We start from the raw sequence: 53,267 nt of genomic DNA on the forward strand, positions 1-53,267 counted from the left end.
GCGTTTGTGAATTCTTTTCACGTTGGACCTGCACCTCTGACCAAAGAAGGGGATTCTCACAATTCTGCACTACCACTAGAACAGCATCATTACCACATATACCACCCCAAATTGCACCCACATGTCGGATAATTGTACACAGTCAATGGTACTAATAGGTATATACACCAAAAACTGCAGTTACTGGTACCCTAATTCCATTGTGCTAGCGAAAAAACATTACTACAGAAAATACACTGGGAAACATCCTACCTCAAAACCTCCATCCTGGTATATTCTGTCACTCTACAAATTATCCCTTTTACTTGCCAACTTGTAATTCATCTACTCTAGTGGAGCCAGAAAGTGATATCCTTGTTAAATACTATCCGTTTAAATTCTGTGTATGCCCCCTCTGGATATGTTTGTGGCACATCAGTCTATTTTTTGTTTTGTTTTTTTTATTGAGTTCCCGACACTTATTTATCATTTTTATTTCCCTTCCCTCCCCAACCTTATCCCCATGCCCAAAGCTTCAAATGATGAGGCCTCATACTTGGAAACTGGGGTTATCAGGAAAGTGGCTCTTCTCCGTAAAAACCGTGACAAATGGAGCAGGGTCGGAGATGAACTGGTACTGGTCCCTGTTTAATTCCTCCCTAATATAATAGGGAACAAACAATAATTCAAATAAATCACTTAGTAAAAAGGGATTCTGGTCATTTGCATGTAAATTAACCCACCAGGATACAGGAAGACCAACTAGGACCTTGAAATGAATTCCCTTTCTCAAGAGGACAACGCATGTGACACATCCCCAATACAAGACGTGTTACTAAATTAAAGCAAAGCAAAGACTTGTGTGTGTATTATTTTATTCCCATTCTGAAAGGACTAAAGCATTTTTTTTAGTACTTCTCAGAGATGGGAAAAATTGGTCACCCTCCACCTCCCAATCCACTTGGGTAAGTATAGGGTTTCCTTTGTCAGTGCATTTAAAATGTCTTGTGCTGGGTGAAAGGTGAAATGACTGAGGGAACAAAAGGTTCAGTCTCTGGAGCATTTGGGTTTATTAAGCAACACATGGTAAATGTTCAATAAGCTGGGACTAGACTTCCTTAGTGTAGGCCTGGATCCCAAATACTTTTTGTACCTTAAAAACAATGACAAATATTGCCAATTAATTAAAAGAAAACTATAACATTAGGTAATCGGATTTCTAACTGGTGGATCTTTCCCAGAAAAAAGAACAAATGGGTGGTTCTCTGATTTCACAAAAAGAAGTGTCCCACTCCCCTCAAATGTGTATAAAATATCAAAGGAAGATAGGAACAATAACTGATCAATGCAGTCAGTTTTTTTTTTAACACAACCTCCCTCCAAGAAACAGTTTTACCTCCACTTCCGGGAGGACGGGAAAAATAGAAAAATCTCCGCGAGCCAATCACTGCTCGGCACAGACGCAGGCGCAGTTTCCGCAGTCACTCCCCCTCTCACCCGGTGCTGAGTATTATGGGAATCGGAGCCTCCGGGTTCTGGTCAGCCCTGGCTGTTTACAGCTTGGGTGCTCCGCGGTGGGCGAATGCGGGTTTGGAGAATTTTAAGGGATAGAGTTTTTTAGGGATATTTTGTGACTCGTGCTTCGGGCTTGCTTTGTTTTCTTCTCGGGGTCGTGTTGGTAAGGGTTGTGAGAGCTTGGGCTTCCACAGCCCGCCCCGCCCCCTGCATTTAAGGGTTGAAGTGCAGCTGTGGTTTATGAGACCATAAAAGTAGCACAAGAATCATAACTATAGAAGAAAAAGATTGGCTACGTCAAATAAGGATCAATTTCGCGAATGAGCTCTCGTTGTGAGGCCCCATGGTGTAATGGTTAGCACTCTGGACTTTGAATCCAGCGATCTGAGTTCGAATCTCGGTGGGACCTGCAGAAAATTTTCCATTTCTGATTTACTTTTTCGAGTTTAAGGCTTTTGTAGAACGTGTTTCATAGAATTTTCCTAACAAACCAAAGAAATATGTAGAAAATCACTGACTTCTTGTGCGCCTTTAAAGAAAGACTCTTCCCTACTATAGAAACTAATCCGAACTCTTAAGTAAATAGACGAGGTGGCCGAGTGGTTAAGGCGATGGACTGCTAATCCATTGTGCTCTGCACGCGTGGGTTCGAATCCCATCCTCGTCGCATTCTCTTGCTTGCTAAAACCGTGGTTTTTAATCCTTTGTCTCGGCGAAAAATTGGTTGTTACGCACTTACAAATTCGTTGTCGCTTGGCTGTTTGTCACAGCTTCACCCAAGAGTGATTTCCTAAAACCCCCGAATTACTAGCTAAGAAGTACACTCTGGCTTTTATTTATTTCTCTGTCCACTTCTAGTGGAACAAACTAGACTTTTTATTCAGTAATGACCAGTTACCTGCCTCATCAGCCTCTCGGTCACATTTATTTTGCCTAAAGTCCATCTGTGAAACATCCATGTACACATTTTATTAAGCCTAATTTAACTGTTGGAGCTGGAGGAGATACAAAGATGCAGTTAGAAAAGCTTGAATGCCTGTTTTTAAGGAACCAAAATTTACGGTTTCTTTACATTCCCAGAATTTGCACTGGGGTTTTCTGACTTCAGACTGTTCGGCGCTCCCTTTTATCTCTAAAAAATGTGTCCATTCTCTGTTCAAAACCCATTTCTTCTATTCCCCTCTCCTGTAATCCTTAATTTGATTACTTCCTTATTTTATAGCAAAGGAACTGTGAAGCCGTGGCGAAATTAAAAATAGATCCCCCATTTCAGAAATAGAATCAGAAGCCATTGTTAGCTCGTTCTTTTTGCAGAGAAAGAAACTGCATGTATCTGACGTTAATAGAATCAAGGTGATACAGTCCCTGAAGCTCACCCTTTTCTTGACGTTGTACCCAAAACGACACCTCGTAGTCGGCAGGATTCGAACCTGCGCGGGGAAACCCCAATGGATTTCAAGTCCATCGCCTTAACCACTCGGCCACGACTACTATGTGCTTCTACTTATCTCATGAATCTTTCATTTCTTCATTTTCTTTCCTGTTCCAGTCCAGAATTTTATTTGCAAGTGAATTTCAATAAATGTAGACGTAACAGAAATCTAACATGTATGTATTTAAGTAAAACCATGAGTGAAGAACCGAATGCTTGATCGGATTATTCTAAAGTTTTAATAAAAGCTGTTTTAGCAAGATAGGCATGGCTGTATGATAAAGTGAATTCGAAAAGCCTAGTTTAGTTTTGCTAACAAATATGTATGCATGCATGTATATGTATGTATGCACACATGCATATTGATCTGAAGATGTGTGTAAGCATGAATGCATGTATGTGCATGTGTGTGTGTGTAGAGTCAGTGCCGTTTTGTAAAAAAATAGGTGTGATCGTTTTGGGGTCCTGAGTAGAAGAGTGATGACAAACCTTAAACTAACTGCTAGTTTCTGAAAGGCTTTTTTTTTTTTTTTTTTTTTTTAAATCGGTTCAGTGAAGGGGAATGATCTTCCTCAGTCCACCGGTACTTTACAAAAGTGCTCTAGAAGAGAACTAGTTGTACCTTTACAAATCTGTAGAGTGAACCCAATAAAAAGTTTCTTTTTGTCCCTGAGGTCTTGGGGCCTTTCTGAAGTCCAGAAAGGAGAAGTGGATGGATTCTAAATACCTAGGATTCAAGGCCCACTGGAGTAAAAGTTTCATGAGGGGCAAGATGTATCATTCATTCCTTGCAATTTCTTTGGGTCTAACACAAGTGTGTGCAATACATACCAATTTATTAATAAACAAACTGATAACGAATGAATGTAAGCATGAACATAAAACTTCTTGTTTGAGGTATTCTCTCGCCCTTCTCACAGTCCAACATTATCTTGAGAAATTTGTGATTTCTAAAAAAAAATACGGAAACATAAATTTGGTTCCAAAAACCTTCTCTAAGTTACATCTAATTACTTTTTGCTTGAGCTCAGAGGCCCACTTATTGCCCATTACCACTGGAGCAAGGCAAAAATACAATAATCTGTAATCTAGTCTTAATAAGATTTCTTTCTTTCTCCAAGGTCAACCCACTTTTTCTGGGACTTTATACTCTCAATTTTTCTTCATTTCATCTTTTCTGTTTCACTAATCATCTTAATTACCTGCAAAATAAGAATTGTAGACACATCAGTTAACAGTATTGATAATTAAAATTTATAAGTACAAGAGTAAGTTATAAAAAGATGATATTTTACTTTTTTTAAATGCAATTTTATTTTGCTTCAAGGTTTAATTCTTTCACCTCCCTTCCCATCCCCTAACCCCGATCTTTATAGAGAAAGGAAGAAAACCAAAACCTGTAACAAAGATATAACATAGTCAAAGAAAACAAATCCTGACACTGGCCAAAACACACATCAAAGGAACAAAGGAAAGCCTCCACCTGCACTCAGATTCTAGCATTTTTCTATCTCGAAATGCCTGGGATATTTTTGGATCCTTTTCAAGGAAATGAAGGTCCACACTTTTTTATTGATTAATGTTAAACTTCCTTCGAATTGCTTTTCTTTTTGGTTTTTTCCTTCCTATATTATATTTAAACAATATTTGTATTTTTTAAATGTAAAATTAAAAACAATTTTGAATTTGTAAACAAAAGCTTCATGTCACCCCTAGCAGAGGATGGTTTCGATCCATCGACCTCTGGGTTATGGGCCCAGCACGCTTCCGCTGCGCCACTCTGCTGACGACGTCGCATGTCTTTTTTTTATTCCTGCAATTGGTTGTCTCATTTTCACAAATGTGGCAGTCATTTTTCCCTTCGCTTTTTCAGAGATCTGTTTTTCCTAGAAGAAATCTTCCTGCTGTAGCCCCCGATCCTGAGTCTCTTACCCCCACCCGAAGGAAGACAATCGAAACTTGGCTCTAATTTGGGACCGAACCTGAGTCCAACAATCTTCCTATTTCTGCACAAACGCTTGAAAAGAGAAAGGAAGTGCTGCGTCTTATATGCCCATGTGAATCCTACTTTGAGTGTCCCACCTAATAGAAAGATGATTAATAATAATCTAGATATTCAGCGTCTTAATACGCTCCTTTCCCTCCCCAACAGGGTATGTGTGTATATTAAAGTCTGAGCAAAGTAAATACTAGAAGCATTTTGGTTTGGTTTCTAGTTCGCTGCTGGTCTTTTGGAGGTTTTGCCCGAAGCACCACAAGCAAAATAAAGAATAATAGAACTTTTCCTGCAATCGAGCTCTGAAAATGCCTTGCCTAACTCCCCCTCCCCCGAAAAAAGGGGGGACGAGTTCGCCATGATGGGATACACACCTTAGCTAAGCCAGCTTAGCTTTGTACATCCGTTGTGCCAGAGCCAGAAGAGACCCGGAAAGAGATCTAGTTTCTATCTAGTTCCCGCCCGCGCGCTTTCAGTTCCCAAACAGGTCGGCTCCGTGCGTATATAAGCGTGTGCAGGCTGCTTGCTTCCACAGTCTGCTGCAGCGGTCTGATCAAACATGTCTGGTCGTGGAAAGGGAGGCAAAGGCCTTGGCAAGGGAGGTGCCAAACGGCACAGGAAGGTGCTCCGGGATAACATTCAGGGCATCACCAAGCCCGCTATCCGCCGTCTAGCCCGCCGTGGGGGCGTCAAGCGTATCTCGGGGCTCATCTACGAGGAGACCCGCGGCGTGCTGAAGGTGTTTCTGGAGAACGTTATCCGGGACGCCGTCACCTACACCGAGCACGCCAAGAGGAAGACGGTCACCGCCATGGATGTGGTCTACGCCCTGAAGCGCCAGGGCCGGACCCTCTACGGCTTCGGCGGCTAAACTCTTACACCTTTCACAAAATAAAGGCCCTTTTTAGGGCCCCCCAACCTTCTCACTTTAGAAGGGCAGTAACATGTTTGCAACCTTTAGGAGTCGATTTTTCTACAAACAAAGCTTTGTAAATTTCTATCTTTATTGTAACCTTTCCTTTTAGGCAAGTAACCACAGACCTCCTGGCCATCTCGGGGTTATTTCAGCAGGGTTAGGGCCGGGATAGGACGTGGGTAAATTCTCTGGTGGGGAAATGATTTAACTAACCAAGTTCTAGGTCCTCTGAACGCGGTCCTTATGTCTTCTGGGATCGGGCTTGGCGCCTTTTTTCACCAGCCATTTTCCACCCCTTTGGCCCGTCCGACTAGGGACAATCTACAATTGAAAGTAAGTCTTCCTTTATCGCCGGAGCATCCAGCAGTCCCAGGGGGAAGGCGGTGGTAATTTTCAGCGTCTCATCATCCAAACTAGTTCTCACAGACTGTGCTGTGGATAATCTTATGTCTTCTCCCCCACAGAACCCTGTGCTCCCGGAGGAGGGAGGATTCTGAGAGGCTTTTGTACCCCATCAATTAGTATTCTGGAGGGAATCTGATCTGAGCAACCGCCACAGCTTGCATCCCTGCTCGCTCTGGGCCAAACCTGTGGGTCAGTTCTCTGGTGACCCGCAGGCTTTTGGGCAACCGGTGCAGATCTGACTGACCAAGAAAGGACACTTCAAAGGTTACCCTCCCCCCCTCGGCTCCCCGGCTTCTCCACAAACCTCAGGAGGTGTGAAGCCCTGCTCTCACCTTAAACATTTGCTGTGCCCTAAACCCTGCCACCCACTTCCCAGCAGCGTTCCCCGAAATTGTTCATGACTGCTGAGATAACTGGGTTATTAAAGCAGCCCCGATCTATGCGATTTTCCCCTCGAAAACCCCGATGTGGTCTAGTTCAGATGGCTCCAGTTCAGTTCAGATGGAGTTCTGTACTCGAGTCATGGAGTCCGACCGATTTGCACCTTCCACTTCTGCTCAGGGGGAGGTGAACTAAGTACCTTTGACCCGTTCCTTATCCCTAAGCAAAGGTAAGCAAGTGTGTCAATATCTACACTGATTCCCATGTCCTGCATGCCCAGGGTGCAATCTGAAGGACTCCTCACATCTGTTATCTCTTCCATGGAGCAGGGCTCCGCAGTCCATCTGTCTGCCCCGCTGGTTGTCATGCTGTCGGCACATAGCCACCTTGCTCATGATCCTTTTCAACTTCCTCAGTTCCCCTGTGATTTATTCCCTTTGAGTTTTTGATATTTGATTCCCTTTCCTGATTTACGCCCAACATACCTCTCTCCTCCTTCACCACCTTCTAACAATCTAGCTCCTAGATGGGTCTCTTCAACTGCCCTTGTCTCCCTTGTTCCTCTGTACCCTTTACGTACTCCCTCATGCAGCAAGTCCTTGAACAACACAGGACAAGAAGAACCGGAGTTCATGTCTGTTTTTCTGATTACCGAGAAAATAGGATTCTATCAAATTCATAGAAAGTTTCCCTTTCTCTTCTGACAATTTGACCTTATCTGGGGAACATAAAAGTTCATCTCTTCCTCCTCCACTGTTGAGAAAGAACATGGAACTTTGCCCAGTGCTATATCAACCTTCCCCAACCCAGTGGCTGTTCCCTTCACAGACCTTGAGTGGAACTACGGCTCTGACCAGGACAGGACAAATCCGGATTACATGTTCATTTGTCTCATAAAGGTGAAAACAAGTCTAAAGAAGCAGGTGAGCAGTGCCAGAAGGAGGTTATGCAGGGTTCTGAGGAAAGCCCCACAGCCAGAGCTTAGTTAGGGGACCCCCTTGGTGATACACTCATCTGCCTGCCTTTCTCCAGCTGGAGCCACTGTAGTCAGCACAAACTTCGTTTCCCAGCAGCTTCTGCTGCTATCCACAGGAAATTACAAAAACTGGACCAAGGCCCTCAAAGCCTGTTGAATGAACTCATGGAAAATGCTCTCAATTTTTCTTCTAAAGGGACAATGAGGATAAGGAATGCAGGGTCAGGGCCTGAGGTCAGCCATTGGCCCAGCTGCAAGCCCAGCTCCTAGCAGCAACCCTCGGCCCACAAGGTCCAGCTGGCCTGCCACCTCTGAAATGTTTCTACCACTGGTGAAGGAATTGCCCCATGAAGAAACCATCTCTTGGCCCCTGCCCCTTCTGCCCCTAAGGAAGCCATTGGAGACATGAATGCCCCTTCACAATGGTACCCCACTCTAATGATGGAGCAGCTGCCCCTCAGCTCCCTGCCATCTAAGACCCTCAGGACTCAGACTGATGGAATTCTGGGAACAATCAAACTTCTGATTAATATGGGAGCTAGCTACTCAGTCCTATTTCACTATTCTGGGCTCTTTCCTTCTGGCCTTCCTCTAATGGGCATCCACAGTGGTTCCAGAAAATGGAAGGACATAAGTGTCCTCCTTTGTCAGTACCAAGAACAGACTTTCTCCTGCCAGTCTCTAATCCTTCCCAGTTGCCCTGTGCCTCTGTTGTGGGGGGGACCTCATGGCAGAACTTGTTCATGGCTGACCATGTATCTAGGTTAGGTGGTTTCCAGCCCCCTTCACCCCCACCCCTCCACATACATACACTCTCCTTTGAATGTTTGGGATTCAGTAGACACTTCAGTCTGGGACAAAGGGGTCTTGAGTCATGTAACCCCTGCCAAGCCAGCTAAAGTTCTCAAAGACCCTCATTATTTTTCTCACTGCAAACCCCAGGCTAGGGTGGAATGCCAGCCCTTCATAGAGAAATTTCTGGAGCATTGCCTCCTTGCACTATGCTATTCCTCTTGTAATACTCCCATCCTCCCTTAAGAAGCTGATAGCCCATAACTGTCTGGTCTAGTACCTTTGATCTGGAATTGATTGCTATCAATTCTACTAACATACTTCTCTGTATTCCCACTAGGGAAGCCACTTAGAATATGAAAAGAGGATACCCTTTCCTACCCCATCCCCACCACCAGATGACAACTTCCATCCTTCTTGGGCCTTGTAGGATGTTGTAAACTTTGGATCTTCCACTTGGTTCTTATTTCTAAGCCCTTGTGTGAGGTTAGGGGTTAGACACCTTCCCTACTTTATCCCTCTCAAAGCCATTCACACTGTTTGCTAACAGTAAACAGCCACAGACTCTAAAGGTACTAATCCAATTCCTCAGGCCAGACCCCAGTCCAGGGGCTTGCTTTTCTAAACAGCTGGGCCCTGTGGCTTCTGGGTGAATTATCTGCTTCCAGACAGTGTCAGCCATGGCTATCTTCACCTAAGAAGCTTCTGAAATCATTTCAGGGTATTTCCTAGAAGTCCAGATTCCAGGAGGGCTTTGGTGACCTTAGAGGCCTTGGTTTGGGCAGGGAAAACCTTGACTCAGTTGGTAAAGCTATCTGTTAAAATTAAGAGTATTCTTGAAACCAAGGGCCATCAGTGGTTGTTAGTGCCTGATAGTGTCAGTGTCAATGCCTTCTCATTAAGTGCTAGATACTGCTCTTAGACACCCCCAGTCTCATGCTCAAGATTTACAACACCCTTATGTGGGGAAATCTGGGGCACTGATACATTGTTGGTAGAGTTGTGAACATATCCAGCTATTCTGGAGAGCAATTTGAAACTATGCTCAAAAAGTTATCAAACTGTGCATATCTTTTGACCTAGCAATGTTTCTACTGGGATTATATGCTAAAGAGATATTAAAGTAAGGAAAGGAACCCACATGTGCAAAAATGTTTGTGGCAGTCCTCTTTGTAGAGGCAAGGAACTGGAAACTGAGTGGATGTCCATCAATTGGAGAAGGGTTGAATAAATTGTGGTCTAGGAATATTATGGAATATTATTGTTCTGTAAGAAATGATCAGGAGGATGATTTCAGAGAGGCCTGGAGAGACCCACATGATGCTGAGTGAAATGAGCAAAATCATTTTACATGGCAATAGCAAGATTATACGATGATCACTTCTGATGGATGTAAATCTTTCCAACAATGAGATGATTGAGGCCAATTTCAATGATCTTGTGATGAAGAGAGCCATCTGCACCCAGAGGACTGTGAACTGAATGTGGATCACAACATTGCATTTTCACTCGATGTTGTTCACTTGCATTTTGTTTTCTTACTCATTTACTTTTCTTTTTGATCTGATTTTTCTTGGGCAGAAAGAAAATTGTACAAATATGTTTACACATATTGGATTTAATATATTTTAACATGTATAACATGTACTGGATTGTTTACCATCTAAGGGAGGGAGTGGAGGGAAGGAGGGGAAAACCTGAAACACAAGGCTATGCAAGGGTCAATGATGAAAAATTATCTGTGCATGTTTTGAAAAAAAAAAAAAACTTTAAAAATTAGAAAAGAAAAAGAAAAAGCCTTTAGAGAAAATAAAATAATAAAAAAAAAGATTTGGGACACCCTTACACTGCTATCCTCCCTGATCTTTCTACAAGTCCCCTCAAGTACTAGTGTGAGGAAATTCTTGATTCTGCCTTTTCTAGCTGACCCAACCTTGCAGACTCCCCTTTACCAAATGCTGATGCTGAATGGTTCACATGTGGCTCCATCCTCATTGACCCAGAAGTCAGGAAAGGGGATTATTCGGTCACTAATCACCAGGAACTTATTGATGCCCACAGGCCACTGACATTTCAGTGTAGAAGGCTGAACTCATTGCCCGGATCCAAGCTCTAGAACAGGGAAGAGATAATGAGATTAACTATCTACACTAATTCAAAGTATTCTTCCATGTGTTCCATGCCCATGGGACTAAAGGGGCTTTCTCACTACCAAAAATTCCTCCATCAAACAGTACAGAGATTTTGAGGATCCTCCAAGTCATGAGCCTCCTTAACAACAAGGCTGTGGTATATTGTAAAGGCAATCAGGTAGGGGATTCCCCAGAAGTTCTGGGCAATCACAGAGCCTATGGGCAGCCTCATGGCTGCAAAGGCTATCAAAGAGTTAGCCTCTCCTTCATTCTTATATTCTCTCCCCAACTAGATTTTGAGCCTTAGGACATCCTGAGGAAACCAATAAGTACATCCCCCAAGCTTTCACTAAGAACTTGGCAGAGTAGTTTCACTTCCCCTACTGGTCAACTTGCCATGCCACAGGCCAGTGTTTGGAAACTGATCTCTGACCTGCATCCAGCCATTGGTTGGGGGCCCCTGCCTTTGACACTCTCCTCCAAATTGTCTTTATGGGACTCAGACTTTTAGAAACAGCCTAACAGTCCAATTCCTTTCTCTCTCCTATCTTAATATCACTATTTAGCTTTCTTGGGGATCCTGGTTCCTCACTCTTCTTTCGTGTATCTTCACACTTATTCTTATCATCTTGCTCCTGATATTTGAATCCTGTCTCTAGATTTATGTCCTTCCTGGGGGAGTCTGATAAACTTCAGATAATAGAACAAGATGGCTACACCTCCACAGGGACTCCCCTTATACTCTTTGGATTCTACATATGCTCTATTTAAATCATCTCCTCCCACTCCCAACCACCCAGGAAGGACCCACTGAGGCAGGAACATCTCTATGTCCCCTATCAGCCTAAAGCAGCTCCACAAGATGAGACTTTCACTCCTATTTTCAAATGAATTTGGGAATCTTTTGTTCTGGGTGATAAAATTGAATCAAGTGAGTTGACCAATAACCTACAATTTAAGTAGCATACTGACAACAAAACCACAAAAGGCACTTTGAAATGATGTCTATACACAATCAACCCTCGATCACATTTTTCCCCCTGTCTTCTCATTTTAATAACATTAAATGTTTCTATTTCTTCTCTTCTCTGAAAATAGAAAAAAAAAAAAAAAGCAAAACAAATCCTTTCTTGCCTGTAGTACTTTTTTTTTTATTAAAGCTTTTTATTTTTAAAAACATATACATAGATAATTCTGCAACATTAGTCCTTGAAAAACCTTGTGTTCCAGTTTTTTCCCCACTCTTTTCCCACCCCTCCTTCTTTAGATGGCAAGTCCAATATATGTTAAACATGGTAGAAATATATGTTAAATCTAACATATGCATACATATGTATACAATTATCTTGCTGTTCAAGAAAAATCAAATCAAACCAGAAAAGAAAATTATGAAGAAAATAACATGTAAGCAAACAACAAAAAAAGTGAGAATGCTATGTTGTGAACCACACTTAGTTCCCAAAGTCCTCTCTCTGAGTGTAGATCTAGATCACATTTTAATGACCCGAGACTCATGAACATATAATTAACATTAATGTGTCTCTCTTTTCCATCTTGTCAGGGGAACCTGAATCTCCTGGGAAATTGCATGTGTACTGAATCCTTGGTCTTTTCTGGCTTGCCTTCTCAACTAGGCTAGGCTGCTGCCTCCCTTAAGAAGCACAGCCTGCTAAGTGCTTTATCCTATATAAATGCCCTTTACTTGGTTTGGAGATCTCCTGACTGAATTCTTTCAACAAAGTAACACTGGCTCCAAACCTCGTTAGTTATCCCCGGATGTGGCTACTGTAAAATATTTTAAAAGCCAGACAACTGTATTTATGACCCTGCAGGTAAAAGGAAACCACTCTAGTTTATAGTTTATAGATTGTAGCTAGTTCTCTATTCTCCTAGAAGACCATGACCTCAGGGAAAGGATGCCATAACTTGCAAGTAAATAGGATTTAAGTGAGAGAAGGCTGTGCAAAGTCACCAGTCTCACTTTCTCCTCCAGAGTTATGGGGCAATGGTCAGACATAGATCAGGCTGGCTGGAGAAGATCCAGGATAGATTATAGAGCTGATAAAGTTAGAGCTTCATTTTAGGAATGCAAATTGGAGAGGAGTGAGGAGAGATTCAGTAGAGCAATCAATTACTAGCTGCTGAATGAGCCAGAAGAGAGATGATGAGGGCCTGTGTAAGGGTCCAAGAAAGGTCAGGCCAGCACAATTGAGATGTAAGTGGACCAATGGTCTTTATCCCCAGATGTGCTTAAGAGTTGAGTACTTAGGGACTTCCTTCGTGGGTGGGACCTCCACCCATGGTGGGAACCTAGATCTCCCTCTGAAGTCTTGGTCAAGTTCGGGATGTAGACTTCATTGTTGATTGGCTTGTGTCTGTGACCTCATTGACTCTATTTAAGCACAGGACTAGGAACACCCTACCCTCTTCACTTCCCTCTATTTTCCCTTTTCTCCTTCCTCTTTTACTTGGAGCCTGGACTGGGAGGTTGATACTAAGGTATATGTGAAATTACTTCAATGTTGTCACTGACCCCAGGCCTAGATTTCCAATTGAATAAGACCACTTAAGCTTGAGCTTAGGAGTGGTCTGCGACTAATTTTCAGTTCAAAAGAGGGTGGGAGTTACTCTAGAGAAATATCAAATCCAGATTTCCAGCTAAATGAGGCACTTGAGTTCCAGCTAAATAGGAAGTGGTCCTAGGCTGATCTTAATGAAACCACTTTAACTGTCCCAAGGATGGGTCCATGTCAGAGGACTGAGGTCCATGTTTCAGGGCTCATCCCAAAGGTCAAGGACCGTTTTAAGGCTCTTCCATCATCTCCAACATATGAAGCTCAGTGTAATACTGGAGAAACTAAGCAAGACAGAGATTAGAGAGTATTAAATACAGAATTTATTGAATGGAGAGATTTATTGGGACCAATGGATCCATGGTTGATCCCAGGACTGAAGGAGACTTGTCTCAAAGAATCCAGCCCTGAATATTGGATTTTTAATAGAGTAACAAAAACAATGACATAATGGGTACCTGGATGGGGAAGACCTAATATGGGGAGGAACCTAGATGAGGAGGACATAATGGAGGGAGGTACTGGAGAGGCTCCTGATATTGTAATGATGTCTAAAGTGGATAAAGACCTTTATCCCATCAAACATTAAGAGGGAATAAATATAGCTTAAGGTCTAAGATATAAGACCTTTATCCTATCAAACATTAAGAGGGAATGGTTATAACCTGAGGCAGAGGAACTCAATAGGAGAATTAGGGAAACTGAGTCAGGACATTAAAAGTGAACTGTGGCACTACATCAAATTTGACCTCATTTAGCTCTACCATATTAAGTGCTGCTCATATTCAATGTCTCTCTGAGCAAATTCACTCTGTTAGTTTCATTTCTGTTGACTTGGAATTTGATTGTGTATTCAATGTAAAATATATATATATATGTATATATATTTGAAAATATGTGAAATATATATATATTTATAATATTCTTGAAATTATCCAATAATTTTTACCATTGCTTTAAATCCTCCCTAAAAGGGTCACATGCATTATAGTTGGAAAACATTTTCTTTAAAACTTAAAAAGAACAAAGAATAATCCTTTTTTTTAAATGTTGTTTTTATTGAAGAGGAGCCAACTTGAATTTAGACTAGTGTCAGCCTAGTCAACTAATCACCTAGATTTCCCAAAGGCAAACTAAAACAAAACAGACTTGGGTCAGACTCTCTTGAGCAGAAAACTAGACATTTGTATATATTGAGCTATTTATTGTCTATTCACCTATTTATTCATAGGCAGCATAACATAATGGAAAATTGGCATGCCAGCTTTGCTATCAGCCAGCTGTGCTTCTCTGAATGATTCATTTACTTAGCCATTCTAAGTCTAGTTTCTTTTGTTGTAAAAATAGAAAAATAAGATCTGACCTATTATCACAAATAGCTTTTAAAACAGATGCACTGTTTTTTATATTATTGTTAAATGAAAATGTGTTTTTGAGATCTACAGAATGTGCTAGGCACTATGGAACTTTTTTTTTTTTTTTTTTTTTAATGAATCATATAATCTTTTCCAATAACAACATCACAAATAGTCTTAGGAGTGTTTGTTTGTTTAGACAATTGGGGTTAAATGACTTGCCCAGGGCCATACAATTAGGAAGTGTTTAAGTGTCTGAAGTCAAATTTGAACTCAGGTCCTCCAGATTTCAGGGCTGGTACTCTGCACCACCCAGTTGCTCTCCACTGTCCCACCTATCTGCCACACAGCTGTCCCTTAGGAGTGGTTATCAACAAAATTCCAGTATCTCTAAAAGTTGTCTTTATGAACTACTCTCCCCAGCCTTCAGTGTGTACCAAATAGATTGGATCTATATTCCCCTCTTTGTTCATTCATTTATTAAGCATTTTTGGAAAATTCAAAGATTGCATGCTAAATAGTCCCTGGCATTATAAAGACAAAATGAACCATGGAGTTTAGCCTTTAGGAATTTAGACTTTACTTGGGATGCAACATTTTCACAGAAAAATAAATGTAAGATAATTTGAGGAAGGAGACAGCAGTAAGGGCTTGAAGAGAGGCATAGAAGGTAGTAAATCTAAGGTAAGCCCTGAAGGAAGCTAAGGATTCTAAATTCAACACAAACTGGTCAACAGCCACGAGATTCTAAAGAAAATATAGAATTTCTCAATTGGGCTGAGTTGGTGGGAACACAAAGAATGTGAAGGGGAATGTTATTTAATATCTAGAAAAGTAAACTAGAATCAGACTGGAAAGCTTCAGCTGAACAGTGGAGGAGATTCTATATTCCTCAAAAGGCAGCAGGAAAGTGATATAAATTGTCCCCCTGATCTTTGGGGGGGAAGGGTTAGAAAGTCCCTGAATTGAAACCCCTTCCAGCCTTTGGAGGGGCCTCAACCCACCCTCCTGTTCATAGAGGAAACTCCCAAAGAAGTAATTTCATTCAATTCAATTGGAGATCTTGGCCTGGGGCATAATAATCACTATTCTCTATAGAGTTGAAAATTAGTGTCTCAAATTCATCTGGAGATTGGTCCCGAGCTCAGGGCCAAAAAACTCCAATATAATCAAAGCCTGTAAACCCAAACCTTCACAAAAGTCCTGACAGGATTTTGCCTTTTAAGAAAGCTCTTTCCCCCCTCCAATCTCACCTCATTCATTTGAGTTTGTGAACTCTTTCTCAAAGCCTGCTACCGGTCAGGGATCCCATTGTTGTCAGGGGATCTTTCAACCCTCATTTCTCACACCTCAACAAAAGTACCAAAGATCTTGAGAATATAAACAGGCTTATTTGTACTTTGGGACACTATCTGGGCAGCTCAGTGGAAAATGAGTTAGAAAGAGGAGAGATTGATAGTAAAGAGTGAGACCATTTAATAGGATATTTCAAGACCTCTCCCTCTTGACTTCATTTGAAATATTTCATGTATATTCACCAGGTCTTTCATTTTTACAACTTTCATCTCTCTTACCAATCTAATTAGTTACTAAGTTCTAGCCACAATATACCTGCAAATCCCATGTCATTTTAGAACTTTGTTTCAGTCAGAGTGAAATGAAAAACTTGGAGGAATACTCATGTCCAAAATGCACCACTGCCACTGTGTGCCTTTGGATGGGCTACTATTCTCTGGGACACAGGCTCTATAAGAGAAGGAAGGGGTTGAACGACATGACTCTAGATCTAGATTGATCTTATAAACGAAGTTCAAGGTCCTCAGAACGGGCCTTCATTGGCACCCTAGATGAACTACTTAAAGGGTCATCCTTTGGGTGAGCCATTTGTATGAGTCAGTCCTATCTCTACAATGAGAAGACATTAATGTAGATGGCCTAATTCCTTTGCATAAATGGAAAACATATTAAGTGTTCATTATGTCTTTATTAAGTGCTGACATTAGAAATAGAATAATCCATTAATTAAGCTAATCCACTGCTTTCAAAGAGCTCACATTAACATAGATAGGAGGCTTCATTTAGAGGACTAGGGGGTCCTTAGGGTACACTGGGAAGGCACATGAAAATACTTGGGAGACTAGTGTAGTGCAGCTGAGATAGTAAGGCTTGGTGGCTTACCATTTTAGCAGCAGGCTTATATATGGTAGTTCCCTGTTCATTCATGTCCACTCAGGGAAAGGAAGGGAGAATAGGGGGGACCATTCAGAATTTAAGGAGCTGGCCTGAAGAACAGAACAGAACAGAGATTCTGTATTCCTTCCTGCTAAGGTCAGGTCAGGATAAGAATGGTCAGTATACAGCAAGGAGGGGGAAAAGGGAAGGGATTATTGGCAGAAGTTTTGGGGAAAGGTAAAGTTCCAGATCTGCCAAATGGCATTTTAACCCTACCCAAGGTGGCAAAGTAGGGATGGGGAGATGTAGCAGACCATCTCAGGTCCCTGGACTTGAGGTGTGCTATTCTTATTATTTCTTTTGCTGACTTTAAGCCCATGAACATATCTTTCTATTGTCATTCTCTACCTTGTTCACAAATCATCTTTCATACCACAGACAGGATAATATTTCCTACACATGAATCTCAACTGCCTGCTATTGTCCATTGATAATAGCCTTGCCTTAACAAGGCAATAACAGACAATTATAAAATCTTTTGCAATATATTGCATTATAATGAAAAGCCTTTCCCCTACCCCACATCCCATTTTTTATTATGAAATGAGATAGATTCAAATATTGCCTCTGATACTGCTTGTGGGATCTGTTTCCTCATCTACTAAATGATATATTTGGAATAAATGACCTCCACGCTCTCATATAAGTCTATGATATTATATCTTTCTGAACATCTCATATTACTTTCTGCCAACTAATATACATTCCAGCCAATTTGTGAATTATATTTCCAAAGACAGACATGTTGTGTTTCCTCAACTTTGTTTGTAGCACTTGAGGTGACTTGGAAAATCTGACTTGATTTTCACCTCTGAAGTTTAAGATCTGTGACCATTGGTGAATAATTTCTCTGAGCTTCATTTTCCTCATCTTTAAAATGGAGGATGGGTGGTACTATCAAAGGATTGATTAAAAGAAATTTAAATCAATGATTTAAATCATTCTGCAAACATTAATATGCTACCCAAAAGAGTGCTAGCCATTAATATTGACACTATAAAACTATAAAACAGAAAGAGAACTTTGCTGTCATCTGTATTGTGAATAGTGGACAGAATTGTAGAGCAAAAGTCATGGAAATTTGAATTAATATGACTTGAGACATTTATGAGCATACTTTAATTTGCCTCAGTTCATTCATCTGGAAAAAAGGGGAGCAGAATAATACCCACCTCCCATGGATACTATGAGGGTAATATGAATTTATATTTGTAAAAATACTTTGTAAACTTTAAAAAAGCATCCTACAAGTATGATGGATTCCACAAATTATAGAATCTCTCTATATTTATGTTGGTTTTCAGGTAAAAATCAGAAGCATATTTTTCATGTTTAACATCCAAACCTTGGACAAGTTAAAGCTGTTCTTATTTATGTATTGCTGATAAATGACATTATAAGGAATTTTGTAATAAGGAGATAATTTTGTTGTGCCACAGTTTCCTTTTATTGTTCTGCCTCAGTTTCCCTAAATTGTTCTGCCTCAGTTCCTTGAATTGTTCTGCTTCAATCCCCCAGTTGCAACCCTCCTTCCTAAGCAGTTGGACTAAGATAATTAGGGCTGGGAGCCCTGACCATTGGCATTCCATGCTAACATATCTCTAAGTTCCAGACTTTCTGTTTCTAGTGACTACCCCCTTCACTCCCAGTTCATCAGAATTTATGGTCCTACCCCCAACCTGTCAGAACTGAATTGATGGTCCCTTCCTGGAAATTCCCTGTTTTCAAACACCATCCCTTGCCTTTGTCTACTCTGATCAATTAGTGCCATATATAAATCATTGGAATCTCACATTTGATACTGGATTCTTTGAGATGAAAGTCTAATTCAGCTCTGGAGTCAGAATGGAATTTGCTCTGCTTCCAGACTATTTGTCCCTCTCAGAAACCCAAATAAAATATTAAAAACTCTCTAATTTGTATTTTGCCTCAGTTTTTCCAGAATTAAAATTTATTGATTTTTCTGAGTGCTCTCGGGGATCTGAAAAACCCGAATTCTAGTTCTTGATGTTACTCATCAGTTGTATGGCTTGGAGCAAATCCAAGGATCCTAATTCTTTCAAGTTGGGTGATTGGATTAGTTTGCCTTTTTTTGTCCTTTTGAGTCCTAAAATTTCATGATTCAATAAACACTAGCAAGTATTACAATTTGCATTTTTTATTTTTGTCATGTTCACCCACACCCACACTACATTAAAAAGGTTTTGTGTGAGCAGGTTAAAGTTGACAGTACATGGTTAAATAAACCTTGGTGGCTATGGAATCAGTGTTGGGAAGCAGATTGTTAACAGAGAAAGGAAATTTTATATCAAATCTAATTTATGTATGATATTTATCTGAGTCCTCTCCTAGGCCTCATTTTTCTCATCTGTAAAATAAGCTAAGAGAGGGTCTAACTAAAATTAGGAATTCTTAACCGTTAATATAACACACACATGCACATTAGTAACTATTTTAATACTACCTTTGAAATCCTATGCAGTCTATTTTAAGCATTTAAAAACGTTCTGATTTTACATGAGCCAATACATGGTGAAGGGGATAGAACCAGGACAACGTTGTGCAGTTAAAGCAATGTTGTTCCATGAAAAATTGTGAATGACAGATATTTTCAGTAATAAAATAATACAAGACAATTTCAAAAGACTAAAGATGAAGTACACTATCCACCCCCATTGAAAAAACTTATATTGATTAAATACAGACTGAACCACTGTATTTCCATTTTATTTCTTTCATTTTTTTCTCTAGTCTTCTTGCACAAAACGAATAATATGGAAATGTTTTACATAGGTGCACATGTATAATCTTTTTTTTTTTTTTTTTTAATTTGCTTATGTCAGGGAGGAAGGTAGGGGAAGGAGAGAGAGAAATATAACTTGGAATTCAAAATTTTAAATTAAAAAAAAGTTCTGAAAAGGTATGCCCATCTGCCAAGGAAAAGGGACTGCTGATACAGCAAAAGATATGAACACCTTAACTAAATAATCTGTGGGATCCCTTCCAGATCTAACTCATGATTTAGTGTGCAAAGTTGAAATCAAGTAAATCTTAGTGCTCCATTTCGCCCTGAACTCCTCAGGAAAGGTATGTATGAAAGACTTAGTTCTTACTTGTATCTTGCCTTTTTTTTTTTTTTTTTTTTTTTTTTTTGCAATCTTCCCGCGAATTTTATCTATAAAGATTTAATCACCCCCCACCCCACTCCTTTTCTGAACCGAAATCAAGGTAAGAAGATGTTGGTTGGTCTGTTTTCCAATTGGAGGGGAATCTATTCTAGAAGTTATGTGTCTTTAAATGACGTATCTTGAATATAGTGGGCAGGAAACCACTTCAAAGCCCATGGCCCCGCCCACAGTTTCAGCTCTCAAACAGGTCGGCTCATTGGATATATAAGGGAGACTTGCCTGAGTGCACTATCAGTTCTCTAGGACTAGCTACCTATTAACAACATGTCTGGTCGTGGTAAGGGAGGTAAGGGCCTTGGTAAAGGAGGTGCCAAGCGGCACAGGAAGGTGCTCCGGGATAACATTCAGGGCATCACCAAGCCCGCTATCCGTCGTCTGGCCCGCCGTGGGGGCGTCAAGCGCATCTCGGGGCTCATCTACGAGGAGACCCGCGGCGTGTTGAAGGTGTTCCTGGAGAACGTGATCCGGGACGCCGTCACCTACACCGAGCACGCCAAGAGGAAGACGGTCACCGCCATGGACGTGGTCTACGCCCTGAAGCGCCAGGGCCGTACCCTCTACGGCTTCGGTGGTTAAAACAACCGCAAAACCGCCTAGGAAAACCAAAGGCCCTTTTCAGGGCCCCCCTCCACTGTCTAACAAAAGATCTGTAAATGCTAGTGCGGGTGACTTTTTTTTTTTTTTTCTTACGCAATTCAGGATTCTGCTAATGCTGTTAACAAAGTATCCTTGAGGGAGAAGGTTTGCTCAACAAAGTATCCTTGAGGGAGAAGGTTTGCTCTTAATCATCTCCTGAGCCGTTTGCGCAAGTTAGCATTCCTCCATTCACGTTTGTGTAATTGGCACAAAATGGAGTCCCTTAATGTATAGGCTGTAAGCAGAGAAGCTTATCAGATCCTGAGAGGCGGGGGGGGATTAAGCCAATCGAAGTGTACTCCCGATTCGATACCGGAGCCTCTTGTCCAATCAGAAAAGCAGCTTATGATCCGGACAGGTTGTCATCAGAAGCATATTTTTCATGTTTAACATCCAAACCTTGGACAAGTTAAAATGTATGTATTGCGTCCTAAATTACGAGCTCTTCCATGGACCACTGGAAATTTTAAAAGCTCCCTTAAGTGGAAAAAGGCAACCACACAGGGGAAGAGTGGCTTTTGGAAAATGCCTTTCAAACACTGAGAAACGAGTCGTAGATCCTTTTACTTTGGGGGCGTCGTGAGTATTGAGAACAGGAAGGTCTAGGTATTATATTCTAGTGTCTTTGTGTACGTGTGTTTAAAATGGCTCGTTTCATTCAGTTTATTCTGGATCATTTCGAGTTTTAGGGATTATGGGAGATTTCGAGATAAAATTCAAATGCCAAGAATTGGCCAAAAGAGGGTGGAAAACATTTTCCAATTAATTTACAATTAATATTCAGAAAAATAAACTCAATCTATGAGTTAAGGGAGATTATATTCTTAGAGACAACATATAGCTTTTCTAATAAATACAAGGTAGATACAAATTAAATGGGAGATTGCTTGGCAAAAAACTAGCAGTTTGAGTATTGGGGAAAGACTCCCCGGAAGAGGAAGTGCTTGGATTGAGTCATAGGGAGCCAGAGAATCAAGAAGTGGGTGTTTAGGAAGTCCTGAGTTCAAATGCTGTCTCACACAAAATGTGATAATTAATTAATCTCTCTTTGTCTCAGTTTCTCCCATCTGTTTAATAGGAATACTAGGTGCCTGCCTTCTAAAATCGTTGTAAGAATCAAAGGAAATAATACATGACAAGTACTTTGCAAACCTTAAAGTGCTATATGATAGTTAACACTAACCAGTATTCTCTGAAAGATAATCTTGAGGCAAAAATAACCCAAAAACAAAAGCCTATTTATTTCACTCATGTCACATTTTTCTCAGCTGTCTTTACTTGTATGAGCTTACACTGTAATACAGGAAAAAATCCTGACCAGAGAGCAGAAATTGGTAGAAACAATGAGTTTATTTGATTGTGCTTTGGGAAATGGAGATGCTTGTGGAAAGGAGAAGGGATTAGCTGTAAAGACATTGCCTGTGTTCTTGAAAGCCTGAAGACAAAGGGTGGTTGAGCTAACCTGAAATAGTGGGCAGGTGAAGCAATCCACCATCTGTCCCGTCCAGCGGGGCAAGAACGTGCACCCTAGAAGAGAAGAGGGAACGGGGGACAGGAGACAGGAAGAATGGAGACAAGACAGGCCTTCTGATCCAGTCTCGTTTATTGTAGGGATAAGCACAAGCATATATAGTAATGGCTCCCCACAGGTCCCCCTTTTTTCTCCTTTAATTGTGGAGAGAGTTGGATGGTGAATTTTATGGCCCCTTGGCCTGTGCCTGGCTTAGGTTGTTCCCCTGGGGAAAGGTCTTACCTGTCATGGGAAGGGTGTGGCATATCATGCACTTCCTGGCTTAGGTTGACCTTGACGGGGAATCTTACCCGTCATTGGCTAACCAGGCCTTGTTATTTGGGGGCATCTCTCCATCTCCACATAAGAATCAGGGAGATCGCCTGTTAGGAGGCGATGGTAATGGACCTGAATGGGTTTTGCCAAAATACTGTCTATCTGAGTTTTAACAAAGGCCATTAGTTTCTGAAAAGCCCAGGGCCCAAAGAACAAAAGTAACAGGAAGCCAAGGAAGGGTCCCAGTAGGGAAAGGAGATAGGGAAGGACTCCATGCAACCCACTCCAAAAGGGGGGTTTTCAGATAGTTCTTTGTGCCTCCTCACTAGGTTTTCTTGGAGCTTCTTTATCTTGTCTCGCACAATTCCAGATTTATTGGCATAAAAACAGCATTGTTCCTGTAGGGCTAAACATATCCCACCTTGTTCTGCAGTGAGAAGATCTAAACCTCTTCTGTTTTGTAATACTACTTCAGCCAAGCTATCAATCTGATCTTGAAGGTCATTTCTAGTACCTGAAGGGGCCTGGACATCATCAATCAACTGGTTGGAAAGTTTAGCGTAGGAATGAACAGCTACTCCTAGTCCTCCCGAACCTACTACAGCCCAAATAATTCCTAGACCTACAAGCAGTGGTACCAGGAGGACAGCCCTTTTTTTACGGCCTCCTATGTAATCAAGGCTGGGGGGGGGGAGGGGACTGGTTCGTCTCCTGGAATGATATCAATGTCTGGAAGGATGGTAGCTTGGATGCACTGTCTTGACCATTTTGTGGGGAGAGCTGTGAAAGCCAGGTTTCCCCCACATATGAACACCTGTCTGGGGGTGGGGCAGAGGTATAGGTAGAAATTGAGGAGCAATCAGCAAAGGTCATAAATCCCACATCAATATCGTAAGTATTATTCTGTGGGGATCATTGAATGCACAAGGTTCGACTAAATCCTACAGGCTGAACATGGAAAGGGAGGGCAATGGTACAATTACCTTCAGGTAGAGGAATATTTGTGTTATTTGTGGGAATAGCAAGGAGCATGGGTGTGCCAAGGGCCATACACAGCCAGCAGTTGCTTGCAAGGGTGGGATTGGTGGAGTTCAAAGCTCTGAGCATGGCTTCTAGAATAGTAGAAGTCTGGGTGTCAAGGTCTATACCTCAGGATTTTGGTAGTGCTAGGGGGTGGTAGTCTAGGGGAGGGTACATTTGTGTGGTGAATATCTCAATTTGTTGTTGTACTTCTGTGCCATGGTACTGTCTGTACCATGTCTGTTGGTACATCCCCATCTGATACAGGAGCATGTAAAGGCCAGCAAACATCTTTTCCAACAGTGGCCAGGCAGGAGGCTTGTGCATATTTTTGTGAGTGGCCTTGGGGATCTTTGCTTACAATTTCTCCTCCAACGGAGCCACTGTAGGTTCTTTGTAGTATGGCTGTCAGGTATATTTTACATCGGTATGGGTACACTGTTGGACATGGTTGTAACAGGAGGAGTGCATTGCTACAACTGTGTAGCAGTTACGAGGGCAGGGCCCCCACTGACCATCAGTTGGGGGGATTATGTTAGGTTTTTTCACACATTGGTAACTAGTATATGAGCTACTCCCCCGATAAAGTTTGCTTAACTAAATAAGCTGTGGCTGAGCCACAGTCAGTGACATGGTAAGATGAAGGGGTCACTGTGGTGTACACCCCTCTACACTCACAGGGGCCTCCATATAGCTGTTGGAATAACTTGTCCCTATCTGCCAGTGGCCCAAATCCTCCTCCTGTCAGGGGGTCGAGGATTAACAATGTCCGGAGCAGGATCATGCAGCTGGTTGTTTCCGTGACCTGTAAAGAGAGAACTTGTCTCAGGGAGAATCATCTTCCCTGGAAAATGTTTTATTGTTATTTTCTGAGTGATTACCTATTTGTTTTACCTAGGCACTCTGGCAACCACCTGGCAGAATTGGAGTGCCAGAGGTGATCAGCTGCAGTTTTACCATTGATGTCAAGATGTAGAAAATTCAAAATGAATAAGGCACGGTTGAGGAGGTTCTGAGGGGATTCTTTAATAGGGTACTGTACGGAGTACCCTTTTTTAGTTTAAGAATGGTGTTTTTAAGGGTTTGATGAGCCCTTTCCTCTATGCCTTGGCCTTGGGGGTTATAGGGAATGCCAGTGACATGTTGAATGGAAAGAGTGGCACAAAAAGCTTTGAAAGCTTGACCGGTGTATCCAGGGCCATTGTCAGTTTTAATGGAAGTAGGCATTCCCATGACTGAGAGGCAGGCTAGTATGTGAGTGATAACATGCTTGCAGGCTTCTCCAGTTGGAAGTGTAACAAAAAGGAATCCACCATGAGTATCTATGGTCATGTGGAGGCATTTAAGATTCCCGAAGTCGGGGAGATGAGTGACATCCATCTGCCCCACTTCATTTGGGAGTAGTCCACGTGGATTGACCCTGAGATGGGGTGTAGGTAAGAAGGTGACACATGCAGGGCATTGTTTAACTATCTGGCGAGCTTGTTCACGGGTGATTTTGTATAGAAGCCTTAAAGTATGAGCATTAAGGTGATGTAGAGAGTGAGCTTGCTGAGCCTCATGTATAGCAGAAGAAAGATGGGTATAGCATGAGGGAGTACCAAGGTCAGCAAGGGCATTCCCTTCAGACAAGGGCCCAGGGAGGCCGGTGTGGGCACGAAGGTGACATAGATAAAAGGGTGCAGGACGGGAATGAATGGTGGTCTGAATTTGAAGGAATAGGTTGATGGCAGCAGAGGCAGTCTTGATATACGCCACAGTTTCAAGAAGGGGACAGACTGGGCGATGTACGTGCTGTGTAAATGTTGAGGGGAGTGTGAGGGTATGTGTGGAGGACAGTAAATACTGCCGAGAGTTCAACAAGCTGGGCAGAAGTGTAAGGTGTAGAGAGAGGTAGTGCGATCGGGGATGACAAGCGGCAGTGCCTGTGGGGTTTCAGGTCTCCCGTGGTAAGTTTGAGATAGGGGCGGATCCAATTAATATCTCCCAGGAGTTTCTGAAAATCATTTAAAGAAACCAGATGGTCAGTCCTGAGCTTAAGGTTGGGAGGTTTAATAACTGTCCCATGGAGATCAAAACCTAGATAAGTGTCAGGATCCTTGGGCTGGACCTTATCGGGTGCCACCTGGAGGCTTTTGGAGTGGAGATTTGCATTAAGGCATCACAGCAAGCTAGAAGAGCAGAGCCACCCCTTCCGTCTATGAGAATGTCATCCTTGTAGTGAAGGATGTATAGGGAAGGCCAGCGATCCCTTATGGGATTGACAGTGAGAGCCACAAATTTCTGGCACAGAGTAGGACTATTCGCCATTCCCCCAGGAAGGACCTTCCATTGGAAGCGGGACATGGGTTTTTGGAAGTTAATGGTGGGAAGGCTGAAAGCAAAGCGCTGGCGATGGGCGGGGTGAAGGGGGATAGTAAAGAAGCAAAAGGCGGGAATGGGAAGACGTAGGCGCAGGGCGGGGGGGGGGAGCGGGGGCGGCGGGGGCAGGCTGTTGGGAGAGTTCTGAGTCTAAAAAGCCTGAGTTCCTTTAAAAGGTCATTGCGCTCTTTTGTGAGTTGTAAAGTTTCTCGGAGGGATCGGACCTGCGTTTTCAGGTCGCGGGGAGAGGGAGCGGGGGCGGCGGAGGGGGCAGGAGCGGTGTTAGAGGAGGAGGGGAAAGCGGGCATAATGCAATAGGGTGGCGGGCGCAGAGGGGCAGTAATGTTAGCCTTAGGAAGAACAGGAAAAGCACAATCAGGGTCCTTGTATCGGGCGGCTTCTCCTCCTAGTTCGGCTGAGCTGGCAGGGTCCAGCGGGCTCGTCCCTCAAAGCTACCAAGGGATTCTCCCCGAGAGAGGGGTAGATTTTTTTGTCCGTAGTCTTAGCGGGGAATTGTTTGAGGTCTTGTCTAAAGGCGCGGTAATGGACACAGAGTCCTCCTCCTTTTGTTCTTTTTCATTGTTAGCTGGGCCTAACTCAAGACTAGAATAGGTGCGCCTGAGAGCACCTTCCAAAAAGGAGGCGCTGTCCTGGATGACTTTATTTACATCGTCATCGTGGCGATGGACGGCAGTGAGATCTTTGATGCACTCCCAGTAGTTAAAGGCTGTGAGGGGGACCTTGTCAGGCCCAAAAGTTCTGTAATAGTCATTCACTCATCCACTCTTCCACCTTTTTTCATCTATAGTGCCCTCTTGTGGGAACCACGGGCAAACGGCCTCCAGAAATTGAAACAATTTTACCAAGTCCTTTTTCTTAACCTTTACTCTACGCGTCCTTAAAGAGTCTTTGAGAGCCTCAATAAATGGATCGTGAACACTAATGTCCTGTCCCATTGTGCAGACGCCTCACTTACCTCGGGTCTCTGTGCCTCGGGTCAGGCGGGCCCGCGGCGACCTTTCTTTCTATTTCTCAGACTGCAGTCTTCCTTTCTCCAAGAGTTCGATCCGACAGAAACCGTTGCCTGTTCCATGATTCTTCGAGCCCCACGTAGGGCACCAATTGTCCGGTCCAGCGGGGCAAGAACGTGGACCCTAGAAGAGAAGAAGAGGGAACACAACAAGCGCGACAGAGATACTAGGAAAGTGAGGAAAGTAAATGCTCAATGAACACTGCTGCCCTCCACCCCCAACATAGCCTTCCCGTCTTCCTTATGCCCTTCCTGCCCTGCTGAGAGGCTATATTATGAACTATAAATGTCAAGCCTCTGGTTTCTGGTGAGCTGAAGGGATGTTTAACTTGGGAGAAAGTAAGAAAACAGAATTTATTAAGCATCTACTATATTTCCAGCACTGTGCTAATCCTTTTACAAATTTAACCTTTCCACATCAACCCTGCAAGGGAAGAACTATTATTATCTCCATTTTACAATTGGATAATCTAAGGCAGACAGAGGTCGTGGTTCTTGGCCAGGGTCCCATAGGTAATAAGTGTCTAAGGCCAAATTTGAACTTTGTTTTGGCACTCTTAACTTACTGGTCATCTAGACCTTGAAATCTCTCAAAATAACAGCTTTTCCTCAGTGTTCATTCTCTTTATTTAAAGTATTCTGCTCCCTCTCCCCGCGACCTGAAGATGCAGATCCGATCACTCCGAGAAACTTTATTACTCACAAAAGAGCGCAATGACCTTTTAAAGGAACTCAGACTTTTAGACTTAGAACTCTCCAAACAGCCTGCCGCCGCCGCCCCCGCTCCCCCCGCCCGCCCTGCGCCTAAGTCTTCCCATTCCCGCCGTTCCTGTTCGGAGTCCTCTAGCTCTCTCCAACCCTTTCCTGTAATTGAAACCCACCCTGTTATATAGCTCCTTGTTAATATTTTCTTCTGTCTTACCTTCTGTGACTTCCTCCTGCTTCTCCGTTTACCTAACTACTCTTTCTCAATCTCCTTTACTGGTGTTTTTCTTCACCCCTTAATGAGTTCTCTCCTTGGAGCTTTCTCTGTCCTTGTCTCTCTCTCTCCTCCGTCTCTGTCTTTGTCTCTGTTTCCTCCCTCCCTCCCTCTCTGTCTGTGTCTGTGTCTCTGTCTCTCTCTCGTTCTTAGTAATTGCATCAGCTCCCACTGCTTTAACATTGCTGTAAACCAATGACTCCTAAATCTAGAAGTATGTGGTATAATAAATACCGATCTGGAACACGAATCTCAGAAACTTCAAAGACTTCAAAGCTGCCTTTCTATACCTGTTTCTTCATCTGTAAAAAGGGGGACTGGCAGGGATAGGAGAAGTAGGACTGCTGTGATTATTAGGGATCAGGCAAATAATGGTGTCTGATATTGGGGGGAAGGGGCTTATATTGATAATTGTCGTAATAAAGTTAATAACTCCTAGAAGCCAACAATACTTCAATTACTGCCCTACTTTCCCTACTATCTGGTGTCTGTAGTTGTGTAGCTATTTCTGACATTATGTGTCTAAGGATATGATTTTCTTAAGATTTTGTGCTACTCCTCTTTACTCTGTAGAATGTAAAACAACTAAATACGGGTGTGTATACATAAATCCGCACACAGTTATATTAATAAGTAAAATCTTTATACCCTTGTAAGGGTCTTCATATACTAGAATTCTGATTCACATGTAGAATACCAAAGGGTGGCCTTCAGGGAATCACAAGCAGCTCAAAAGGCCTTATAGTCATTAGTTTAGCATTACTGAACTCCCTGGGAGTTCTGTTTATATCAACAGGCTGGTATTCATTGTCCCTTACATCTTGTTATCTTCCCTAAAACTATATGAGAAGGGTTCTCCCTCTTTTTCTCAATAATAGTTTCATAGTTTGCTTTGCATCTGGGCTGAATGTATCCACAACAGCTGGAATCTTGGATAACTAATCAATATAAAAGGGGCCAAAACATAGTCCTGGAAGAGGAGGAACAGATAATACCCTGAGGTGCCCCAGTTGTCATCCTGGAACCATCATAAATGACACATCAGAGAAAAGACTTCCACACAAAGAAGGAAAACTAAGATTACATCTTGAACATCAGCAGCTACCAAAGCTTCTAACTTATATTGGGTGATTGTCATGCCAATGGCCTAATGGGAAGATCTGGAGGTTTAAAGCTTCCCACTCCTATCTCCAACCAATAATAAAGATCATCTCTAAATAAATATCCTTGAACATATAAGTCTTTTGAGTAGATTTCTTTTACCTTCTCTAATCACTCATTTGAAAAGACATGCATTTGCTCTCAAATCAAAGAACTGAAATGGATCAAATTTCCTTATTTTTAAATTCCCTGAACTCAGACTGTTGTTTCAGTTTCAATATTAAGTTGTTTTAATTTAAATACCTACACATAAGTGTTATTTTAAAGCGCTAGTTCTCAAAATATGATATGGAAATTCCCAAACATCTCCAAGACTCTTTTAGAGAGACTAGAAAACCAAAATTGTCACAATATAACTGAGATGTTTTAATTTCTAAAATGGTAAAAATCAATGTGTATAATCCAAATGAACAGATACTCTTTGCAGAGTCATCAATAATATTTAAGAATGTAAAGTTCCTGACACCCAAAAGTTTGAGAACTGTTTTTTAGTTCAATTGAGAAATATATATATATATATATATATATATATATATATATATGTAAAGTAAGGTAGACATATAAAATGTAATTCCATCTCTCTCTCTCTCTCTCTCTCTCTCTCCCACTTAAAAAAATATTGAGGAAGCTGTGTGATTCAGTAGATTGAAAGAACAATAGGCCTGAAGTTAGGAAAACGTGAATTCAAACCCACCTTCAAATACTCACTAGCTGGATGACTCTGGCCAAATCACTTAACCCTGTTTGTTTTAATCCACTGGAGAAAGAAATAGCAAACAACTCCACTATCTCTGCTAAAGAAAACCCCAATTGGACACAACCGAGTGACTCAATAACAACAAAAAAATATCTACCTGGATATTTTAATAGCATCTTATTGTTCAAGACCAAACTCATCTATCCTCAAAGAGCTGTTCTTTCTGTTGTGCCACAGTTCTCTTTAATTGTCCTGACTCAGTTTCCCTAGTTGGTTCTGTCTCCATTTCCCTAAATTGTTCTGCCTCAATCCTCTTAGTTGTAAAACTTGCCCCTCCCTGGTTCATTAAAACTGAGAACCATTTGCTCTAAGGTTATAAATTGTCAATGTGAGACTCAAAATGAGGGAGAAATCAGACTTCCTGGCTCCTAGCTCCTTCTACCCTCAAGAATTTATGGCATTACCCCCTCTAAATATTCCAAAAGATAAAATTATCTGGGATACCTCATTGACATCTTTACTTCTGTTTATTCAAACATCCTGACTCTGGCTTCCAGTTTCCCCCCATCCTGCTAGAACCAAATTTATGGTCCTGAGACTTTCCACTTTCAATGTTCTGACTCCACCCCTGCCTTGGTCTACCCCTGTAGCTGAGGCATGTGGGTATATATGTCACTGAGAACTCACATTCACCACTGGATACTTTGAGACCTGTTCAGTCAATCATACTCTCCAATTAATAAAATATTAAAAACTCTCTAATCTCTATCTTGCCTCAGTTTCTCCAGCATTACACTTCCTTTGACTTTGACATTTCTATCAACTGGCCCTCAATTCATATCTTTGCTATCTTTCAATCTTCCCTCTCACTAAATCTATAAACAATTAATTTTCCAGACTTCCTGATTCTATCTCTGTAATAGCTTTCTTTTTCCCTGACTTCTACCACTCTACTACATTTTCATATCCACTCAGCAAATGCAACCAAAATGCTAATAAATCTTCCTTCCAATATTCATTCCCTGTCCTCCAATCCATCATGCCCAACAAATGTAATATAATATTCCTTATGGACATGTCTGACTTTGCCATTTCTTTGCCCCAAACTTTTTGTATCTACCTCTTGCCAACAAACAAGATTCAAGCCCCTTAGTTTGGAATTCAGGGCTCTATATGATTGGGTATTAATCTATCTTTTCTAGTGTATCCCATAAACATCTTTATAATGCAGCCCACTTGGCTGTCCAATTAGACTGCTCACAGTTTTGTCAATATATCTTATATATTACTGTCTCCAAATCGTTGCTAATGTAAAATCTGGAGTATGTTACTCCGCTGAAATTTCCTCTTTGTCACAAATTGTAGGAATGTTTGGGTACTTCTCCACAGAGTTGTCTTAATTTACACTCCAGCAACTAGTTTCTCTTATTAGTGAGAATTGGTTAGAATAAGTTTTGATTTGTTGATGGCTCCATTTTTTGAAGGATGAAATTGCAATTAATGAAAGTCACTTTACTTTTGGAAGAGGGAATCAGGTGAATAATTCAAATCCCCATATCACTACTATAACATGCCTTCTTTCCCAAACTATTCAATTCTTCCCTCTTCCTGACAAAAATAGTCTATAGTATACCCCAATTCATTTATGTTTCTTGCTTCATTGTCCTTTATCTCAATTCTCTTTCCCATTCTTCCCAAATCTGGTTCCTTTCATGAATATAACCTTTTAACACATTCATGCCCGAGCACACACACACAGAGGGTTTTTTTTTGTTTGTTTGTTTTGTTTTTAATTATGTATTCTCATCTTGAACCAAAGTACAGTCATGACTTTTACCCTACCAAGTTCAAAGTAAAAATAATTCCCATAACCCCCAGTTGGCCTTGGTGGCCAAGTATGTTACATTTTATCTTTCCCCAGGGTTCTCCACTATCCAAAAAGGGACTTGGAAATATCTAGTCTCTGACATTGAACAAGCCCCACAAGTGATGTTCCTTGAATTCTAAGATCTCCTATATCCTAATTTTGTTTAGCCAGTAGCAATTGAGCAGTTTTTAGAAAAGAATTATTATTTTAAAGTCAATGCAAAAACAGTCATATGAATATGCACCTCCCCCCCTAAACCTGGAGTAATATAATCTAACCTCTTAAATTTCCCTAGTTTTTGAGGAGAGAAGGGATATTAAATTCTCAAGTTCCTATATAGTAGGTTCTAAATCCAAAGCCTCCTAGACCTGAGTTCCAAGCACCTAGGTTTTCAAGGTTCCTCTGTTTAACTGGCAGTACCATTAATCCTAGAATATTGCTTCCAAGATCACCATGACTTCACCTCCTAGGTCCCGGGGATCTATTGCAGGCACCAAGAACTGAAAAGGATATACAAAAGAAACTTAAATTCCAACCTGATTTAAGAATCTTCACAGTTGTACAAGGGAGAGAACCTTCCTCTTACTCCCAGGTAGGTGCATGGTGCTTAAGTTTGGAGTGAACAGGACCTTATTTTCCTTGGAAAAAGGAACTACCGATCTGATGATATTAAAGATGGACACAGTTCCAGCTACATTGCCATTGGAAAGAGGCTGCTCCCATTACGTGAGGGAATACAGAATATCCTTTTCCAGAAGCAAGTTCCTGGCATCTTCCATATCAATGTCTCCATATTAGTGCATGTGGGCATTTGCAAAGCTCCATTACATATATGATATCCTCAAAATTGAGTTTGCCTTTTTATGCTATTAGTCTCTCTTGCTTGTTGCCTAAATTGTCGTGCCTTTTGTGCATACACATTTGAGACCAGGAGTTCTATTTTTCTTGGGTTTATCTACTCTGAAAGTCTAAGTGTGTCAATTGCTGTTCTTTTTTTAGTGCAGTCACTCTTCTATGGTATCTATCATGGTGATAGTCACAGATACTTGTTAGATTCTTACTAAGTGTAAGTCCGTACTTGGCAATTTTCTAGTTCAGAGTTCACACCTTTAGTTCAAACCTTTACACTTTTAAACTTCTAAAAAGGAGTTTACACACCTTTAAAAAGGAGCAAATTCATTGGTTGTAAGTAGTTCCCACAAGCCCCTGGAGTACCCACAAGCCCATTCTCTGGGAGGATAAAAGGAGAAGTTAGAGTCTGGAAGATTCATTCTGGATTGGATCAAGGAGAAGACCTCCCGTGGATTCACAAGTCCAGCAATCCCACAGTTGTGGAGGGGAAGAGGAGGACTTGAGATTGTACCTTCGCCCTGGCTGGAGGCTCCAGAAGCCTCCCAAGAAACCTGCCCACAGAGGAAAAGATTATACAGAAAAGAAACCTCCTCCCAGAGAAGGATTATAATTGAGAGACGACAGAACACGACAGATACTCTTCTAATTAAATTTGAAAATATCTAAAACAATTATTCCTATCACCATTTGTTCTATATACTTTATTTCTAGCCAGGAATATGACAACACTTTATTTTAAGCTATGTTCCATATGTCTAAAAGTCATTCCAAGCCATCATGTTCTAACCCAAATAATTTCATTTCCCAAAACAAGTTTACTTTCCAAATTTTTTTTTCTCCTTTTCCTTTTACTTCAATAGGCAACAGCGAGAAAAATACAATCATTATCTCTATAGCCTTCTATTTCTTGCTCAAGAATTTTGGCATCTTTGGCAATACATAGTCAATTCCTTCTGGTAATGACAACAGTGATGACCACGATGATGATGATTTATATAGCACTTCCTGTAGAGGACAAGCAGGACTCTAACCCTGAGCCCTATAGTAGTTTCTGAAATTACTAACAAACATTTTCCAAAATCACTAACATTAGTACGTTTAGACTTATTGGGCCCTGAAAAGGAACCAAATTGCTATTTTGACTGTTTTTAACAGATCCTGTGGCTAAGCTATTGTCTAGATTGTTTCAGCAGCTTTAGTATTCTTAACGTGGCTTAGAGCCAAAATTTTGGTATAAAAGCTTTGTTTCCCAGTGACCCTAATTGCCGATTAGTTACATGCTCTTTGGTCCATCTGCTTTGGCGAAATAGTTTTGACTCTAAATTATCCCTTTCCCCTTATTCCAGAAACTTTGTAGGGTACTTTACAAATATTACGAAGTCTCACAGGAATTCTGAAGTAGAAACACTGAGGAAGAAACCTGATTGACTTGGTGTTTAGACTCACTCTCCTGTTAGATCAAGGTCTATATAACAATAAGCTTTTGCTGGAATGAAAGAGCCCAAGGGAAAGATGAGGTATACTCTTTTCTTTTAAGTAACTAAGCAAATATAAAGTTTCGTAGTCGGCAGGATTCGAACCTGCGCGGGGAGACCCCAATGGATTTCTAGTCCATCGCCTTAACCACTCGGCCACGACTACCTACATAGTTGCAGCTACTGTGATTCTCTAAACAATTGATCCAGGTAACTCAAAGACAATTCCTTTTTGACGGGCAGAAGGAAACAAGAGTTCCCCAAATCAGTCCACTTCCGGGGAATGCAGTTTCATTAGACGTAATTTAAAAGAGTTGGACTCCATAAGCTCTAAGTCCCTTTTAGCTCTAATATCCGACATTACTGGTATATATGGGAATTTGGGAAGAGAGGAATTTCGGAAAAAGAAACTTGGGGAGCAGAACCTTAAGGGAAGATCAAATGAACCAGGTTGGGCTTGGATTAGAGCCTGACTAGGTACACTGTAGATATTAAATAAAATAAGCAAAGGTTTGGGGAGAAGTCACCTGATCTCGGAGACTTCAATTATCAGAGAAGAGAAGCTGGGACTAGCAGAAGTCTTAGCGGGTCGATTTGGGGAGGTACTCCACCCAAAATTAACTGAAAGGAGCAAGTTTTATCTAAATTTTGACGGATCCAGAACCTTACAAATGAGTAGTGTTGTTGAGGTAAAATAGGCTTAGATTGGAAGGGAAGTTGAATATTTTAAAATCAGAGGTTTGCCAGAACTGAGAGTCTCCTGAAGTTCCTGAACAGGGGAGAGAGACCTATAATTGTGAATATTTCTTTGCAAGAAATAGTCTAAACAATGCACAGAGAAATAGCAAATCAACACATTAAACATTTCATAACTAGAGGATTATTTTTAACAGCCAATAGAGTACTTCATTGACACCAATGAATTTAAAACGATGTGTAAATCTGTTTTTTTGGTTTTTTTTTACTTCTTCTGGAAAGATGTAGTTGAAAATAATGAATCCTGTCCTGTAGGATTTTGTATCACTGACATTGCAAGGGATGAGAAAATGGAAAGGGTGAAATGATCAAATCTTCAATTTAGGGAGGCAGTCCGCTGGCTTTTGGAATGAGGTGATAAGGGCAACTGTTTATATGATGCTTTCAGGTTTACAGAGACTTTTGCAAATATTATGTCATTTATGCTCACAACTGTGACAGACAGAGTCCATTTCACAGTTGGGAAAACTAAGACCAGAGTAACATAAGCATCAAGAGCTTCATGGTTTGAGCTCAGTCTTTCTGACTCTAGTCTAGAGCTCATCCTTAGGTCCCTTAGATGAGGTCAAGGCAAGGAAGTAAAAGACAGTTTGGGATGGTAGAAGGGAAAGGTGAGGAATTATGAATGGAGACCTTTTAAAGGGCAGAAGCAACTTAGCAAACATTTATTAAGCATTTACTGTGCGGCAAGCATTATGCTAAACATCCTACTCTTAAAGAGGGAAGAAAAGACATATAAGCATTCATTCTTTCATTTAACAAGCATTTATTAAGAGTTTACTACGGTGGGACAACTAGGTGGCGCAGTGGATAGAGCATCAGCATTGAGTTCAAATTTGACACTTAACACTTCCTAGCTGTAACCTTGGGCAATTACCCCCAATTGCGTCAGGGAAAAAACAAAACAAAACAAAACTCAGGGGTTTATTTTTCGGGAAACATGAAAATGAACAATAAGAAAACAATTAATTGGGGGATGGGGGGAATGACCCAATAAGATATATGGAATGTCAGGCAGCATACAGTTTAAAGTTCAAAATTTCTGTGGAGGAAGTGGATGGAGAAGAAAAAAAATCTTTTGTAGGATGAATGAAGACAAGATGGAAGGAATCTGTGTGAATGGATTCTATTCTTCGATATTTTTTGAAGAAACAAAAGGAGAGGAGAAGAGGAAGGAAATGGAAAGATCCGAGTGTTAGGAAGTAAATTAACAGTTAATTTATTCAGTGGAGTTTTTTTCTTTATTGGTGATGTTTTATTACTATTATTTTAACTTCTTTTATCATTCCTCTTGAAACTTGCTATCCTGGAGGAACAAGATGATCTATCATTTAAGACTTAAAGCAATCCTTGCTGTACTTCATCTAGAGCTGTACATTGCGAGAGAGGGTGAAGAAAGGGCAATGTGTATTTGAACCTGTAATTCAGAAGGGGATTTGAATCAAAGTGAGTGGAGCAGGAGAGAAATTTGGCGTATAATATAAATGTATATAATACACCGAGAACGTGTACCAAAAAGTATAGGTCCCACCGAGATTCGAACTCAGATCGCTGGATTCAAAGTCCAGAGTGCTAACCATTACACCATGGGGCCAGCTGTGTGGGAGCTGTAGAAGACTGTTTGAATACCATTATTTAATTGTCTCAGTTTTCTCGTTCATAAAAATAGTTTTAGGATACTAGATTTAGGTTTGGACTGTGTATGTACATACAACATTGAGATTTCTGATATTGTAGCTTCATACAATCAAGTGAAGTCCCATCATTTTAGTGTCAAGGAGAAACAAAAGGATCTTACTTATCTGTTCGGAACAAGTTAAATGCTTTGTCTTCCAGTCTAAAAAATAAAAAAGCAGCAGAAAGACAAACAGAAAAGTTTGTCTGTGTCTGTGAGTCTTTCACTTTAAGTGCTTTATCTTCTAGTCTAAAAAATAAAAAAGCAGCAGAAAGACAAACAGAAAAGTTTGTCTGTGTCTGTGAGTCTTTCACTTTAAGTGTTTTATCTTCTAGTCTAAAAAATAAAAAAAGCAGCAGAAAGACAAACAGAAAAGTTTGTCTGTGTCTGTGAGTCTTTCACTTTCACCTTCCGCTCCCTATCACTTCCACCTCTATTTTGTGTCCTACTCTATTTCACTGTAAACTTAGTTTCCCAGGGCAGGAATAGGAGACTCGAGGCCACACTTGTTATTGACGGGGAGAAGGTGATGAATTTGCTTCCCCTAGAGAACTTCTCTTCAGAGAAAATACAAGGATTTTCATTAGCTTCCTACCCACATCCTCTAGATGTCCTTTAACTTACCAATGTCCTTCCGAAGACTAAAACGGAAAAAAGATACAATTGCAGTCTGAGCAGGAGCATGTTCTGGAGTCTAGGACTCTCTGGCCATTCATTAGTGTCTTTCTTTACACTTGACACTGCTCTTGAGCTTCTAGTCCATTTAAATACACAGATTTTTAAATAACTAATTGCTATCTAGCCACTGATTTCATGAAGACGAAATCTTTTTTTAAGACTAAGATTGTGCATTCTATTAAATTTTGTATTACTCGATTTATTTCATTACCCAATTATACCTTTTTAGACACTGACTTCACCAAATATATCATCAGCTATCTTTCTTTGGCATTGTGTCAAATGAAAATTATATATAAATGTATTACATGTAAAATATATAACATTATAATAGAATATAATTATATATGTTTATATATGTGTGTGTGTGTACACACACACGCACACACACACACACGCAGACACACACTTTCATCAAGGTGACTGACAAAACAAATGACCAAGGATATATTTCTGGATCTTTCCTTTACGGCCTCTCCCTAATTTGACATCACACTCTGAGGCCACTTCCAAATGCACCCAACTACTATCATATTTCTCTATTGTCTCAGGCAGTGGTCCTCAAACTTTTTAAATAGGGGCCAGTTCACTGTCCCTCAGACTGTGGGAGGGCCGGACTAGAGTAAAAACAAAAACTCACGCTCTGTCTCCGTCCCTCAGCCCATTTGCCACAATCTGGTGGGCCGCATAAACGTCCTCAGCAGGCACATCTGGCCCACGGGCTGTAGTGTGAGAACCCTGGCAGGAATAGAATGAGTAATATTGTCAAATTCTACTACAGTCTAGATTAAGTTTATCTGCATCTTTCCCTTAATTTGCCTATCTAGTAATTCTTAAAAAAAAAGAAGGAAATTAAATTGTCATGATTTTATTTTGAAGAAGACATAACTAGTCTTAGTGATTATATCTTCCCTTTTTAGGTGTTAAAACATTCCTTTGACAATGTTTCAATTTTTTGCTTGAAATTAAAATTAAACTCCTTGTTCTATGTTTTGAGGCTTCGTTTTCTTGTTTTAAAAAAGCATACAAATTTACCCTTCTTCATTTCTATTATATTGTCCAATTCTCTATGATCTTTCAAAAATAAAATATGGGAATTTGCCTATTACATCTGCCATTTCTTTCAGTCACCTGGCTTTAGTTTCCTTAGGTTGAAGACACAGTCATTAGAGTCAGTGAAATGCTCTCTCTGGCTCTTTTTATTTACCTTGTGATTAAATTCCTTATTAATCACCAGTAATTCAAACTAATAGCACTTACCAAGAAGTCACATTAAGAACCATAGTTAGAAAAATTTTCCCTAATAAAATGTTCTCCCATAAATACACACAACACTTGTAAGCCACAAGCTTAGAGTGCAATGGAAGGAACTTGTGTATGTATATATGTATGTATTATGTCTGGGATTCTGGAACCAGGTTGTTGTATTTACCACTCAGGACTCTGGGAGTAATCCTGAGGATTAGAGGTGTCTCTTTTCTAATGTCATTGACTCAAGACCCTCTTTTCTGTAGATTGTCTCCCTCTTTTAGATCCCCATCCATTTAACTAGTTAACCTAAACTGGTTTTTAAAAAAGGTCATTTGCTTCGAAGATACAGCAAGAAAAAAAGAATATAAATATGTTCTCTCCTGGTTTAAAAAAAAAGGTTATTTGCTTCAAAGATATAGCAAGAAAAAAAGAGTATAAATATGCTCTCTCCCTCCAAATACCTTGGAAATGCATATTCTTCTATATTAGTTCAGTCTGGGATAGGGGTGGGTGTTTCTATAAAACATTATTCCTATCAATCTCCCTATTCAAATCTGAATACTGTAGAGTTGGATCTGAAGGTAGATATTTGATGCTGAGCTATCTATAAAACTTGGCATGAACCTTATTCCTGGATGCCTAGATTTCTGAAGCATCTTTCCCCTGTCCATTTGAAGCTTTCAGGATCAGAGCCTTCAAATTCCTTCATCTAAAATAAAAAAGCTAATGCTTAGGGTAGGCCAAAAACCAAGATTTAACCTCTTAAAGTATTATTTTTCACCAGAAGCCATCAACAAAGGAATAAAACCAATAGCAGATATGATATACTTAATTTTAGGAAATCATCCAAAAACCTATGGTAGACAATTAATAGCTTTAGCAAAGTTGCAAGATATAAAATAAAACCACACATATCATCAGCATTTCTATATATTACTGATAAAATCCATCAGCAAGCGATAGAAAGAGAAATTCCATTTAAAATTACTGTAGACAAAATAAAGTCCTTGGGGGGGTCTATCTGCCAAGACAAATCAAGAATAATAACAACACAATTACAAAATACTTTTCACACAAATAAAGCCTGATCTAAACAATTGGAAAAATATCAATTGCTTGCAGTCAAGGCAGAGCTAATATAATGAAAATTACAATTCTGCCAAATTGATCTACTTTTCCAGTGTCATATCAATCAAACTGCCAAAAATTATTTTATAGAACTAGAAAAAATGATAACAAAATTCATGTGGAAGAACAAAAGGTCAAGAATATCAAGGGAATTAATGAAAAAAATATAAAGTATGATGGCTTAGCAGTACTAAACCTAAAATTATATTATAAAGCCAGCAGTCATCAAAACCATTTGGTACTGGCTAAGAAATAGAGTGGTGGATGAGTGGAATAGATTAGAAACAAACAACACAATAATCAAGATTTATAATAATCTATTATTTGATAAACCCCCAAACTCTAGCTTCTGGAATAATAGCTCATTAGTTGACAAAAATTTCTGAGAAAACTGGAATATATGTCAGAAACTGGGCATAGACCTACATCTCACACCCCATACCAAAATAAGGTCAAAATGAATACATAATTTGGACAAAAAGGATGATACCATAAACAAATTAGAAGAATGCAGGATAATTTACCTATCATATCTTTGGAGAAGGGAAGAATTCATAACTAAAGAACATTATGAAAGGCAAAATGGATAACTTTGATTACATTAAATTGAAAAGGGTTTGCACAAACAAAACCAATATAAACAGGATTAAAAGGGAGTACAAAGTTGGAAAAAAAAACTTTTTTTTGATAAAAGTCTCATTTCTAAAATATATAAAGAATTTTGTCAAATTTATAAGAGTACAAGTCATTCCCTTATTGATAAATGGTCAAAGGATATGAATAGACAATTTTCAGGTGATGAAATTAAAGTCATCTATTATTATATGAAAAAGTGTTCAAAATCCATATTGATTGGAGAAATCCAAATTAAAACAACTCTGAGGTACCATCTCGAACTTCTCAAATTGGCTAAAATAACAGGAAAAGACAATGTTGGAGGGGATGTGGGAAAACTGGGACATTAATGCATTGTTGTTGGAATTGTGAAGTCATCCAATGATTTTGGAGAGCAAACTGGAACTATGTCCAAAAGGCTATCAAATTGTGCATATCCTTTGACCCAGCAATGCCATTACTGGGTATCTATCCCAAGGAAATCTTAAAGGAGGGAAAAGGACCCACATGTGCATAAATGTTTAAAGCAGCTCTTTTTGTGATAGCAAAGAATTAAAAAATAAGTAGATGCCCATAATTGAGGAATGGCTTAATTGTGATATATGAAAATACTGGAATATATTGTTCTATTTTTAAAAATGATGAGCAAGCTGATTTTAGAAAGGCTTGGAAAAATTTACATGAACTGATCTTGAGTGAAACAAGCAAAACCAGGAATACTTTATACACAGTAACAGCAAGAATGTATGATGATCAACTATGAAAGACTTGGTTCTTAGTGATTCAATGATCCAAAGTAATCCCAATAAACTTTGGACAAAAAATGCCATCTGAATCCAGAAAAAGAACTAAGGAGTCTGAATGTAAATCAACACATACTAGGTTTACTTCTTTTTTCTGGAATGTTTTTTTAATCTCTCCCATGGTTTTTCCTCTTTGGTCTGATTATTCTCTTCCAACATGACTCATAAAGTAATGAATGTGTATTAAAAATAAATAGGAAAAAAAATCACCAATAGCAGAGTCCCAACCAAGAGAGAAATAGTTGCCTTCAATTTTGATTCTGCAACTGTAGCCTGTTAAACAGGCTGTTGTCCATCCTGTAGATTAACATGCTTGAACCATAAACAGACTGTTTATAAAGGTGTCAAAGTCTTTCCAAAATGCTTCCAATATATGTTATCACTACTCTATTGGAAGCAGACTCCCAAGCCTCTTTCACCTGGAGAATCATTAGCACACTATGTATACTTGTAAGGATTAGACTCTGTGGTCAAGCCCACATTATAGAATACTTAACATCATATCACTTTTGTTCTTCCTTCCCCTGATCTTCACTCAAATATTAATCACCATGCTTCTGTCTTCTCTCTACTTCATCTCCTTACATGAGAAGGGCCAAAGAGGAAAAATCTACTGAATTCTTCTTCCAAATGATAATTCTTCATATTTTAAGTTATTCTACTTATTCTCTTTTTCAAGTTTGAAATCTGTCAATAAATCAACCAATAAATCACCAAGCATTTATTTAAGCTTTTACTAAGTTTCAGACTCAGTGCTAGGTACAGAAGATACAAATACAAAGAATAAAATAGTCCCTACTCTTGAGGAATTTCTTCCAATCAAAGAGACAATAATTACATATATAATCATATAAACAATACATATATTGAAAATAAATATAAAAAAGATGCAAAATTGCTAAACACTAGGGAGTTTGGGAAAGAGGACACTAGTATCTGGGGGAAAAAAAAAAAAAAAAACCCAGACTGGGGAAATATTCACAGTAAGGGGGCATCATAAGAATCTTGAGCCAGCAAAGGAGACTGAGAAGAAACAGGCAGGTTGAAGGAGAACTGGGAGAGATCAGGAACTTCAAAATTCAGAAATGAGACAATCCAAGCTGAAAGAATTCAGAAAAGAATAGTTCATATTAAATATAGCATGTAGGTCAAGAAGGACAAAGACTAAGAAAAAAGATCATCAGATTTGGTACTTATGGAATTATTGGTAGTGTTGAAGAGAGCAACTTCAGTTGAATGATGCAATAATAAATCAAACTGCAAAGAACTGAGAAGTGAGAGAGTGAATGTTTGTAAGTTTTTTGTTTGTTTTTTTCCCTAGCAGTTTGTCTGAAGAAAAGGAAGAGACATACAGCCTAGCTTGAGGACTTGTTAAGGTCTATGGAAATCCTTTTCATTTGTTGTGTTTTGTTTTTAAGATGCTGTCAATTTGAAGTCATCAGGAGAGGGGATATGTATGGGAAAGGTTAAATGATTAGAAAGACAGGGTAGAGAGTGCAGTTTCTTAGAGAAGAAAAAAGGTAATGAGATAAAGGGAATATGTGGAAGGCTTACCTTTAAATAGAGAAAGGTTAACTTTGTGAGAATCTGGGAGAAAGGAGGAAAAATGTTAAGGACCATGCTTATGTGAAGGGGCAGGTCAATTGTCCCAGAGGCTCCCACAGCTGTGGATCATAACATCTGAAGAAGTTGCAAAGCAACCTTTACTGACACAGGTGTTGCTTGTGGACTGGAAATGAAATAAATTGGAGGCAGAGGGAAGAGGAGAGAAGTCAGACAACACACCTATCTCTCAGTGGAGAGAGGTCAGAGAACCAACATCTTCTCAATCTCCTTGTATCATCATATCCACTCACATGAAGAGAACCATTCTACAGGTCTGAGTTAGATCTCCAGCAGCCAGTGGCAAATAATTAGGAAGGAAGGGAAAAAAAAAAAAAAAAAAAACCAACTCATGTTCCCAGCAGAACAGGGAAAATTCAAATAAAATTAATTTCAAGAAATCACATATAATAATAGAAGACATTATATTCCTAACTATCCAACTCTTCTATGGTTTGCTTGTAGGTTTTCTTTCGTTTTCTGCTGTGCACTTTTTACTTTATTCTTTTTTTGCCCTCTCCTTCCACTTGAGCTAGTATTTTTAAAAACTTCCTTGGATTCAATAAAGTCAATTCAATCTCGTTTCCTAAAAGGTCAAAAAAGCTACAAGGTTCCACCGAGACTTGAACTCGGATCGCTGGATTCAGAGTCCAGAGTGCTAACCATTACACCATGGAACCAGACGAGAAACTCTCGGTGGGAATTTTATATGACGCAAAAGCGATATCTTTTAGCTAAAGCATTTTTTGTTTTAAGTTTCATTTAAAATCTATACTTCCTTTTTTATCTTCTTTTCCCTAGAGGAAGTTCTTTTCACTTTCTCCCCTGAATAGGAAGAATGCCAGAAATCCCTTTTGTACCTCATCTAACAGCCAGATGGAGCTGCATAAAAGGCATCGGATTGTTCCTAATATATGCAAAATATTCAAGAGGAAAAGGGCTTTGATTTTTAGAAAGGAAATATTTTTGGGAGAGGAAAGGATGCACAAGGGAAAATTTTCTTCAAAAGTCAGGAAAGTTACTCCCTTCTGATTCATACCTTCTATTTTTTTTTTTTTTTTAATAGATTTCATCACTTTGGGGGAGGGGGGAAGGGGGAAGGATCGAGGGGCTCTTGAGCGCAGATTTCCAGTTCACTAGATCTCAGTTTGAGAGTGGTAAGAGAATCCAAAACATTGAGTACTAGGAACATCAGGTACGTGCTGAGAGAACCTAATCCATCTGATAACTAAATGTCGACAGTAATCTCAAACAAGTCAGTTTCTAAATCTATACACAGAAACAGCCGCTTTAGTCACACCCCAATTATACAAATAATACAAATATTACATAATACAATTTGTACAAATAATATAATAATACAAAACATTGCTCTTTTCACTCAAAACAGCTCTCTATCTCTGTGTATTTGTCTGTCTCTTTGTACTTTTTCTGTGTGTTTGTGTCTCTTTGTATCCTCTCTCTCCCTTCTTCCCTCCCCTCACCCATTCTCTGTCTTGGTGTCTCAATTTTTCTGCCTATTTCACTTTATCTTGGTCTCTTTTCCTTTCTATCTCTTTCATAGTAATTATGTATGTATATATGTATATATGAAAATATTTCTGGAAGAACTGAGTCATGCCTTTAACTTCTTTTGGGCCCACAGGGAATGCAGTGCTATGTTCTGTCACATGGTCATGAGATTTGGACTAAGATGAAGTGGAGGAGAGGTGACCTCTCCTTAGAAGGGCTTTGCTTCCTGTTCTCCCACTTTCTGGTTTCTTAAGTGCTCCCACCAGAACTTGACTTACAACTTAATTAATAAGTAACTTTGGGTTTTCCCCTAAAGGTAAAAAAAAAAATCAGTGTATATTATGAATGCATATTATGGTATAATATAATACTCATAATGTTGTGAGTTTTTATTATGGGATAGGAATTTATTAATATACATGAAAGGAATGTTAAACAAAAATGTATAAGTATGCATTTAATAAAAACAAAAGTCAACTAGATTTAGTAATACTTTCATAGTCTGCTGGGGTCATACTTAAATCTCATAAGAATATAAAGCATTTTGCAGTGCAGCTAATTAATTATTTGCATTTTTACCTCACTTCTATACTGTCCAAGAAACTCCTGGTAAAACTGACTTTCGGTCAATCTTTTTGTTAAAGGATGATCTCTCCAAGAGAATTTCTCAGCTGAAAGGAACTGATTAGAAGCTAAGATCTCGCCAAATCTTTTATAAGGCCATCCCCAAGCCTAGGTAAATCTACATCCAGAAATAACTGAAATCAGGAGAGAGCAAACACAAGAGTTCAAAGTTCATGATTAAGCTTGCTAAGGGAGATATTCTGTGTTCACTGTGATATGAAAGTCAGGAACGAGGCAAGCCAAGCTCTATTTCCCTACATGGGGGAATTTTTTTTTTTGGGGGGGTGTATCGGGGAGAAACTGTTTTGGAAAACAGCTTAAACAGTCCTGACAGCAAGTAAAACTGGAAAGGAAGAGTGTATCAGAGGCCCCAGGTGCTACAAGGGGCCAAGAGCTGGCCCCTAAGGTTCAAATTTAGCCTGAAACATCCTGGGCTCTCCACCAGCATGAACAGGAACAAGTCATTTGACTATCACTCTACACAACGAAAGTAAAAGGTTAAAGTTAAAGAACCAGATGATTTTTGGGAAGAGGAAAAAGAAAAATTGAATCTGTGGGACTTAAGAGAGAGCGATAAAAATTTCTTGAGGTTCTTTTAAAGGGCCGAGATCTGTCTACTTACCTCGTGATGGAATAGGCTAGGCTGAAGGAGAAAGGGGCTGACTTATGTTTCCCAAGACCTGATAATAAGTGTTTATATGAAGCTCGAAAGTTTTTGAATTTCCCTTTGAAGGCAGTATTATAGATAATATACCATTTTATAGACGAGGAAACAAAGGGACCTAGAAGGGTTAATTGACTCAGGATGAATTGATCTTCATTTTTCACCAAGGGTTCTACTTGGTTTGGATTCTAAAAACAATATGCTTCCCGTAGGATAAGCCCATCACCACAAATATTACCATGGAGAAATCTGGTACTCAACACCTCCTCTGTACCTTTCAGTTGCTCCTCCCTTCTGATTACAGTGTTGGAGAGTTTCCTCTCCGGTACCCTCAGATTTTTTATCTTGACCCAGCAGCTTTCTTTCTTGTCTAGTCTTTCCGAGTTAGATTGTAAACTCCTTGAGATTTTATATTATTCTTATTCTTAATTGCATATATAATTCTTATTATATATATTATAATTCTTTTTCTTAATTGTAATTCTTTTTAATTATAATTCTTTTTCTTAATTGTATCCTTAGTGTTTACTTAATTAAGTGCCGGGCACTCAATGCTTATTGACTGACTCAGAATCATCATCAAGATAGTCTCAGATACTACCTACTCCAAACATCATTAAAAAAAAAAAAAAAAAAAAAAAAAAAAAAAAAAAAAAAAGAGGCAGCTGAGACAGGCTAAGGGAATTGACTAAAGTCAAAATTTTGCCTGTCTTCAACTTCCGGAGTTCGAGCCCGGAACATCTCCAATTCTACTTATTCCATCATACTACTTCAAGGTTACTTCCAGAAAAGTAGACAGTATCTTAAGACTAGAACATCAGTCACCTACTCCTACGGAAGAACACACACTTATATTTTTCCCTTTTGCCTCAGAATTTCGCGACGAAGGCAGAAAGAACACGAAATTAAGAAATGTTCAACTGTACCGGTCTTCAGTATCAGAAGAAAGTCGTTGATCCCATTATTGTCATTAAAAACACTTCTACATTGACTTGTAGAAGTCAAAGAAGTGACAAAGAGCAGGTCCCACCGAGATTTGAACTCGGATCGCTGGATTCAGAGTCCAGAGTGCTAACCATTACACCATGGAACCACTCCACTGAGATTTTCTTTTTTTCCCTCTAGGACTTCAATAATCATATCTTTGTTTTCATCCTCTACTTTTCTTCCAGCCATCAGGAGATTTTTTTAAATTCCTGAGTTATACAGACATCCAGAGGCAATTGAAATGAACATCTCTAGTTATCTCTAAGATCCTTACTGAATCTTCGATCCTGTGATCCCTTTTCTTCCCTTCCTAATCTGTCCTCCGTTTTCATTTTCTGCTCTGCACTAGAAAATCAAGCAAAAATTCTTCCTAGGTCCCTCAGAATATCGGTAGCGATCTTTCTTTGTAATCAGTTTCACTTTCCCTCTTCTCCCTTCCCCCTCTCCCCCCAAAGAGGGAACGGAATAGGCAACGAAGAGTTCCCTTGGATGATTATTCGCTTAATAAATGATTCTTTTTGTGAATAAAAAAATCTGAAATCGAATGCACTTCTCCCAGTCCGGAGCAAGAAGCAGAACACTTCTCCCCCTCCCCCCTCCCTTAAAAAAAAAAAATGGCCTGGTGGGCTGCTCTAGCAGGGTGCCACCACTCTCAATAGAGACTGATTTCTTGAATCCTCCAATCTCCTTTTAGCCCCCAGATTGGAAAGAAATCAAACTTTCAGGGGAAACCATCCAGTTAAGCCTCAGGCTTCTGTGCATAATTTAAATGCGGGAACATACTCCGGGGTCAGAGATTAAATTTGAGAGTTTCAATGTTTGCATTTGAGAAATCTTTCCTTTAAACAAGACCGAGTTGTATAGTAACTACTACCATTATTTAAGTAGTATTCATTCAAGTAAATGGAGTTAAGTGAGGGAGGCTGTGCAAGTTCACCTGTTTCCCTTTTCTCTCCAAAATCATCTGAGTCCATTGACAAGATATAAATCAAGAAAACTGGAGATGGCCCTGGATGTAGTCGGAGACTTTGGCATTTTTAAGCTAGGTCTTCAATAGGTCTCAGTTTGATTAGAACAGCATCAGTTACAGAAGGACTGTGAATACTCCCAGTCTCTCCTAGGTGCTTTACTTGCATATACAGTAATCACAACTGGACTGCAAGCTGTTAACAGATTTTTACTGTCTTGGTTTCTAAACTGAATAGTTGCAGTAGCACAAAACGGGACTAGAAACAGGTTTTAGAGATAAAGTAAGTTTAATTCATCAATTTCAGAGCAAGGAATACAGTTTTTATTGGAAGTTCCCTTGGGCAGGAAACCTTCTATTGCAGGAAAGGTAGAGATTTTATACATAAATCATAAGTAGGAAGGGAGGAGAAATGGATCACAAATGAAAAATAAATTGTCGGGGCCTGAGTGGTTTCCCATGACAAGCCCACTACTGTAGGACAGTATGGATGTTCTCCAGTCAAATGGGAACAGCTCTTAGGCGATTGTTTCAAATCCTGGGGATCATTATTTGGTAGGGGACAGAGTACTTTGACAAGACAGTTTCTACAAGTTTTGAATCGCTTCATTGATACAGGAGAGTGCTTTCAAGAGTTAACTGATCATTTCAAGTTGCATTGTAAGACTGACTCCCAAGTCAAAGTCTGCTAGGAAAATAGTAACTATGAAAAAGGTAGATTATTGGCATATTCATCAAACATATATCAATAATTATGAAAATGATATTTTCCCTACAAATCTCCCTAACCTTTCCACATAGAGAAGTTGTATCAACCAAACAATGTTATTGAGTCAGTTTCTATTACATTTGCATTAGCAAAGAGGTTGGAAGAGTAGGAATTATAGAGAAAAGACATATACACTTCCTTTTCTTGGAGAAAATGGTCTGTAGAAGGTGATTATAGGTAGGTAGATGAAAGGACAGGATGACCAGACTCCCTGTTTCTGCTAATGCTCTGTGACCTAGAACCATGTAAATATTTACTACACTATCATAGTGCCTTTTACAAATTGGACTTTTAAAATATTTAATTGAAATAAAAACTTTTACTATTCTTAGACCTGGGAGTAGAAATAAATTTTACAGAACAATCAGCTGGCCTACTAGACAAATTCAAACCATCAAAGTGAAACATCACTACAAATATTCAAGACAAAACATCCTGTACAGAATATGTGGAAAATTTGTCGTTACACTTGTTAAACCACCAATAAGGATTCCAAAGCCTCCTCGTTGAGTTCTTTTGCTTCTTAAAACCGTATCTAAAGTTAAACTATTTACATTCCTACTTGGGAAGATGATAACTCCTAAGAACTTTATCCTTATTAGAACAGTTTAGAGGGTAGGGATGTGACTTCTCTGTGATGGAGTGATATAAAAAATATAATTAGGGTGTGAGAAAAAGGAATGTACTGAAAACAGGGAAAGGTAGAATGTGGATAAATTATCTCACATAAAAGAGACTTGATGGAAGCTTTATAATGGAAGGGAAAAGGGGAAGTACAATACTTGAATCTTATTCTCACAATTAGTTCAAAGAGGGAATAACAAACTCAGTTGGGTATAGAAATCTTACTCTATAGAAAAGTAGCAGGGAGGGAGGGGATGGATGGTGATGGAAAGGAGGGTATGTTGGAAGTGATGATCAGAAGTGTGTGGGACAGCAAAACTACCCCTGACTTAAAATGACTATTAGAGATTTCTCAAAGTGAAGATTAGAAGTTTTAGTAGAATGTCTCTCGAGAAGGGAGCAGTCAGTTCCCCGAGTGCTCAAAGAAAGGAGGCTGATGGTTACAAAATTGGGAATGATTAAATAATCAAAACCATAGGAACCCATGACTCCCTCCCCTTATCCGGTTAATTTTCACTGCCTGCTCATAATTGCTTATGTGAAAGTGGTAAATAGGTTACCAAAGTTTGCTAAATTCCTAATCAAGCTGATATGGTTGACTCATTGCAGGTGTATTTGTGTAAGTTTATGGTTACAATGTTTGCTAATGCTTCTTGAGCTGATATGAGCATTCTAATATAAGGTTTGTACAAAAAATTTCATTTTTCCCAAACCCATCAAACCTTCATAAACTAAAATTTAGGTTATAGGTTCAATCTAAAATTTAGGTTATAGGTTCAATCTACCTTATTGATTTTATGAGAAACCACATAATCCTTCATAGAAGTAAAACACAGGGTGAAAGGAGAGAGAGACACAGAGGCAGAGGCAGGATAAAGGTAGGGAGGGAGGGAAAGAGCAGAATGGGTCATTCCCCAATTGATGAACAGTCAAATAATAGCACCTAGACAAAGGGGGCATGTCGGCTTTTAATCACCCAACTCATACTTGATTTTTTTTTTAAAGAATGCTTTTTATTTTTAAAATATATGCATGGATAATTTGACAACATTGACCCTTGCATAGCTTTGTGTTTACAATTTTTTCCTCCATCCCCCCACCCTCTCCCCTAGATGGCAAGTAATTCAATATATGTTAAACATGTTAAAATATATGTTAAATTCATATTGCTACACAAGATAAATCAAGATGAAAAAAAAAAAAAGAAAATGAGTAAGAAATCAAAATGCAAACGAACAACAACAAAGAGTGAAAATGCTGTGTTGTGATGATCCACATTCAATTCCTACAGTCCTCTCTCTGGGTGTAGATGGCTCTCTTCATCACAAGATCATTGAAACTGGCATCAGTCATCTCATTGTTGGAAAAAGTCACATTCATCAGAATTGAACATCATAAATTATTGATGTTGCCATATACAATGACTTCCTGGTTCTGCTCACTTCCCTCAGCATCAGTTCATGTAAGTCTCTCCAGGCCTTTCTAAAATCATCATCCTGATCATTTATTATAGAATAATAATATTCCATAACATTCATATATCATAATTTATTCAGTCATTCCTCAACTGATGGGCATGGACTTGGTTTCCAGTTTCTTGCCACTATGAAAAGGGTTGCCACAAACATTTTTGCATATGTGGGTGGCTTTCCTTCCTTTAAGATCTCTTTGAGATATAGGCCTAATAGAAACATTGCTGGGTCAAAGGGTATGCACTTTTTGAGCATAGTTCCAAATCGCTCTCCAGAATGGCTGAAACCATCCACAACTCCACCAACAATGTATTAAGTTTCCCAGTTTTACCACATCCCTTCCAACATTTGTCCTTGTTTTTTCCTGTCATTTTAGCCAATCTGAGAGATCCAATTCATACTTGTGGCTCCAAGAAGCTATAGCATGCACAGCAGCCACACCCTGGTAAAACCATCTTGGCAGACAGGTTAAACCAGGTTGAAAGTAATTAACAAGCCTCAAACCTACTGATAAATTAAGGAAATGCTTGCTTCAAGCATGGGAAGATGGCTCTCCTCCCTTCCCACCCCCTAGAAGAAAGGGTAGATGAAAACAGTTTGTTCCAGTGGTCATGAAAACAGCTAAAGTGGGTGGGCCCTGTGGAATTTTTAGTTTAGACAAACATCGAGATACCATTTTATGGTAACAGCCCTCTTTAGCTATTGTCTGTATTATTTCATTAGTTCTAATGAGTCTTCTTACCTTTAGTTGCTTCCAATTTTACACCCTGGGCCATTTCCAGAGGTCCTAACTTGTGTCCTGCCTCTAGATTTCAATGACTCTGGAAGAGAGAGTGAGGCTAGCAACTTTGTTGAACTCTGTCTTACTTAAATTTAATTCACTCTCAAGTGAAGACATCACCATGTGATGTCATTAATCTTCAAAAACAAAGGACAAACAAAAAATAAAAGGAAAAGGATCTATAAGTACAAAAATAGCTATAGCAGCTCTTTTTATGGTGGCAAAGAATTGGAAAATGAGAAATTTCTATCAATTGAGGAATGGCTTAACAGTTTGTGGTATATATGATGGAATATTATATAAAAAATGCTATAAGAAATGATGAACAGTATGATTTCAGAAAAATCTGGAAAGTGCTACATGAACTGATACAAAGTAAAGTGAGCAGAAACAGGAAAACACTAACCACAGTAATCCATATGTTGTATGGCTTATCCACCAAATGTGGATGGCTTAGCTAGTCTCAGCAATTCAATAATCTAAGACAATTTCAACAAATTTAAGATAAAAAATACTACCCATCTCCACAAAAAGAGTCTGAATATATATCAAAGCATTCTTTAAAAAACTTTTTTTCTTTGTGTTTCTTTTACAACTGACTGATATAGAAATCTGTTTTATATGACTTCACATGAATAAACTTTCTAAAATTCCCTTCTCACTGGGGAGAAAGGGAGAGGAGTGTATTTAGAAATCAAAATTTTAAAAAATGTTAAACATGTTTTTACATGTAATTGGAAAAAATAAAATATGTTAAAGATATAACATGAGATATTTACTTTAAATATATAATAAATACGAATGGACCTATATCTCTTCCCAATAATTCAGGCAGGCATACCCTCTGAGTCTACAAAATATTGTTCCTATCAAGTTCATGCCCAAAAGTAATCTGACTACTGAATGAGTTCTCAATTTAGATTTTGCTATCCTGGGTCTAAAAGGTCACTGATAAAGGTCAATCCTCATCTCTTCAGGCATTAATGTTATGCTGGCTCTAAAATGATGAGAGTGTTTTTGGGAATTTCCATAAATTAGAAGTATGTCAAGAACCATTCCAGGAATGACTTGGTTTTAAGGCCCAATAACAATTGGTTGAGATGCCAAGCACATTGAGGAAACTGTGCAGACTTTTCATTTGCTTGTTTTGCTGGAGAAATGTCCTAAGTCTACTATCTAGAAAATAAAAAAGACAAGGAATTTAAGTTGTCAAATATAAGGAAAATTAATTTAGTTCTTTATTCCGAAAATAATTTCAACCGAAGCCTTCTAGATCCCTTACTGGACATCAACATTTAGAAAAATAAATAAATAAATAAAAGTGTCTGGGTAGCACCATTCAAATTTCTTTACATTCAACAAGAATTTATTAAGTGATTAATACTTACCAAGCATGGTACTAAAACTTTGCTTCTGAATTTAGGGAACTTACATCCAAATCTGTAACTATTTACATTAAAAATATATACAATGTAAATGGAAAGAAATATCAGAAAAAAAGATATGGGGGAGTGAGAAAACCGGGATAGACTTTCATTAAGTGAAATTTGAATGGAATCTTGAAAGAAACCAAAAAAGCTAGAAGTGGGGCCGAATAGAGCATTCTGGGCAAGAAACAAGAGGAATTGTAAAGGTATCTTATAGGGAAATAGAATGTGTGGAATGGTGGCAAGGAGATCACTTCAACTAAGTCATGAAGTTCATAGTGAGAAGTGATATATATATATATATATATATAAGAAGGGAAAGGAGGGATAGAGGGAAAACCCCATAAGCTTTCATCCTGAAAGACAGCAAGAGGACCTCATGACCCAGAAGAGATTGTAGAAATGGAAAAATATGTGAGCTAGATATGTTCTTGGTCTACTTTTTTCTACAATTTCTCAGTCATTAAGATAATTCGGGATTCAGCCCGAATTTCTCTCTCTCTAGGCTTGAGATCTGCATTTAAAAAGAATATTGACCCTTTGATAGCTCACCCCAAATCAAATCTAACACATCCAGCCAATCCGGAATCTTTCTCTAAAACCTATTTCTTGTCCTGATATCTTTCTATTTATAGCAGAACTTCTGAAGGAGAAGGAGGAAATGGAGGAGGAAGAGAAGAAGAAAGAGGAGGAGGAGGAGATAGAGGAACACCACGAAAAGGAGAACAAGAACAAGAGAAAAGAATTTAAACTTTGTGGTTTTATATATGTCTCTTCCATATTCTTTACTGCCTATCTTCAATCACTGACAGGGGTTGATGCATGCCACCTTAGCAGCATCTCTTACATAAACTCTCTTTTCAAATACAGGCCCTCTTTAGCCATTGTCTGTATTATTTCTTAGTTCTAATGAATCTTCCTACCTTTAACTGCTTCCAATCTGCCCTTCTTAACATCTCCTTTCTGCAAAAAGAAAAGATCATGTCACTTCTCTGAAATATTGACTAAAATGAAGATCAAATATTCAAAACCCTCCACCGATCCACAAGGTTTTATTAAAGCACATATTTTGTTACAAACTCTGGGGACACCAAAGGAAAAAAAAAAGAAATTTGTTGCTTCCAGAAATTTACATTCTATCAGGGAAAAAAAAAATTGTAGACTTAAGTAGATACAAAATATGTACTTAGTAAATT

At 39.4% G+C, this 53,267-nt stretch overlaps 2 protein-coding genes, 1 long non-coding RNA gene and 7 other non-coding genes across 11 annotated transcripts; 4 read left to right on the forward strand and 6 right to left on the reverse strand.

The window, feature by feature from the left end:
* Positions 1-1,831: 1,831 nt before the first annotated feature.
* On the forward strand, positions 1,832-1,903 carry TRNAQ-UUG (transfer RNA glutamine (anticodon UUG)). Its single transcript has one exon. It is a non-coding gene; the product is annotated as a tRNA-Gln (tRNA).
* Positions 1,904-2,079: 176 nt separating this feature from the next.
* TRNAS-GCU (transfer RNA serine (anticodon GCU)) lies at positions 2,080-2,161 on the forward strand. The gene has a single exon. It is a non-coding gene; the product is annotated as a tRNA-Ser (tRNA).
* Positions 2,162-2,903: 742 nt separating this feature from the next.
* On the reverse strand, positions 2,904-2,985 carry TRNAS-UGA (transfer RNA serine (anticodon UGA)). The gene has a single exon. It is a non-coding gene; the product is annotated as a tRNA-Ser (tRNA).
* A 2,456-nt stretch (positions 2,986-5,441) lies between these two features.
* On the forward strand, positions 5,442-5,840 carry LOC141539912 (histone H4). The gene has a single exon (XM_074263320.1). It carries the CDS (start codon positions 5,482-5,484, stop codon positions 5,791-5,793), a length of 312 nt encoding a protein of 103 aa, XP_074119421.1. The 5' UTR covers positions 5,442-5,481; the 3' UTR covers positions 5,794-5,840.
* A 14,243-nt stretch (positions 5,841-20,083) lies between these two features.
* LOC141539913 (histone H4) lies at positions 20,084-20,501 on the forward strand. Its single transcript, XM_074263321.1, has one exon. It carries the CDS (start codon positions 20,137-20,139, stop codon positions 20,446-20,448), a length of 312 nt encoding a protein of 103 aa, XP_074119422.1. The 5' UTR covers positions 20,084-20,136; the 3' UTR covers positions 20,449-20,501.
* A 3,218-nt stretch (positions 20,502-23,719) lies between these two features.
* Positions 23,720-27,780, reverse strand: LOC141539914 (uncharacterized). Of its 2 annotated transcripts, XR_012481412.1 has the most exons (3): positions 27,628-27,780; positions 26,652-26,829; positions 23,720-24,119 (listed from the first exon to the last, which is right to left on the reverse strand). It is a non-coding gene; the product is annotated as an uncharacterized LOC141539914 (long non-coding RNA). The 2 variants fall into 2 exon arrangements; XR_012481411.1 differs by lacking the exon at positions 27,628-27,780 and having other exon boundaries at positions 26,652-27,431.
* A 6,040-nt stretch (positions 27,781-33,820) lies between these two features.
* On the reverse strand, positions 33,821-33,902 carry TRNAS-AGA (transfer RNA serine (anticodon AGA)). The gene has a single exon. It is a non-coding gene; the product is annotated as a tRNA-Ser (tRNA).
* Positions 33,903-36,014: 2,112 nt separating this feature from the next.
* Positions 36,015-36,086, reverse strand: TRNAQ-UUG (transfer RNA glutamine (anticodon UUG)). The gene has a single exon. It is a non-coding gene; the product is annotated as a tRNA-Gln (tRNA).
* A 6,766-nt stretch (positions 36,087-42,852) lies between these two features.
* TRNAQ-CUG (transfer RNA glutamine (anticodon CUG)) lies at positions 42,853-42,924 on the reverse strand. Its single transcript has one exon. It is a non-coding gene; the product is annotated as a tRNA-Gln (tRNA).
* Positions 42,925-46,065: 3,141 nt separating this feature from the next.
* TRNAQ-CUG (transfer RNA glutamine (anticodon CUG)) lies at positions 46,066-46,137 on the reverse strand. Its single transcript has one exon. It is a non-coding gene; the product is annotated as a tRNA-Gln (tRNA).
* Positions 46,138-53,267: the final 7,130 nt, after the last annotated feature.

The sequence above is a fragment of the Sminthopsis crassicaudata genome, chromosome 4, assembly GCF_048593235.1.
Source record: "Sminthopsis crassicaudata isolate SCR6 chromosome 4, ASM4859323v1, whole genome shotgun sequence".
Taxonomy (NCBI): Eukaryota; Metazoa; Chordata; class Mammalia; order Dasyuromorphia; family Dasyuridae; genus Sminthopsis; species Sminthopsis crassicaudata.

Coding starts and splice junctions, on each gene's coding strand:
- LOC141539912 (XM_074263320.1), top strand. CDS start 5,482: ATGTCTGGTCGTGGAAAGGGAGGCAAAGGCCTTGGCAAGGGAGGTGCC.
- LOC141539913 (XM_074263321.1), top strand. CDS start 20,137: ATGTCTGGTCGTGGTAAGGGAGGTAAGGGCCTTGGTAAAGGAGGTGCC.